Consider the following 68993-nt stretch of genomic DNA (forward strand, 5'->3'; position numbering starts at 1 on the left):
GATGGAAAAATATTAGTCCATTGTTATTCTATTCAGTACTCCTTTTAATGCAAGACTTTTCTCTCCAGTGCCCCCTCTACATGTTACAAGTATCACATAATTAACTGGTTAATTGTGCAACTACCTTGAGACCAGCTACATATGCAAAGTAGCTATCATGCCATTAAAGGTGTGTTCCATGCCCTTTACCACAGTTCTCTGACACGTTTAATAGTAAAGTAGTCTCAGCATTACTTCCCTCTGAATGCCTGACTTTCATAAATAGACATTACTATTACCTGCTATAAAGTTAAACCTCAAAAATGTGTACTAACTTTATAGCTGGTAACTATATGTAAGCTTTAATTTGCATGTGTAGCAAGGTCTCCCCTGTGCCTGGGAGCTCCATCAGCTGATGAGGCTCTTAGCCACACAGGTGCACCATGCTGGGACCCAACTGGGCCAGCAGCCACAGGGTTGCACCTGCTGTGAAGCCACAGCCCTGGGGGTTTCATGCAACTCTGAGGCTGAGGGTGCATGGAGCACCCCCACAGCTGAGAGACCCTCAACTGAGGGGGCTCCCAGTCGCAGCAACTTGCTTCTTGCCAGTGAAGGGACAGCCCGGTCAATATAGTGCCAACAGTATGGTATGATGGGATCTAATGTGTGATCCCACAATCACACCTCCTGCCATGCACGTGTGGCATTACAAGAGCTGCAATTGTATAGATTGTGCGTTAGATACTATCACACCTTTACTTGCATGTGCAGAGGGGTCCCTAGTGTCCAGCTCTGCCTATTTTAAAATGATTTAAGCAATAGATCTTATAGCATTTCTTTTAGGATAATATTCTACTTTCTAAAAGGTTTGCCTATCAAAAAAAAAGTTCTAAAACTCAGCCTAAATCATCCTTTGACCATCTTCTTGGTAAGAGGTCTGGGAAACATGTTTTATGAAGAGAGACTAAGGGAACTGAGCTTACTTGGTCCAGAGAAGAGAAGACTGAGGGGGAATTTAATAGCATCCGTCAACTCCCTGAAAAGTGGTGTAGCAGGGGGCAAGGCTTGGGCCCTGCTGTGCTCACTCCTCTGATCAAGCCTGAGCTGAGAGCTTGGCTGAGGGGAATACCAGGCTCACAGGCAAATGAGTTAAATCCTGTCCGCTGTGGACCAGCGCAGCTGGGGCCTGCTCCCACGAGGCCAAGGGAGTTCCAGCCCTCTCTAAAAGGAAAGCAGCCTGGAGCACTGGGCAGCTCATCTCCCCGGGAAAGGGGGAAGGGAAGGGGAAGTACCTTAGGTCTGTGCGGAGGCTTGAACAAATCACCAAGGAGGACAGTGAAGGACTCCAGCCACCAAAGAAGCAGGGAAGCGTATCCTGGGATCGCAGTTATGCCAAACTGCCCAGACTGGTATGGAATCATCTCTGCAATTAAGGAGCGAGAGGAGATCCCAACACTTCTTCACCAGCGAGCACATGCTGTACCTAGAGAGGAGGAAGGGGAGAAGCAGAGTGTGTGACTCCTTTAAAGGCTGATGCCCACTATGAGTTATAACAGGCCAGCTGTTGAAACCGATTGAGAACTGGCTAAAGAGGTGGTTGGCTTGGCCATAGCATGGACTGTGCTCTGGGCTTGATCGAGAGCTGAGCAAGGGAGAAAATTGGGTGATAAGGACATGGACCATGTAACCTGAATCCCTGTAATTAATGAAGAGCTGGATTAGGAGGAAAACTGATTGATCAGAACACAGATTGTATTAAATGAGTCTCTGACATTAATTACATTTCTAATTTAGTCTAATTAAGGAACGACAATTGAATGATCATGGCACAAACTGTGTTACATAAGGACCTGAAATAAAGTGAAGACTGCCAAATGGGAAGGTTGATTGAGCCAGGAGTGGTCCACATTAAATGAGGACCTGCACTCAATAGAAAGCAAGTTGGGAAGGAATATCTGTCAATTTGGGTTTGGAATGCCTTAGTTGTGATTTAAATTGATGAAAACCAATTTATGGGAAGAAGTAGGGTAATCTGAGTAGGGACTGCATTAGTAGTGATACTAGGCATGAACTGACCAAGAGGAAATTGTCTGATGAGGAAGCCCTATTTGAGATGATAAGTACCAGCTCAATCCCGAAGATAGAAGTCTGAGCTATAGCCCAAGAGTGAATTGGGCTTGGTGATGAGGCCAGGAAATGATTAATTTAATCTAAATTGAAGGTGGGACCTGTTCCGAACCATGTCAGATTGGGGTCAGATCCTGGAAGGTCTAGGAGAGTAAACTAAGAAGGCAGAGTTATGAGTAATGTTTTGGAATTGCTCCATAGCCATAAGACCAACAATTGGATGAGTAATGGACCAGGGTGTAGAGGAGGAGGAGCCCTGAGAGCCCTACTTTGAGAACCTACACCATTCTGATCCACTAACTGGGCATCTGCTCTCCCTGTTCGTATCAGTATCATCTCAGCATGGCAGGTAATAAAACAACAAGCAGTAGAGGGGAGAGAGCCAAGAAGAACCAGTAAGTAGCTGGCAAGTGACCACTGCTAGCAGTGGTTACAAAAAGGATGGAGCTAGACTGTTCTCAGTGGTGGCAGATAACAAAACAAGGAACAATGGTCTCAAGTGGCAGCAAGGGAAGTTTAGGTTTGATATAAGGAAAAGATTTCTCACTAGGTGGGTAATAAAGCACTGAAACAGGCTGCCCAAAGAGGTTGTGGAATCTCCATCCTTAGAAGATTTTAAGACCTACATAAACAAAGCCTTGACTGGGATGATCTAGTTGGGGATGGCCCTGCTTTGAGCAGGGGGTTGACTAGATGACCTCCTGAGGTCCCTTCCAACCCTAATTTTCTACAGTCCTATGATTCTGTTTCTTGTTGTTAGTTGCAATCATAAGCCCTTTACTACAAACAATTTTTCTTCCTCCTTACTTTACATGTCATTATACCTTGAAGAAAAGTTCTGTACAACCGCAAATTTTAGTTACATTTCAAAAGCATATACTGGTATATTCAAATAGCATTTTCAGTGCTTGATTTCAGCCGTAAAACTTTTTAAGTTTATCACAGTTCAAAGTGGTGAAATTTAAGTAGCTGGTCTATAAAGTCCCAAACTGTCTAATACCAGATTTCTTATGACTTCATGTATTCCCTTGCTATCTATGATCAGCTAAATTGAGCTATGAGATATTAATGAAATTCTACAAGCGGCAGAATATATTAATTCAAAATCCCCTGTCTACTCAGTGTCTGCGGAGCTAATTTTATAACAGTCTATATCAGGGGTGTCAAAAATACACCCCATGGGCCAGATCAAATCTGTGGAGTGCTGCCTGTGGGTCTCAAACCAGCTCTGCATGCTATAGGCAGCATAAACTAGGCCCAGTCCCACACACTGCACTCAGAGCATGGAGTCAGTATGGCACACACTGCACAGGGCTGGACCTGGTGCATGCACTGCACACAATGCACAGGGCCAGTACGGAATGTGCAGCATGAGGGTCTGGAGCCAACATGTGTTGTTGCATGCAGCACGTAAGGTTGGTTCTAGGCACATACTGGCTCTGATGCTCAGGGCCAGTCTTCTTACTTAATCCAACTGGCGGACCAGCCCCATACCCCTGATCTGGCCCACGGGACGGGATGAATTTGATACCCCTGCTGTAAAGCCAAACTTTGATGGGGTTTAAGGTGCATTTGTTCCAGCTGAGTTTTAATTAACCTTTTAGATGTCATTGAATAGTTTCCATAAAAAGCTACATTGCAACCAACCAACAGCATAACTAGGATTTGACATCACAGTGGATAATTTAGTTGAAGCTATTATCAGAAGAAGAATCACTTCAATGAGGCAGCTGCTAGAATTTGGCAACACTCTGCAAATGATATTCTCCTCCTTACCCCCTCTGATCCTGCTGGCTCTGCAATGCATGCTGCACATTCACAAAGATCGTTCTTTGACACGAGTGTGTAATACTGTACTTGCTACCATGTGATACTTCCAATACTTCCTATCCAAAATTTTATCTGCAACTTACACAAAAGACACTGGAGGGCACTCTAGCATTGCAAAAGTAAAATATGTTTCATCTATACATTTCATACTAATTTAAAAGCATAATTTATTGAATATTTAGTTGCTGTAACTAACTTTCATGATTTTATTGCAAGTCTTGCAATATGTGTGTCTTAGTCACAGTTACTGGCTTCTTGTGAATACATGGTACTCTCAGCTTTAATTTTGAAAAAGAAAATTATTAGTCCCAATGCTTGTGCAGAAAATCTTGAAAACTAGATTAAGTATATCCTAAAGCAGTGGTTCTCAACCTTTTTTAGACTTGAAGATGTGCCTTGTTTCCTAAACACTGCTGCTATTTTTTATTTTGAGGGTTGTTTCAGATTTTTGTGGGGATTTTCTTGTTTGGTTGGGTTTTTTGAGGGGAGGGTTTTTTTGTTCCCCTTTTGATATCTGTTTTGTGTATGTGCATGTTTGTACAATGTTCCTTTGTATTCCAGGTTTGCTGAGTCAAAGTAGGTTTGGCACTACTTTTAATTTTTTTTTTTAAGACGGGGGTGGTGGGGGAAAGGGACAATAGTCCTGAAAATATCTATTGCATAGGAGGAAAAAAAGTAGCTAAAAATCCCTAAGGTTCAACATGATGGATATGTATATTTTTCTGATTAAGTTATGGACTCTGTATTCCCATTCTGTCAAATTTATGCATCCTGGGGCTTTCCCCTCCTTCTCAAATGTTTAAGTTCTACCTGTACTAGTCTTATTATTTCTGTTCTATATAGTAGATGGCTGAAGATGCTATGAAGAAGCTTACTCCATAAAAAGTGTGGCAACAAATATTTAAAAAACAAAATTAAAGAATATGTTATGCTGTTGCCAAAAAGCCAATGAATAATAATTTAATAAGAGAATTAGGGCAAAAGAAAATCAAGTATATGGCACAATCATTTTTCAATAAAAATATTTCTGGTGAATCAATGAATATTGGATGGTGTGTAACAAATTTTAGTGCGTGCATCTAAAATGTTTTTTTAATCAAGTAATTTTTTTTTTCTTTTATCTAAGTGTGATTGAAAGGACACGTCAGCATGTAAAAGCTATTTGCTTCACTAAAAAACAAGCATAAGTATTTTTATGCCACATGTTTACCATACTACAACTGTCTAACACAAAAGGACTACAGGCAGTCCTCGACTTACAGTGTTTCAAGTTACAATGTTTCTCACTTGCAGTGTTTATAAACTGACACCCTGTTTCAACTTTATGATGTCAGTTTCGACTTTACAACGCTTGATCCGATGCGACACCACACCAGCAAACAAGTTCACTGCATCGCTCATTTCCCTGGAGAACATCTGTCCAAACTTCCTTGGACACTTACTTTAAGAAAGCAGACAAGACTCCAGAAAACCTGCAGCCAACACTCCTGAAAAGACACCAGCCAAGAGCCCTTCAAAACATCCAACAAAGTCACCTCAAAGAAGTCCTTCCAAATCAATATGATTGCTATTTACAAAATAAATACATTAATGTAGCTATATTACTCATGTATAATTGACCGAGTACAAAATTCTGGGGTATTTTTGGTGAAAATAGGGTATCAGGCCTTGGTTCAGGAACCAATCCCGCATTTATAACATTGTTTCTTATGAGAAAATTGGTTCTGAGTTACAATGTTTCGACTTAAGATGAGGTTTACAGGAACCAATTGTGTCGAGGACTGCCTGTATAGAAGAAACTGCAGCTTGAAAATAGAAATCTATTGAAAAAATAAAAAGGCAGTATGGGACGTAGTTCTTTCTTCCGACTGAGCAAGACCTAATATCCAAAGACTTTGAGAAAATTCACTGAAACATTACATAGATGATCACAGCTTATACTCCAAATTGTATTGTTATATATGTATTTTTTTATTAACACAAAAAATATAATTAAAAATTGTTATGAAAAACCAGAATATAAATATAAAAAGACCCAATATTGGAGGGAAAGAGGGAAGACATTCTAATCTCATGTTTTTTAATGAAAGACTCAAGATCTTAGGAAGCCTCTTTAATGACTTCTGAAGCTTACTGTATCCTTTACATCAGACCTGTCCAACTTCTAAGTAGCTGGGGGCCACACCCCCCCATAAGGTCTGGAATAGCCCCCAAAGTCTGGAATAGCCTGCCACCGGAGGTGGTTCAAGCACCTACATGGAACGCCTTCAAGAGAAATTTGGATGCTTATCTTGCTGGGATCCTATGACCCCAGCTGACTTCCTGCCCCTCAGGCAGGGGGCTGGACTCGACAATCTTCCCAGGTCCCTTCCAGCCCTAATGTGTATGAAATCTATTAAATAAGCCTAGAGCAAGCCAGGAAGCAGCAGCCAGAGGAGGAAGGGGGCACCTACAGCAGTAGCCAGAGCAATGGCGGGGGAGCAGCAGCTGGATGAGAGGCTGGGGGAAAGAGGGGTCACAATTTATTCCCTTGCAGGTTTCATGTAGCCCACACACCACCAGTTGCACAACCCTGCTTTATATGATACTTGTCTCAGGGGTTTGCTTCATTTTTGTTAGTTTAATCAGTTGATCTACCTGGAAATATCCTGCCATAATACAGAGTATAATTCATACACCTGTACCCAAAGGCTTACAGTAATTATGTATGTGCGCTGCTCTGACTGCAAACAAAATATTTTTGTTGAGCAAAGGCAAGAGTGGTGAACTGTAGTCAGTCATGGCAGACAGTTCCCAGAGCATAAGAAAAGCCAGAAGGGATACAAGAAGCAAGTAACTCCCATTTTTCATTTTTTTTCTTTCAAATATATATCTATATATATAGATATATTTGGGGGGGCGGTTCAATCTTAGCTGGTGGGGAAAGCAGTAGGAGGGAAAGTGGTAGGGAAGGTAGTGGAAGCAGGTTAAGCAGCCTGACCATTGTCATTTTCTCCCCCACACATCTTGCCCCCTGATGCCTGTCTCTCCCATGCCTGCTTCCCCCACCACCTGCTTCTCTGCCACTTGCTCCCTACCATTCCTGCACCCCTGGCACCTGCCTTCCCCACAATGCCTGCCCCACCCCCCACCCCCACCACCACCACCACATCTGCACAGGCTCCATGCCCCATGCTGGAGCAAGGATAGAATCATGCTGGAGCCATAGGGCGAGCAGTGAGGAGGAGGGAGGTCAGGTGGGGGGCAGAGGCAGTGGAGGTTGCTGGCAGGAGGAGATGGTGAGGTTGACAGGAGGAGGGGGGCAGGTGTGGCAGGCCAGCAGGGGGTGCTCCTGCGTTGAGCCACCCGCCTCACTGTGCCCGACCACCTTACAGGCTCCAAGTGCCTCACGTCTGGCTGACCCCCTTCCTGGAGCGCACCTGCTAGCCTGGGGGTAGAACTGCCACCACCCAGGGATTGGCTTGATTCTGGCTATGCGCCCCCTGGGAAACACAGGCGTAGTAGCCCTCGAGGGTACTTGACTCACTTCAAGAACTTGGGGTGCTTCCCTCAGTTGGAAGTACAAGTAGTGATCTCCCTTAGTCAGCCAAACCAAGGGGACCCCAAGGCATAATCTAGACCCACGCCCAGTAAGTCTCCCTCGCTAGGTACAAAGGAGAACTTTATTGGTTAAAAGGGGTAGGGTTGGAATAGGGTACAGAGTTGAGCAGTATCAGAGAAATCCCATATAGCAAACAGGGTGTCTGGGGTAGCCTTTGATCATGCATCTGAGTTACTGCAAGCTCTATATCTAGTTAGATCTCAGGTAGCTTACAAGTATCATCCAGAGGCAGGTGGAGATTCCCTCTGGAGGCAGGCAGTTCCTTGATCATGAGTTTTGAGAGAGAGACCAAGTCTCAGATGGTCCAGCTCTTCTCTCTCTCTCTGAGTCTTCCTCATAGCTGCTGCCCCTTCCTCCTGGGCAGCCCTTAACTTATATAGCCCTTATGACCTCACTTACCTGGTCCAATGGAGGCCAGCACCTGTTGGCTGTCAGCCAACCAATTTGAAATGCATCACTAGTTGCTGGGCAGACTGACAGACTCTAGCTCCCCAGGGAGCCCAAGCCCCTCACCCAGACAGATGATGGCAGTCACTTAGGCAGAGGGAGCAGGTTTCCCCCCTCCCTCAGGAACGTATCCAGCTCAGGTTACCTAAAAAGATAGGGTAAGGTGTGTATCCTCTGCTGGGCCCATCCTAACCGAATTGTCACAGAGCAGAGTTCTTGGGGAGAAACAGACATGGCCTTCTGCCACAGCAGGTAGCAACTGAAGTTCCAACCTGAACCCTGGGGTTGGGACTGGAGCCAGAGCCACAGCAGCTGTCTGCCCTCACCCACCACAGCCAAATCAAGATGGGGGGCTTTTCCCCACCAAGTTAAGTAGGGAAGAGCCTCATCTTGGATTTGAGTAAATACCATGTTCTTTTTGTTGTTTTGGGCTTGCTTTATTTCCTGTGTAGTCTAAGCATAACATTTTTTTAACATTTTCATATTCAGTATATATGAAACACATGGCTTGGCATAGAGATCAAGTACAAGAACCAAAACACAGTTTTGTAACTTATTTGATTCAAATGAGCCTCACTCTTGAGGTGCCATAACCAAGCTAATCTAGTATGAAGCCCAACCAGAACAGAGACCAAATATCATGCATTGCTTTGGTGATCTGGTCCTTTGTATATTAGAGTCTAGAATATACCAAAATTCTTTTCACTTGGAATCAAAGCCAGGTAAAAATAGTAATAGCAGGGGTTGGCAATGTTTTTGGACAGAGTGCTAAATAGTATGCAAGAGTCAACAAGTGGACATAAACTGTGATACACAAATCTCCTGGTTATGAGGTACTCTCAAGTGTCAAGAGGCTTTATGTACAAACAAAACCCTGGGAAATTAATAAAACAACTCTCCTCTGGTTTAAGGGCATTACACAGGCCAGCTTCCTCTGGTTTTTAACTTTAAAAAGTCTTTTGTTTCAAGGAATCAAACTGAAATAGTCCCTTTGAAATGTGAATGTTTAATAATCTCTCTTCAGGGAAAATGAAGCAAATCAGTTTCTTCAGGAACTAAATATTTTAACCCTTGTCTTCACAGACGTAAAATAAAGTTGGGGCCTTAATTCAAAACTTAAATGGTACTTTCTTGTTTCTTTGTTATTGAAACCAAGTTCTTTTTCTGCTTATAATTGAGAAATATTGTAGTTCCCCATTAGCAACATGATTGTTTATGTCTGTCTCATTTTCTGTCCCTATTCTTTAACAAGCTTAATGCATTGCCTGGATAGGCCAGGGTGTTTGTTTGTAATTGCACCAGTTCTCTTCTCTATTCCCCATGTAGACTGAACTATTTGCCCACCTTTAAAAGAATGTGTGGGCCTAGCCCACCAAATCACTCATTGGTCTCCCTTAGGCAAGAAGCCACAGGAAAAGGGGGACAACAAAGTTTGTGGGACAAAAAATGAAAAAACAGGGATGGGAGTGCAGGTCAGAGGTTCAAAACAAACATGCCAAGTGGGGACACCAAGCAGAGCACACCGGACAGCATCCACTGGCCCTCAAACGAGCCCAAGGAGCCAGTGGACACTGCCCACTGATACTTTGCTCAGAGATGGGAGCGAATCAAGGAGAGGAAAGTGGCCCCACAGTTCCCCGGGACCCTCCCAGCCACAGCCTCCTTCCTGGTCAAGTACATGGCCAGCCTGGCCAGGGACAGGAGGATGTTGACCCGGAACTTGGTGGGGCCACGGATGGGGAGTGAATAAAGAAAAAGGAGTTGGGAATAGTGCAGCCAGAACCTCAGAAGAGGAGGTGCAGGGGCTGCAGCCTGGTGCATTCCAGGTAGGCATTTGCCAGCGTCTCCTTCTACCCACAAAAAGGAGCAGGTGTTGGGGGCATCTGTGAAGTGCACCAAACCCCATGCAGGCTGAGTAGATTTTTCCAAACTCAGCATGTAGTACTTGCATATCCTCATTAAAACTTTGAGATATATATATTTTTTTCTTTGTCTAATACACCACTATATTAAACTACGAAGAGTGGGCAGCATAGGTTTATAAAGAATATATCATACCAGATAAAATACATAAAATACATTATTGCTACTAAGTTGGGGTAAGACACCTAGAACAGCACTGTAGAAGACCTTTGTTGCATCCATATTTATTAAATATCTATAGCAGGCCATAAACAGCACAGTAATTAATTCTGCTAGTAATACTAAATTAGAAGGAGTAGTGAACAACTAATAAGACAGCAAAATAAAAACAGACATAGAAAGAAAAATGAGAATAGACATAGCGAAGTCAGAGTAGATTTGCACTTTATAGCCTAACTAATTAAGGCTGCATACACATGCATTCAAATAATCTGCGAGAAATCTCCCAGGTTTGTTCTCTTGGTAATAAAACTTACCCTGAGACGCCTGCAGACATTCAAATGCTGAAGCCCTGAAAAGCAGAGAGCTTCCAGGGATGATGCTGTCCAGCTAGGGGAGCCCTGTGTACACATCTCAGCATGCTCTGCAAACTACCTCAGTCTGCCTAGAGATAGATACCAGCAGTTCCAGGGCAGCACTGATTGTCTGACTCAGACTGCCTATATCTCCCTGCAGCACAACATGGAGATTGCGAAAGAGGCATGTTCTGTTCCCTGCTAAGCTACAGCAGCAGAGTCCAGTAAGCAACAGTCTCCTGGTGGGGGCAGAAGCAAAGTACTCTGGGATGCTGGAGGACATTGGGCAACTGGTGCCTCCTGAGTTGGGGGGGGGGGGCACTTACCCCCCTAGTTGACAGTCAGCAACTGGGTAGAGGTTCCCCCACAGCCAGTCTCGCAGGCCAGGGATGGTCCCCCCGCAGCCAACCCTGCCAACCCACAGCTACCCACAACTGGCAGCAGCACGCCCCTGGCACTTCCTGGTTGGCAGGATTGGCCATGGGGGACCACTTCTCCTAGTACATTCCCCAGCCAGCGCTCTCAGGGGGGCCACCAGCACTCTCGCCTGTCCCCCCTTGCCCAGGAACATTGCTGTCAGAGGGTGCACATGCACCCCCGTACACCCTCTCTGTGTCGCCACTGCTGGAAGACTATGCTGTAGCTTCTCTTTGAAGAGAATGTACACAGATTTTCATTCTTCCAGAAGAAACCCTTCTGGGAATGATTTAACCCTGGCTGTTCCCAAATCATTTTTCTCCTGGAGCTGCCATTTTTGCTCTGATGGAAAAATCCTACACTTGTGGTTTCTCCTGGAAAAGAGCTGACTCTTCCAAGAGAAACTGAATGTGTACACCTGTAAATCAGATGTGTGTGTATATACCATAAGCTTTAATAAAGTGGGGCTCACTTCAGCAGATGCTGTGAAAGGATATGCATGGAGCAGTATACACCTTTCATAGCATCTGATGGAGTGCTAGCTCACAAAAGCTTATGGTATATATAGCTCTAATTTAGTTAGCCTGTAAAGTGAAACTCTACCCTGCCTTCTGCTTGACTTTAGACTAACGCAGCTAACTATGTCTCTCTGCTCAATAAACATGGAAAAAACAACTGTGAGATTCAACCTGGGAAAAGTAACACCAAAAGGCATAGAATCAAATTCTCTGTAGCAGCTCTGTGCTTTAAAAAGATGACTTGAAGTCGTATTCGTCACTGGTGTCCTCAGAGACAATAATCATTTTTTCAGGTAGACATAGGGTCCGATTTTGTTCCCACTGAAATCAACAGCACATTCTGTGTCAACTTGGGCAAGGCCAGACTGGCCCAAAAGTGTTTGGAGAAAGTTCCAAAAATACACCCTGACCTTTTAATTCCCAGTAAGGAGCAAAATCTGTCAGAACAAGGATTCCAAATCCCTCTATACAAGCTGCATCAATTTCAAGATGAAAGCACTGCAAACCAAGCCTTGAAGCATGACACTGAGGCTTAATATGAATAACAAGCATTAAAAATGCTTGTGTTTTGTTAACCCCCGTCATTATTTTCCCTTTCAGTTTAAAGCTACGGGAACCGTCTGAGAGACGGGCGCTGTTGGGTCCTGGAAGTGCTGCGTGACCCCAGGACTGTCCTCGCTGCTGAGGGCCGTGTAAAGGGTGCCTCAAGACAACCGAGCCCGAGCGGAACAGGCCACGGCCCAGCAGCGGCGCCTGAGGCAGGACCGGGGCACAACCAGCCGCGGCGGGGAGGGAGGTGGCTGCAGGGGCGCGGGAACAAGCCGCGCCGTCCGGATACACCGTGACAGCCACGACCCGAGCACCAGTTCTGCTACCCCGCGCTGCGGCTCAGGCTGATGCGAGGCCTGTCACGGGCCCAGAAGAACAGGCCTAACCCGCGCCTCCTTCGGCTGCAGGAAAGCCCAGGCGGAGGAGGTGGCGCCCCGCTCCCTCCCATTGGCCACTGGCCCCGCAGGGGGTGGGCACGGAGGCGGCCGCGGGTGGAGCGAATGTACGTAAAGTTTCCTGCCGGGCCCCATTGCCAGTAGCAGCAGCGATGGCCGAGTGGTTAAGGCGTTGGACTTGAAATCCAATGGGGTCTCCCCGCGCAGGTTCGAACCCTGCTCGCTGCGGCAGCGCAAGGTTGGATTTTTTTTATTCGTGCTAAATGAGCTTGCTTGTTGCTAGGCAAGAGGCTGCAGCCAGCATAAAAACTTTGCCTCGGAAGCTCCCTAAACACTAGCCACTGAAGAGGCTCCGGGTCCTCCCCCTACCCTCAAAAAGAAGGGGCATTGGAAATGTGGAGATGGACAATAAGCGAACTGAAAAGCACAGCCCAAAGCACCAAGGAAACAACACTGCCTTCAACCTGGCTCTCCTCATCACCTTCCTAGCTGCGGCCCAGCCCCATGTGCTCTCTGGCCTCTGCCACCTGCTTGAATTTGGAAAGGGGTTGGATGTCTGTGGCCCAGGCAAGCTAATGTTTTACTTGTTTATAATCCAGGGAAGAAACATTTTAGAGTGGAGTGGGCAAAGGGTGTGAAACATGTGATGTTTGCAGCCTGTTATGCTGAGCCCATCGCATGCCTTTCACTAGAGAAGAAGGCCTAAGTGACGTGCTCTTTCAATGCACCACATCATTTAAAAACCAGCAGCCAGTATTAATGCAGCCATAAGAAATAAATGAACCATTCAAAATTCAGCCACAAATTTCTGCTGTCTATTTTGTCATATGTGGTTAAGAAGCTATTCACTGTTAAGGTGCATACCTAGTATCTCTAGTGGATTATGGAATAGAGAAGATCCCACACAACTTACTGATTCATTTGATGCACTGGCTGGGGAAATTTTTGGCTACTTGCACAATTTCACAATGATTACACTCTTAATTCATACAACACAATTTTATTTTAAAATTTTTTGCTACGCATATAACACTGCTTAGCTTTAAGAAATACCACAAACATTAAGAATACAATAACTATGTATATCAGAAACAATGCTCCAAATGCACTTCCTTCTCAAACAATGTTATCAGAATTAATATTACAAAAACAACTACAATTACAACTAAAAGTTAAATTTGAATCACTACTATTATTTTTATAATATACTTACAATCCTAGAATTCCAAGAAGCCAAACACCTAGATATGCTTTCATTCCTCAGTAGTACAATTTAATGGGTTGGCCTCAGTAGTATGGTTCAATGGGTTGGCCTCAATACTGATAGGACTAAGTCCCCTTCCTTCAGTCCCTTTCAGGCGCTCCGCAGCTTCAGCGTGAACTATGAGATTCGTGTTCACAGAGAGGATGGTTCAGGTGATCAGTCTGATCCGGCCTACACTTGCGATTCTTCCTTCGTTGTTCTGCAAGTGAGCTTACCTCCAAATTGGGACAGTAGGTTACAGTTTTTATTGAGCGAGTTGCCATCTTGGGCCCCTCCTACCCAAACCTGTCACTACTCCCAAATTTGGGCTCGGATCTTACTCAACAGATTCTTTTGCTTGGTAATCAGTTTATTTTCTTGACCATTTTAATTACTTTGGGGGACTTCCATACTACTGCAAGTGACCTTTTCTTTCCAATTTTTGCAAAGGGCCTAGGGTTTGATCTCTCGGAATGTGGGATGTTTGCTTAAGGGTCATTTTTAGGTTAACTTTGTTAAAAGCCTCTAAAGATAAAATTCAAGAGTTAAAACTTTGAGCAAAGCAGGACCTTCTGCACGTAGACCAAAACAATGGCCTAGATAAGAAGATGAATCTTGTCTTTTTCCTAAACTGGCTAATGGGCAACTATTATAAGCATTCAAATATTACATTCAATATGACACCTAGGCGGAAAAGTGGAAATAAAAAGGAAATGCAAAAAAAAAGTTTGGTTCAAATGTAGGGGTGTGGCAGGTGTGCCACACCTAAATCTGAGACCTGTTTTCATGCTGCCAAATCACTTGGTTTTACCAGAGTTGCCCGGAATTCTTAAATGGTCTTAATGTAAGAAATAAGGTGTTCTTCACTTAGGAGCTCTTCCCTGATGCCTTCTAAAATCTGCAGGCATTAGCTGAGGTCAACTTCATTCAGAAGTCCTCAATGCAAGCCTTCTTTCAACTCAGGCATCAGTTAAGAGGATTTCGTTTAATTATCTTTTATTGCAGTGTTCTTAGTTGTGCAATTTTCATCCCAACATTTTAAAGCCCACGCACAAAAACACATGCATGATACTTTTATGTGCAGGGCTGAAATAATTTTATTTGGGCTGCTGCAAGAAAACAAGTGAAAAATATTCCAGTAATTATGTCGTCTTCACATCTGCATTCATTTTGCTTCTTCAGTCAGAAGTGTAAGTTAGCCAAGTTCTTAACGTCAGCCACATTTGACTTATGTACCCACAAAATTTCATCTGGAATGTACTGGGTAGCTACAGTTTGTATAATACTATACTCATACAAAATTAATAAATGCAATGATCATGTGTTGAATTTTATTTACTGTAGCAAACTTTTGCTAGAAATACACATGTTGCTCTGTGTTATTTTGCTAGTTATTTCCTACTGAATATTTGCACTCCGTTTCATAACTTTAAGAAACCTAACAAAGCACCAACCTAATACCAACTTTAAAATAAATACAATCTCTGATATGTCATTTCCATTGACAGAGCTTATTTAGGCTTATTTAGGATATGCTAAGAAAAAAATTAATTGATCTCTTGCATAGAAGAGGAAATGGAAAGTCAGAGCATATCAGGAATACAGCTGAAACTTTGATTAGCTTCCCAGTTTATTCGATCAGATATTTGCATTTAATGCAGATTTTCTCCTTACAAATGATTATTTTTCAAGTTTTCAATTCATGAGTAAAAAGGAAGTAGGACAAAGGAATATCCAGGTAATTTTGCAACAGTATTTATTGAAATGCTGCACACTAGAGGTCTGCAGAAAAAAATTTCAACTCAAATTGTGCCTGGACCTTCCTAATTTTCTCCCTGCAGGCCTATGCAATACTCTTATGATCTTCCCTAATACTATGACCAAATTTCTGCTTTTTATAGGATTCCTTTTTTCAGTTTCAACTCACTGAAGAGATTGCTGTCTAGCCAGGCTGGCCTGCTGTTACACTTCCTATTCAGATAACAGGGGTTAAGTATGCACTGAGTACGCTTCTCCGATAGGTGTTCCCCTAATGTGTTTAAAAAGCTTATTTGAGGTTTTGTCTTGAGCTAAGGATCCAAGCAGCCTGTTAATTGTAGGACACCATTGGAGCTTAATGGCTTTGCAAATGTTAGTCAGAAAGTTAAGGTTCTGCGAGACTTAAGCACCTATGGGCACATGCAGCAAGGGCGCATCTATAGGGGTGTGTGTTTCCTGTGGGACAAATAGCAGTGGCACATATTTGTGCCACTGCTATTTTTCCAGGGGCACAGCCCTGAACACGTATTCTGGCACATGGCAAAGTGACCTGCGTGGGGTAGGGGAGACTGGGACCAGGTCCTATGCTGGTCCCAACCACCTTACCTGGAGTCCTGGGTGCCTCCCGGTGTGGTAAAAATATAGCATAATCTATATTTCCTGCTTTTATAATTGCTTTTGCATATTATCACAATTGCTTTTGCTAAGGCATGTAGGCTAATGATTGATTTACGAGTAGAACTACACTTCTACAGACAGAGCCAGGAACAGATGCAATAAATAACTCCTTACAAGAGAGAAGAGAAGAGGGGCAAGAAAAGATGCTGATGTGGAGAGACCAGACCCTGACTGAAGGATGACCGCGAGGGGCTTAAGAACTGCCCCTGGGAGGGGATTTAAGATGTAAATGAGACATGTAAATTAACCGTCATAGAACATGTAACTGCTAAACATACGATGCAAGACGTAATGCTAAGTCTGCCAATAATTGCACAATACGTTGAAATCTATTGTTTACCTTGGCTATAAAAAAAAGTTTCAAACCCAGTTTGTCATTGGCCCTGATTTGAGCGGCTCAGCTCCTGGGTCGAACTGTTTGCAAACAATAAATCTAAAATTGAACCTAGCCTGTGTGTGTAACTCTCTCCTGGGGTGGATTGGACAAGCCTCCAGGGGCACGAAACTAGCCGTTTGTGCAACAATTTGGCGAGCCAGCCAGGAGTTGCCCTCGGACCACCCTGGGGTCAGCGACGGAAGCGGTAAAGGTGTCCGTGAAGTGCGCACCAGACTGATTTTGGAGTCTGTCACGGTCACTGGGAACGCGAGTCGGGACACCCGGAAGGTTAAAGGCTCTCCACTGAATGAGTCACCCAGGCTGAGCAGGGTCCGAAGAGACGGCGCCAGGGTGTTGGCAGGAGTGAGTATTTGCTTTCCTTGTGTCATTTGAATAGTCTTTCGGGGAATTTGGAATTTTGGAACGTTCAGTATATAAGTCTGAACATTAGCCCCGGGGACTTTGTTCATTTAAAAACATGAGCCGCTGACCAGGTCTGGGACTAAAAGCTGAGTCTAGCCGCCCCAATTCTGCCTGACAAGGTAGTGTCGAATGCAAGGGGGCTCAGCTAGAACCTCGTGACCCAGTGGACAGGGATCTGAGTGATTTTGTATATTGGTTGACACAATGGGTTCGGGTAGCTCCCGGGAAGAAAGCTCTGCAACCCCATTAGGATGCATGCTAAGGAACTTCAGTAAGTTCAAAGAAAATTACGGACTAGAAATGTCAAAGGACAGATTGATTACTTTCTGTCAATTGGAATAGCCGTCGTTTGAAGTGGGGTGGCCGGATGTCGGTTCTTTTGATGTGAAGTTGGCTAATGCAGTGTTAGGTATGATAACAAGGGACGGTCATTGGGATCAGTATCCGTATATAGATTGCTGGGTAAGTGCTGTGATAAATCCCATTCCCCCATGAATTCAGAAGTATAAAAAAAAAAATGTGTAAGATGTTATTGGCAAAAAACGCTGGGAGAAAGCCCCGAGTCCTCTCTGATTCTGACAGTGAGGAAAATCTGGCTCAAGAACTAAGACACAGAAACGAAGCCCGGTCACCGGCCAGTACAAGCACCGGAGATCAGAAACCATCACCATCACAAGAATCTGGCCCTAGTGCTCCAAAAAAAGGAGACTCAAAGAGCACCCCAGAATCGACACCCCCATATAAACATAAAAAAAAATGTGACTCACCCCTGCAAGGGCCCGACCTGGCTCAGCCCTGGCTACCAGGCCACTGGTCCCCAGCATGGTGTTCGCCCCTCTTGAATGGATGGGCACCAGATAGACCCCCTCGTTCATCCCATAACCCGGCCCCCAACTATCAGTGTCACATGAGAAAGGTATTGATAGGGAAAAGGGACACCTCCTTTGTTTATGTGCCTTTCAATACGTCAGATTTGTTCAATTAAAAAAATCAGAATCCCTCTTTCAGAGAGGATCCCGAGAAAATGCAAAACTTGTTTCGGTCAGTAGGGCAGACTCACCGCCCCACCTGGGCTGATGTTCAGATGATGTTGCATACCCTTCTGACCTCAGAGAAAAGGCGCTTAGTGCTGGGAACGGCAGATCGAATAGCCAAAAAGTGCCTAGAAGGAGTGGGAGAAAATATACGGAACATATGCCCCATTGAAAGCCCTGATTGAAATAACAGTTCAGCGGACGGGAGACAGCGTAATCATAATTATTTAGGAATTATAGTGAAAGCTCTGGGCAAGGCAGTGCCACGGATAACTAATCTCTCTAAATTGTATAAAGTCCGCCAGGGGAAGGATAAATCTCCCTCGGTTTTCCTGGAACGTTTGTTCGATGCCTTTAAGAAATTTAGTAACTTAAACCCTGAGGCCCAAGAAAATCAGCGCATGGTGAACCTGATGTTTATTGGGCAGGCAGCCCCAGATATAAAAAAGAAGTTGCAAAAGACTGAGGGGGCAGCGGGTAAACCGCTTTCAGAACTTGTAGAGATTGCATATAAAGTTTATAGAAATCGTGATCAGGTGGCAGAGAGGAGAGAGAAAAAGCGTGGACAAAAACAGATGGCAATGCTAACAGCTGCTTTGGGCAAAAGCACAAACATTGGCGGGCGATGGAAGAAAAAACCTGAGGGGGGGCAAAAAAAAGGAAAAGGCCAACCTAAGCCTGACAAATGTGCATATTGCCGAGAGAAAGGTCACTGGAAGAGGGATTGCCCTAAGCTGAAAGACAAACAGAGGAAAACTCAGCAGGGGGGCCGCCAGATGCGAGCAGAATCCTCAGGGGAAGATAGTAGCTAAAGGAGACCAAGGTCCAAGACCACCACCCTACGGGCGAGCGCTCGAAAGGATCCCATGGTGAAAATAAGGGTAGGTGACAGAGACTATGAGGCTCTAGTAGATACTGGAGCTACCTTTTCTATGCTTCCAGTAAAACCTCTTCTAGCTAAAAAAATGTGGAAAGCATGTAACTGTAGAAGGTATAGAAGGAAGACAAACTAGATTGCCTGTATGCAAGCCCCTCCTCACAAAAATTGGGAATAATATGTTAGAGCATGCTTTTATAGTTTCACCCGCCTGTCCCATAGCTCTCTTGGGGCGAGATCTACTAACAAAACTCCAAGCTGAAATCTTCTTCCATGAGGATCAAATTGTGATGCAGCTACCCGTGAAGCAGGGTTCAAATTACCAAATGGCCCTCAGGGCAGCTGAGATTGTGTCAAAAGCCAAAGGAATTGAGATTTTAGAGAATGTTGATTCATGTGTGTGGGCAGATGGAACTCCTGCCTGGGCAAAATACATAAATCCAGTCAAGATTCCTCTAAAGGAGAGAGAGGGTCCTGTGTGTGTGAAACAGTATTCTCTAAAGAAATCCACCCGTGCAGGTTTAAAGCCGCTGATTAAAAAATTCAAGCAGTATGGGTGGTTAATAGATGGATCATCCCCCTTTAATACCCCGATCCTGGGTGTGCCCAAAGCAGATGGTGCCTCCTTCAGATTAGTGCAAAACTTGAGAGCTGTAAACAAAAAGGTTTTAGTGAATTATCCTATGGTCCCAAATCTACACACAATTCTGACCCAAGTTCCAGCAGATGCCAAGGTGTTTTCTGTGTTAGATTTAAAAGATGCTTTCTTCTCTATCCCGCTACATAAAGATAGTCAGAAATTGTTTGCCTTTGAATGGGAAGACCCGGACACGTATCATAAAACTCAATTGTTATGGACAGTGTTGCCCCAGGGATTTGTCTCATCTCCCCATATCTTTGAAACAGCATTGCAAAAAGACTTGGAGCACTGGAAAGAGAGACACCCTGAGGTAGCGCTGCTGCAGTATGTTGATGATTTATTGATAGCAAGCCCTGATGTGCAGACGGAAAAAAGAACAACAGAATCCTTGCTGAATACCCTGGGAAAGAAAGGGTATAAAGTGTCACGGAAAAAGGCTCAAATTTGTCAGCCAAAAGTCACCTTTTTGGGTTATGAGATTGAGGAGGGGGCTCGGACTTTGAGTAGGGATCGAATTCAAGCAATACAGGATATGCGTGCCCCCAAAAATCCCAAAGAGCTGCGAGCTTTCCTGGGCCTAACCGGGTTTTGTAGACTGTGGATTCCTGATTATAAAAAAAAAGCCAAACCCCTATATGAGTCCCTCACAAAAGAGGGTCTCACAAATTAAAAATGGACTAAGAAAAACCAACATGCATTTGAGTTATTAAAAGCTGCCCTTTTGCAACCCCCAGCGCTGATGATTCCAAATGGGCGCAAGCCCTATAGACTGTATGTGCATGAAAATAAAGGGGTGGCCTCAGGGGTCTTAACTCAACCAGTAGGTCCAACTTGGAAGCCCGTGGGCTACTACTCCAAGGTCCTAGACCCGGTAGCGAAGGGATGGCCTGCATGTTTAAGGGCTGTCGCTGCCACAGCTATTCTTGTGGAGGAGGCCCAGAAGATTGTTATGGGAGCGGATATAAAAATACATACACCACATGGGGTTCCCCAGATCCTCGGAGGAGAGGGAGGGAAATTTTTAAACCCCTCCAGACAATCCAGATATAAAATCTTTCTCCTATCTAATCCAGGCCTCACCTTCAAGCACACCACCGCTTTAAACCCAGCCACCCTGATGCCAGAACCGGGACCTCCGTGCCATGATTGCTTAGAGATATTAACTCAGACAATACTAATTCATCCTGACTTGACAAACAACCCACTCGAGGACCCAGAGGAGGAGTTCTTCGTAGATGGTTCAAGTAGTGTAATACATGGCGTGTGGCATACAGGGTGTGCTGTGATAACCTTAACTGAAACTGTATGAAAAAAAAAACTCCTTGCAAACTGGTCAGCACAGGCAGTGGAGCTCACTGCCCTGACACGTGTATTGGTATTAGGAAAAGACAAAAGAGTGAACATTTTTACAGATTCGCGCTATGCCTTTGCCACTGTACATGCCCATGGGTTGTTGTGGAAAAAACGTGGGTTCATCATGGCCTCCGGACAAAAGATTACAAATGGGCCACAGATTGTAATGCTATTGGAAGCCCTTCAGCTACCGAAAGAGGTGGCCGTGGTGCATGTTAAAGCCCATGGCAAGGCTGCAGATGAGCGCCAGAGAAGGGGAAATGCGAAGGCTGACGTAGCAGCCAAAGAGACAGCGCAGATGGGAGGAGAGGCAGTGTTTCAGGGCTCGGCCCATGAGGTGCCCTTTTACTTAAAAGATTATAAAGCAAAGTATGGCCCAGGATCAGATAAGCTAGCCGCAGAGCTCAAGGCTATTAAAAACCCTCAGGGATGGTGGATTGTACCGGGAGGAAAAGTATTAATACCTCGATGCTTATTGGGAGAGATACTCTACCGGTTACATTATACCACTCACATGGGAGGCAATGCGATGGGAGACTTGTTAACTCGTCAAATGGTGGCTCCAGGACTTTATTTAGAAGCCCAGAGAGTGGTCTCTCAGTGCCCAACCTGTCAAAATATAAACCCAAAATCTACAAGACCACCAGCCCCTACGGGAGAAAGACCGTGGGCCCATTATCCCGAACAAGCTTAGCAGATTAACTTCGCTGAACTTCCAAAGTCTGGTCGTTACCGTTATCTGCTAGTATTGGTTGATCAACTAACTGGATGGATAAAAGCATACCCCACAAGAATGGCTACCGCATCCACAGTGACACGAGTACTACTCCACGAGATAATACCCCGATTTCTGTTGCCTAAATCCATTGAGTCAGATCAAACAAGTCATTTTGTAAAAAAAATAGTACAGGAAGTGTCCAAAGCTTTAGATATCACATGGAAACTCCATGCTCCATGGAAACCCCAGAGTTCAGGTCAGGTGGAGCGCATAAATAGAACACTGAAGGCTATGCTAACGAAAATCTGTATCAAAACTCATTTAAAATGGCCGCAGACACTCCCACTGGCTTTAACTCGTATTCATAGCACACCACGTAGAGGGATTAAATTGTCACCATTTGAATTAATGTTTGGTATGCCTCCCAGAGTCTTGCCAGCGGGGTGGAGGGAACAGGTTACTGTGGATTTGAAAAAATCCGAAATTTGAAAACATGTTATCGCCTTGCAGTCTGTTTTGTCTTCCCTACACAGGTTTGCTGCACCCTTCCAGAGCCTCCTGCTTAATACACCGATCCACAACTTTAAACCAGGTGACCAGGTCCTGGTACAGAAGTGGAAAAAAAATCCCCTCGCGGAAAGGTGGGAGGAACCCTACCAGGTGCTGCTAACTACACACACAGCTGTTCGCTTATCAAACAGCGTTAAGTGGACCCATTGCTCGAGAGTGAAGCCTTTTCATCAGGAAAACACCAACTCCCAGGGTGTGGTCACTCCGGAAGCTGATAACACCCGGAAATAAAAAGCCAACAAATAAAAAAGTGAACCTGCTGGAGATTTAAAGTTACGCTTGCAAAGATGTGGGCCCTAGTCTATTTGTTAAAGCTCTTGTCCCTTTTAGGTGTATCAAACCCAGCTGTTATGCCCACCTGTTATAAGTGTCCCCAAAACGGGGGTGGAACCCTCACTAAGGCTAACTACAAACTTTCAAAGTCTACAATACTTAGTGCCCTCCTGCACCCCATTTCCCGGTGCTGCCCGCATCGAGAAATTATAATTCAATCCGGCGATACAACACCTCTGTGTATAAAGCCAGACCCAGAAATCTGGTCTGCAATTCTCAAAGATTGGCCTTCAAGCCTTCAACCTGTCAATAATATATGGGAACCTAAAGGCACACCTACGAAGACATGGGTGGAAAATTCATGGGTGGCCCTTCTTAAAGACTCAGCTCGGGCTCTAACTAACCAAAGTTGTCTTTTGTGTGCGCTTACTCCTGTTTCTAGTGATGAGGGAGTCCCTTTCTTGCCTATCCCCCTCAATAGGACTGGTATAGTCTCAGATTGGGGTTTTAACCGGAATTTCTCTTTGCGATATAATGGTTCTGGGAGAATTATGGTGGCAAAAGTTACTGGATCTATTTGCATTTCCCAACACGGAAGTGGATTTAAAGTGGGACAGTCAAGGTGCAAGGAAACATGGATTTCTAAGGAAATCGCCCCCTGGGAGGGTGCATGGACATGCGCAAATGTCTCACATAACAATTTTGACAATTGTAGCTGCCTATTGAATAAGGAGTGGATTTCAGTTTGGGGCATTAATTATACCCACTATCGAAATGGTACCAAGGTGAATGGGAGTTCAACAAAAAGAAGCTCACTAACTCTAACTTTAATGAGCTCTCGTTCCACCATCACAAATGAAGCCTGTGGGCTATGGTGGATTTGTGGGCGATGGGCATATAGGCAGCTTCCCGCCAATTGGGCTGGGACTTGTTATTTGGGGGCTTTAATTCCGGGTGTTTGGATAACACAACCCAAAATTCATCGAGCCAAACGCAATACTGATGTTTCTTTTGAGGGCATTGTAGCAGGGGGAGGCCAAAAATAAAAAAATGATGAGTGGCCAGCAAAAAAAATCATTCAGTACTATGGTCCAGCAACTTGGGAGCCAAACGTGTTTGGGAGAGAGCCCACATATTTGACAAATCGAATTATTAAACTCCAGGCCGTAGTAGAAATTGTTACCAATAAAACTGCCGCAGCCCTGCGTCTGATTGATAACCAGCTCACTCAACTACATACTACGGTACTGCAAAACCACTTAGCTCTTGACTACTTACTTGCAAGTGAGGGAGGGGTGTGCAGGAAGTTAAATTTATCAAATTGTTGTGTTGAAATTGATGATAATGGTGAATTGATAAAGGCCTTAGCGGATAAAATGGAGGAGATAACACGTGTCCCAGTCCAAACATAGAACGGGTGGAATTTTGATTGGTTTACATCCTGGCTCCCTAATTTTAGATGGTTAAGGGGAGCGTTCTTAATCTTTTGTCTGCTAATGTTGATACTTTGTTTGATTCCCTGTATTATACCCTGCATCATGGCTCTCGTGAGATGAACAGTACAGTCGGTCGTCAACTGAGAGATGTTTGTGCATTATCAGAAGTTAGCCATAGCTGAAAATTATTAAAATTAGAGTTAGAGAGCATCTTGAGGGGGAATAATTGTGGTAAAAATATAGCATAATCTATATTTCCTGCTTTTATAATTGCTTTTGCATATTATCACAATTGCTTTTGCTAAGGCATGTAGGCTAATGATAGATTTACGAGTAGAACTACACTTCTACAGACAGAGCCAGGAACAGATGCAATAAATAACTCCTTACGAGAGAGAAGAGAAGAGGGGCAAGAAAAGATGCTGATGTGGAGAGACCAGACCCTGACTGAAGGATGACCGCGAGGGGCTTAAGAACTGCCCCTGGGAGGGGATTTAAGATGTAAATGAGACATGTATATAAACCGTCATAGAACATGTAACTGCTAAACATACGATGCAAGACGTAATGCTAAGTCTGCCAATAATTGCACAATACGTTGAAATCTATTGTTTACCTTGGCTATAAAAAAAAGTTTCAAACCCAGTTTGTCGTCGGCCCTGATTTGAGCGGCTCAGCTCCTGGGTCGATCTGTTTGCAAACAATAAATCTAAAATTAGACCTAGCCTGTGTGTGTAACTCTCTCCTGGGGTGGATTGGACAAGCCTCCAGGGGCACGAAACTAGCCGTTTGTGCAACACCGGGGCAGGCTCAGAGCTTGGCTAGCAGCCAGAGCAAGCTGCCACATACCACACTGCTGCTGCGTGCACTACGCTGCTTTTTTCAGTGGTGAGTTTTTTTGACACCAGAAGATCCAAGTGTCAAAAAAACCCACCATGCCACAAATTACCAGCACAGTGAATGGGTGCACGTGTACAGCATGAGGTTTGTAACTCCTCAAACTGTTTTAAGGCTCCACAAACCATACATGCACACTTGCTGGGATGCATTCTGCGGGTTTAGGTGGAAGAAAGCAACAGATGTGAAAAAGTCAGCAGTGTCTAAATCAGGGATGGCCAATTTGCAGTGTGTGTGCCACAAGTGGTACAACTAGACTCTGTGTGTGACACACAGCAGACCAGGATAGGGAGAGGCAGCACAATAATGGATAGGGCAGGCAAGAGAAAGAAGAGCAGCAGATGAGGCAGGGAGCAAGAGGCAGAGTAGCAGATTGGGAAGGGAGCACAAGGCAGGAAGCAGAAAGAACAACAGATTGGGCAGGGGAGGGTAATTGGAATGCTACTTGGGAGGCTGCAAGGCTAATTTGTAATGTGCTTGCCAAGAAGGTTGGCCCCCATTGGTCTAAGAATTAATTTAAGTACCCAAGTATCTTTAAGGAGCTGAGCCAGGGAGCCCAAGCTTCCTCAATACACCCATTTCTCTCTCTACTGTTTCTTTAGCTGGCTCCATCTTTAAAAGTGTCCTAGAAAAACTGCCTCTAGGACTAAGTAATTTACAGTAACTCTTTGATTAAACACTTTTGACACATAAGCAAGCAAGCCATTCTTTCTAGAGCACTAATGATTGTATTATAGATCAAGCAGGCCTGGAGGCCTGGAAAACACTGGCAGCAAACTGCCTTTCTTTTAATAGTGCTGTCCAAAAAAAAATGCTATAGAGAGATAATGACAACATCCAAGCAGGTAATCGAGCCTCCAGCTTCTTTCACTTGTAACAGGTTATCATAGATCTGTTTGTATGGCAACTGAAAGGAATGCGCCTTGTGAAACTCCTATTATCTAATTAGATGCTGCCAATGGGGAATTTTACTTTTTGATTACAATAATCAAAAATATATTAACTTCTGTTGACACTGCTCCACAATTTGTACTCAGACTCTTATTTCTGATCACTATAAATCTGCCATGTAGACTGCTAGTTAGTAGGGGGCAGGTTATTATGGGTAAAAATCAGCATAACTCCATTCATTTCAATGGAAATATGTCAAATTATACCAGCTGAAGCTCTGGCCTAAGCAGTCCTGAAGGACCTGCTACTTCATAACCTGTGTAGTCCAACACCTGTGAAAAATATATGTAAAATGTTCCCATGACAATGTGGTAGCAATTTATCACTGCTTTGCATAGGTTTAAATTACTACACAGAGTACAAAATAGCGGAGAATTAGGCCCATAGCATGGAAGGACACAAATGGGAAAACCAGAGCAGCCAGTCACTCAAGCAATAGTTCTGAAACAGGTGTCCAGGAGCCAGGAGGAGGAAAAGCACAATTGCTAGTCTGGTCCATGTCAGCATGGAATGAGGAACAAACAAGCAAGACAAGAAAGTGAGCTAAATTTATGCAACTCCTGCTTCAGGCAGGAGTCTTAGCAGCTCTGATAATGGTGAGATGATGAGAAACAATAAGAATGCGCAACACAGACTAACTGATGCATATCGCAGCATCTGAAACTGAATGAGAGTACAGCCTTTTATTGAGTTGCTTTATCATTTGCCAGGTAATTACATCCGCTTTATAACATCTTCACTCCCTGGTTCCCCAACAGTCTCAGCTTCTCCTCATTTATGGATATGAAAGTGGAAGGTAACAGTGTTCACTGTCAGGAAATGAAAGTCCTCGATAACAGTATTAGTCATCAGTGGCATTTGCTACTATAACTGATCATGTAACTATCACATTTGGGAAACAAACGAGTAAACAGGAAACAATTCTGCTCAGAATTTAGCATTGCTCCAATGGGGATTTTGAATGACATACTGTTGTATTCATCATTAATCAGCTCATCGGATGCCATTTTCACTACGAGCTTGCCATTTACATCTGAAAAGTGTTGGGATTATTTGTATATTCCTATTCCTATGTATGGTTTCCATTGATGCCAAAATCTTAGAACTAAAACTGTGAATAACATCATTGGTATAATTTTAGTTCATATGATTGGTCAAATAATTATCTGCTAAAACAGTCATAATTAGGGACTTACCAAATTCACAATTTTCACAGAAACTGTGAATTTGGTAGGTCTCCCATGAAAAAGCCTGGTCCATATGAAAAAGTGGGGAAACAGTCAGCAAGCGAAGGGGGAGGGGGGGGAGCAGAGGCAGGGGGAAGGGAACTGCAAATAGAGGTGGGAAGCCCTGACATCCTGAAGCACTGGGAGGAGGGAGAGGGGAGGAGGGTGGGGGAAGACTTTCACGGTGGAGTGCAACAGGCCCCCCAGCACCTATGATCAGCTAAGCAGTCCCAGAAGCCCTGTCCTGCTCCAGAGATTGCAATATCCAGGAAGGGACAAGAAGGACCCCCATCCCACACCTCTGATTGGCTGAGGGCCCCTGGAAGTCCTGCCCCTGCCCAGAGATTGACAGATGGCCATTTATCAATCTCTGGGGAGGGGAGGGACTTCTGGGGGCCCTTGGCCAATCAAAGGCATGAGGAAGGGGGGCCTGCTGTGCTCCACCACAAAAATGGTACCTGATGCCTGGCTGGGACTATGAAATCCAGAGGCATAATATAAAGCTTCATTCTCTGGATTCAGTTTTTGAGATGCATACCACTGTAGTTATGCATGCAGTATCATTATTGTATTTTAGCTTGTGTGCCATTTCATCATTGTATTCCAAACTCTTATATATTGTCTTGCAAGGTACAGCTGGAATCTTATTAACCTCAAAAAGCAAAAGAAGGATCAGGTTTGCTCACTAGTTTTGAACTTAATGCTGTAGCCAGTTAAATATACATGACAGAGTTCTTTCTGCTTTGGATGAGAGTATCTTTGACCTGAGTCAAACAATCTCACCGTACCTGAGAACACCATCCAGCATCAATGCTGCAAATGGAGGGGACATAGATCTGGATGGAAAATCCTCACTCCTCCCTAAGCTAGCAGGTGTGGGACTAATGCCAGCATCATAGGATCTCTAACAAACAGGAACAGTTATCAGGAACTGTTATCAAAACTGAATCGGCTACACAAAGTCTATTAGTACCACAAGGGCCCAGTCTTGTCTAATTCTGTGAAGGACTCACATAATTAGAGATGTGGGAGCAAATATATAAAGGAGACTTCTTGACTACTTTTTCACAGATATGGCTAAGAAGGAACCTGGGCTGAGCTCTCTCCGGGGAGAAAGAAGGACATTTTCACATCATGTTGTAGTTGCAAGTAGATTTATAGCCAAATGATTCCATTTCACAACTATACCTGAGTACCAAATCCTTGATTTCCTACTCATAATGTAGGGAGATAAGTCTACTTAGATGATCTTTGGTATTTTGATTACTGGGCAGATGCACTACAGACAAGTGAATTTGATGGGTTATATGCAAATTACATAATGCAACTGCTTCTCTGCATAGACAAAATAGCTCACGCCATCTTGTCATGTGCTTGAGAGCAAGTTCTTACCTTTGTAACTGGATGCTTCTTTGCTGACAGGATAAGTTCTAGATAGACCTAAAAGTGGTCCTTCAGAAGAGAGACTTCTGCTGACACTGAATCAAGGTAAGCACCAATTAACAGTCTGGGCAGGAAGGATCCAGTTTCATCTTTTGCTAGTTGATAAGAATCCTCAGAGACTGGAAGAGGCTCACTAGTCTCTGGAGGTTTTCTGACTTCTGAATGGCTGAAAAGCCTTTCAGTAATCAGTCATCAAGACAGGTAAACTGTGATCCTCCTGGCTCTGTAACAGTACTACTACTACCCAGAGCACTTTGGTGGAAATGCTCAGGTCTGCGGGTAAGCCAAAGACTGTACTCTGTACTGGTAGTAGTCCTGGCCCATGATGAATCAGAGATATTTCCTGTATGAGTATCATCTGACAATGTGGAAGTTAGCAACTTGTAAGTTAAGAAATGTAAACCAGCCTTTTAGATCCAAGATTGTGTAGCAGAAAGCCACCTTCATACATTTCCCTTCTGAACACTGATATAACAGAAGCCCCTTCTTGCCTGTACCATCCCCCCCATTTTGTGCTTTTCTTTTTCCTTCTGGGTATTGGCAGAGACCTAGGACACTCATTGCATGGGTGTGGCTAGGTTCAGAGCAAGCCAAAAAGCTGAAGTGGCTTTCTGCAGAAGAAACTTACAAACTACATCTACATATCAATTGAGCTAAGTGTCACTAAAGAAAACAAAAGAACTAAAATATCCACTTCAGAGACTGTAAATATACCCTAATGCTAACCTAACTCACTTACTGTCCCCAGTAGCCTTTGATCCTCCCTACTTCACATTGCATTTTTATATTTCATCTGTCTCATCTTTACCAAGTCATTTTATATTTTGTACTTTTAAACCCTTAAGGAATGTACTCCCCGTAGAATGAAATTACACCCTGGACCACTGTTAAAAACTGCACTGAAATTGTAACTGTAAAGTGATAAAGTCTGCTATATTGGGCTGGTCCCCCTTGAGCAAATGTGAGTATGTATGGTGATCAGTAGGTAACTAAATGACAATAGCCTAGCCAAAGGAACTTACCGTTACAAAACTCTACAAGCCATTTTAGGCTAATCAAGCCAAGGAACTGACTTACCTACCCTATTGACTATTCTTGTAACCCATGACAATACAACCATTAAGTCAATAAGTCAAGGGTGGAATCCCAAAACTACACCATTGGGTGGAACCCCCAGTGACTGTGACTGACAGCTGTCATGCACTACTCAAAACTGACATGGGACATCCGGATTGGGCAGCTAAGATGATGCTGGGGGATCACACAAGTCTGTCAGAAAGGGATAAAAGGCAGTGAAGTGTGACCCTCAGTGGTGCCCTCTCATCCAGAACCTGATCTGCTGAGACAGAAAGACAAGCAGGCAACCCCCTTCTGGAGAAGACATCATCTTGAAGGAAGCTGACTATTGACAGCAGACTCCAGGGCCTCAGATTGGTAGAAATACTGACACCAGTGTTCTCACAATCACTACAGCAGGTACTGTACACTTTACTACGTAAGTTTGAATGACATGGGTTTGAATGAGTGAGTGTATGTGTGTGTGTGTGTGTGTGTGTGTGTGTGTGTGTGTGTGTGTGTGTGTTAAGGCAGCCAGTACCCCTCATAAAATCATAAATGCAAACTTTGAGTTATTAGTAACTTCACATCCCGTATGATAAATTAGAATTCATTATGATCCTGTAAGTTGGTCCTTTGTAGCCAACAATTGTTATCCAGCCTCTTTCCTCTTTTGAACTAGGAAACATCTACTTTCAAACTGCTTTTCCCTTCTTTTTTGACTGCCCCTCTTGCCACCAGGAAGGAGACCGCTTCCCTCCACACACTCCCATGAGAAGGCTCCCTAGAAAGAGATGGGGAAGGGAGGTTGTGAGAAGGCAATTCAAACTGGATGAAATATCCATTCATTACCACACTCAGGACCAAGGGGCCCATAGATATGAACCTATGTTGGGCAAAAATAGACCCAGTGGTTTCAGAAGAGCAGGCTGGAAGTACAAGAGTTTTGTCTCCCAAGCACACCTTTGGACTCTGTTTAGGAGTCCATTTGTTGAGGAATGAAGTACATCTGAATTTGAAAAAAAGGAGTAGCTTTTCTTTTCCCCCAAAATCAAAATTAATGAATCAGTAAATTTCTGAAGTAATACAGGAAGCACGAAAGATGTTTTCACATGAGGCTTGAAACATACATGAGAGATTGTTGTGCTCTTGGAGATAGCATATATGCTAATTTGCAAGGAGAATCTCCAATCAGCTGCTTAAGCCATCATACTGTCTGTTGTGCTGCCAGAGCAGATAGAGTGGAGGAGTTCAAAGTACTGCATTTACTTGAATATAGCAAGGGTTTTTTTTCCCCAAACAGCATGAACAGAAAAGTCCTTCATCTTACATTTGTATACAAGGAAATCTCATTAAATACATTGTCTATCATTAAACTGCTGCCAAAAGCAGCATATACTTCATCATAGAAACCAACTATGAAGTTGATATAAATGTAGCCAACACTAAGCATAACTATAAAACACATGGTCTATATGGGCAAATGTGCTGATGGGAATCTTTTTTTGTGTGTGTGACCCTTAAAAAAAAGGCAGTTGCTCCCCTAGAAGAGAACTGGTACCCAGTACTACAATACTAGGCTAGCACCAGGAAGGCCAAAGCCGGGCCTGAGACCCTTTCCTTGGTGCCAAAAGTGCTTGATCTTAGCCAAAAGGCTGAAAAGGTGATGGTAATTTACCACAAAAATAAGCTAGCACAGACCACCTGAATAAGATGCATGGTGTTGCCCACGATGCACAGTCCTCCTTTTCCAAGTCATAGTGAGCCAGTACAGTCCATACATTTCAACTTCCTCTTCATTCCCACAGCTGAGTTTTGCCTTTTTTTCCCATTTCTAATGATTTCTGTTTCTTCACCAGCCTTAAATGTCTGGCAAAAATCACCAAATGAGGTCCCAAACAGTTCACCCAGAATCCCTCTGTTGCTCCGTCTCTCAGCCTATTGCACATATGATTAGGGTGTCCCACCCTTCATGAAGTGAAACCAGGCCAGGTTGCCCTATGCATGATCTGCATATAATTTTTTGGAGGATCCCAAGATTCATGACAAGAACACCTGGTTCCAGTCATTAGTGGGGGGCTAATTAGCATATGGATCCTTTGTGAGGGGTATCTGGAATACACACACATACTGAGCAGTGCTGAGCTATGTGGTCACCATGGCTTGAAACACTGTTGACTCTGCTGGAGTCCATATGATAATCATAAGCCTTTAGGGCTTTGGACTAATAGATGAACTAGCTCTGGCAGGTCAGGGGTGGGACCCCTGAAGAGAGCAATGGCAGTGGCAGAGATGACAGAGAGAAAAAAGTAATGATGACAGTTACGACTGAAAGAACTGGGGGTAGAGGAGGGAGAAGCTGGAAGGGACGACAGGGTGAGTTTAGGGAGTAAGGAAGGGTTGCGTATCTTTGTGACGGGCATGGGTGTTGGTGATGGTCACATGAGTGTGCAAACACGCGGGAGCGCAGTGCAGATATTGTGGTGGAAATGTGTATGATGTAATGGCAAGAATGTGTTTTGGACCATTAAGTGAGCCATAGTGACCACAGGACAGTTTTGGTAGAAGTAATGTGATTTTTTTTTTTTTTTGGCAAATTAAAAAAAAGCATGGAGGCAGTCCAGTGTGATTGTAATGGGTAAAGAGATGCAGATGGGCACATGGGTGCAAGTATTGTAACAGGAACTTGACATACAGCACAGACCAGAAATTTAACAGACGTATATACAAGGTGTATGTATGCCAGGGCCTGTCAGGTGAACTGTATCAGTCACATGACAGGACTGTGAAAGTACAGGTTAAGTACAAAAGTGCTTCTTAAAAGTGTGTTTCTGGAGTACATGTGCTAAAACTTGCAGCAGTTTTAAAAATATAATATGCATCAAACTGGATGAACTAAGTCTATGGGTACTATATGTAGGAGGATAGTCCCTATGAAGAGAGACTCCAGGAACTGGGTGCACAAAGTGACTTGATAGCCTCCTACAAGTAAGTCAAGGGTAAACACTAAGATCTAGGGGAACAACTCTTCAGAAAGGCACCTCCAGGGAAGATGAGGACCGATGGGCCCAAGCTAATTGAGGAAAGATTTAGGTTGGACATTAGGAAAAACTTATTTTCCATAGGGGTATTTAGAACACAATCCCAGCAGGGGTGGTGCAATCACCATCGTTGGAGGTGTTCAAGAGGAGGCTGGACAAGCAGCACACTGAGCTCATTTGAGCCCAATAACTTCCTGCCCATAGCAAGGGACCGGACTTGATCTTACAGGTCTCTTCCAGTCTTTAGATTCTATGGGCATGTGTAGATGAAACGAGGGCCCTAAATTGAAGTGGTGGGTTTTTAAAAACACCGCTTCAATTTAGGGTGAAGTAGGCTCCCATGTTGTGTACACACGTGTCTTACCTGCTTCTCCAGCGGTGGGGAGGGGAGGGCGAGCTGCCAGCAGGTGGAGTGGTCTCTGGGCTGCAGGGGGGTGGGGGCTGGTGCTTCCCTCCACAGCAGCGGTAGCCCCCCGCCCCAGGTGGCACCCACCTGGTTCGGGCGGTCCCAAGGGGCACCGCAGCCACAGAGGGAAGGACCAGGTCCCCATGCAGCTCAGGCAGGCAGATAGGTTCCAGGGAGGGAGAAAAAAAAAAGGATCAGACTCGCCGCTTTTTTTTTTTTTTTTTTTTTCCCAGTGGAGGTTGCCTTCCCGGGCTGCCTGCAGAGCCCCTGAGCCGCACGGAGCCTGGTGCTTCGCTCCACAGCTGTAGGACAGCGAATTTAAACTCCTCAGAGGTGTTTTAGTTTGCTGCACCCCAAAATCATTCAAGGCGCATTATGCCACCAGATGTGCTACAGTGGCTGTAATTAACGCACAATATACCACGACATGTGCAAACACCAACACCACTAAGCGGTGCAAAAGCATTTAACCCACTTTAACGTGTCATGCACACACACCCCAATATTCTATATACAAATTACTACAGGCATGTTTATTTCAACTCAGTATTTTTGAATTTGCCCATGTATTCAAGGAGAGCAGGATCTGACAATAAGGATGGGGAATGAACTGTAGGGGGAAAATTTGGTGGGGGCAGGGGGCAAGGGAGCTACCTGACCCCTCAGGTTTATTTTCTCTTCTGTAGCAGTGGGAGGGGAGAAAATTCAAGGACAATTTCCAATAATTAGATCCTATACCTGGAAAATTACACCAAATTTATAAATTTCCTTATACAGAATCTAATTATTGGGGGGGTCAACTTACATTTGCATAAATATGGTATCTCTGTGTATTGTAAGTATAGCGTTTTAATATAAAAAAAGTAGGATGACAGTGGTAAAATGCTAATTGCTGGCAATCCTGCCATTGCTAGCCTTACTAGATTCATAGCAGTGTTACAGCAAACACGTTGAGATTTTCAGAAACTGGAACAGAAACCCAGATTTAACATTAATATCATTCCTTGCACTGAAATCCCAGTGAATAGTGCAATAAAATTTCATTTTGCTTGAAGTGGTAATGGTAATGGTTTATTTACAGCTTTCACTAAAACAATACAATAAAATGAACAATAAAAATTGTATGTGCTCTAATAGCAACATTTATATAATTTATACTTTTGCTAAATGCATGCAATAAGATTATCCATTTTACCAGCTTACACAAAATTAAGACAGAACATAGCATATGATGATACAAAAAAGAGATGAAAATGAAGCCATAAAATAAGACAGGGGAATTCTATTTACTTTTGGTGCTCATTTTTTATGCAAATAATGCAAATATAATTAATAAGCATAGGACAGGCTCCAAATTACTAAAGAGAAGCCAAGTTGTTTTTTCTTCATTAGTTCAGAATTTTAAATTTTTCATTACTGGAAAGATCCATTTTCCTCTTATTTCTTCAAACAACAAATCACTGTTTTTGGTCGTATAGAAGTCATCTATGCTATTTTTCCCATAAGAACATATTTTGTCTGAATATGGGGTCCAACCCCACCTTCCCTGACAACTGCAGATCTCAGAGTGAATTGCAGTCTAGTAATAGCCTCTCATTGTTTGTAGTTTTGTACCACAGATAGGTAGGTTTATAGGCTAAAAAGCAGGATAAGTTCTGTTTAGGTTTGCTTAACCAGTAGCCGTGTGTGTTCCATGCTGGCTGGAGATTGCTGCCTCTGCAGTTCTGGGGTTAGTTTTCTATAAAGATTTTAGATTCACAGGTGCATGGGTCAAGCTCACCTTTGCATGTTCTCCTCAAATTTGTCCCCTTTGAGGGGATACTAGACAGGAAACTTGAGAGATCTCTCCCCAAAATATGAGAATAGTAGTAATCAATGTTTATATCCTCATTATCATTATAAATAAATACAAAATGTGCCAGAAAATGGAGTATTAGGCCAAAAATGTCTACTTTAGAAATATACATAGTTGTATTTAATATTTTGGGAGATCATTACTAAGTCCCACAAAATCTAAAAGTAGACTACATTAAGTGTTCATTCTTCCATAGCTACATTTTAATGAGTGCATTTAATACGAATAGAAATGCTTCACTCATTGGCTGTGTCTACATGAGATGCCGACTATGCACTTGTTACTATGCAGTCATTTAGTACTTGCGTAGCCAAGTACTAAATGACTGCGCAATAGTTGGTGTTACTACGCAGTAGCGTCTCCGCATGGCTTCCAGGTGACACTGACTGTGCAGTAGCTCGTTACTACTGTGCAGTAGCATCATATCATGGTTCATGCAGACACAGCCGTTATGTACTGCAAGAACACAGGGAAGAGACTATAACAGTAGACCAGTTTCAGCACAAACATTACTAATGCTAATACTAGAAAGGGCAGCACATGCCTATTTGAAAAAGGTGATTCCATCAAAAGGCTTTTACAAAGTGTGACAAGAGATCAGTATCATAAATCTAACAGAGTAACATTCAGATAACAGTGAAAGGACACAAGACACCAACAACCATTTGGACAAAATGGTACTGAACTGTCAAATAGATGATTCCATGTTCTTCCATATCTTTGACACATTTCATATTTCATAGTTTCTGAACTTCCTCAGAAGGTCTGAAGGGGCATCACCGGACCAGCGGAAACGTAAGTGCCAGTAATTTGCCTCTGAAAATCCTATGGGAAAATAAAAGGGAAAGAGCAATAGAGTTTTCAGAAAAAAAGTTCCAACTTGGCTAAGGTAGGATTTGATTGCCATAACTAAAATACAACTCAAAAGTAATTAAATTTTAGTCTTTTGTCTAGTTCAAAAGCTAACAAATTAAAAAATATATTAAATGAATACTAAAGTAGATCTCCTTATATCAAAAAGCTAAAGCTTATTGTTAGATTTATTTTAAGACCTGCCATTAAGACTGAAATAATGATGTGTAGCTTTTCCATCTGTCAGAAGATAGGAACCCCAAAAATATCTTATCCTAGAAATGGGACCCAATACACTTAAACCCATGGTAGAACAAGGGCCAAAATATAAAACACTAACAGCCCACAAATGCAGTATAAAACACCAAATATCAGCATGAAGCCAGGAGAGTAAATGCACTAGTATTCCTATTTCCTTAAAGTAAATTTAATAACTGATAGCCTTTATTCTGCTTCTGTTCATATCTATGGAAAATTTTCCATTGACTTGAATGGTGCAAAAGTCCTGCATCTGTTCTTCCCTTGCAATAATGATCCAAAAAACTGAAACCTAGAACACTTGATAACAGAATAGATAGAGATAGCAACAAAAGTAACGTAAGTTTAATTTGTGTTGGTATTTGTATAGATTTGGAAACCATATTTATATCACATTGAAATTGATCTGAAAAGTACTGGGATTATTTGTATATGTTCATCCTGAATATAGATTTTACAAACTGGTGTTTGACTATTCCTTGTCTTATATTAGTATGATTGTACTTACCAGTTTATTTGTCTTTCTTAAAAAAAATCTTTACCCACCTGAGAATATTACTTTCTCTCGAACAAAACTGATTATATATTTTGTTTACTTTCTAAATCTTTCACAGTCAAGTTATGAAAGACAAATAAGGAGGTCTACTAATCTCTGCAAAAGCAGGAAAAGTGAGAGAGGCCCTTGCACAACGCTCCACAGAAAAACAGCAATCCTTACTTTTTCATCAATATCTTTTAATGGAAAGTTCCTTTCTTAACATCAGATTTGGTAAAGATAAACATAATGACAAAAAGGGAAAAAACCATGATAGGTAGATAATTTCCTTAGTTCTATGAGCAAGTTTATCTATGTGAAAATAACTTTTTATAGCAGTATGAATGGAAAAGAAAAATACAAGTTCTTGTATACTGCAAGCATGTTACACAGGAAGTCTTTCAGACTTAATCTACGGAATGTCCAAAACACAATTATTTGGTTAACCACTTAGTAGCCTATTGTAAAAATATTCCTGGATGAAAGAATGCCAAGCAATGCTAACAGCCTTTATGAAAGCTAATCTCCATTAGAAACAACAAAAACCCTATTATTTTTGTATATTAAAGACCATTTCAGTTTTGACTGAAAACTAGACTATGGTTTAGTGCAGGGCTGGGCAAAACATGGCCTGTTGCCAGATCCAGCCTACCAAGGGATTTTATCTGGCCTGTGGCGGGTCCCTCAGCTCCACCCAGCCCAGGAGCAGTGGGCAGCCCAGGCCATGGCACATGCGACCAGTCCCGCTACCCTCAGGTACGCAGGTCTGGGGCAGCATGGCGACCAAATTCAGCTTCCCAGCAGCTGTGGCTCCTTCCAACTGCTGCTGCCAGTGTCACCACCATTGCTAGACCCAGCCCTGCTGCCCAGGGATCCTGGCCCATCCACCTTGCACCCACAGCCAGGGGCACTGGACAAAGAAGGTGGGCAGACAGGGTCTCCAAGGAGACCGGGCCAAGACCCCCACGGGCAGGGCGTGCTTGGCTGAGTGGATGGGAAGGGGCTACAGGCAGGTGGGAGCAGGGAGTGGGACCCCTGATTTAGTAAATTTATCTAACATGGTTTTACAGTTAAGTATAGCAAAATTAAAAAAAAACACACACAATAACCAATATCAAATGAGTCATGAAAACAGATTAAGTAGTGCAATGAAGAACAACACAAGAAAAATATCAAAGCTTAAAACAAACATCTAAAAAAGTTTAAGATAATGATACTTGCAAAGAGAAATACAGATCACGGGGAATGAGATTACATTTTATGCTTTGTATTCTTTGCAAACAGCCAAATGGCAATGCTGATTCAATATGGCTTATAATACTTGCTGAACTGTTAAATACCATCATCTTTTAAATGTTAAACCTCCAGTTACACTTCACATAAATGTTTGTATAATTTCTTATCTAATTTCAACATTCCACATGAGTCTGTGTTTAAACAATGCTTGACTCCCTCACACCGCAAGTCAAGAAGTTAAAAATGGTATTTGGATATAGAACAGTTCTGAGAGGGCAATAGAGGATTATGAAATTATTGTAGGATCAAGTAGAAAAGAAAAGGTCAATTGTAATGGAAGAAAGCTTTGATTCCAACATATAATACCACCAATAAAAAGGAAATACTGGCAATGTCCAAGTGCATCCTTTATATATAAATATGTACTTTAGTATAAACTTAATTTTTAAAAATTCTTGATTAAGTATGAAAGAGTCATTCACATCTTTGTTCAGTTGTACCTCAGGTAACTTGCATGTATTGACAGTTTGACATTTCAAATTTATTTTTGAAAAAGTCAGTATGTTATCTTTCAATGGTTTTAAAATGTGTTTTCATGTTTCCTTTCATAACATTATATTTCATAATGTACACAAAATGAAAAAGACCAAATGGAATTTTTCAACTTTTGATTTTGGCAGAAAAGCTAAAAAAAATTGTCATTTCAGAGCTTTACCCAACATTTATTTTCTTTGTGGCCTGTTAACCAAAAAATCAATTATTCACATGGCTTTAAAGAAAAAAATTGCAAAAGTAATGGAATCAATTTCAGGTAGTAAGTCTGGATACTAAAATCTGTCATATCACCATTTCCACTTACTTGGAGAGTCTGGATTCTTTGGTGATTGTGGATTCATGTCAGAAGTCTCAGAATCTTCTTGCTCCCTTCTATCACCTGAAAATCCCTCCTTACTGTTTTCTGGCTGTTGGGCCCAAATCTCATTAGTTATGCTGTTGCTTTTAGCCAGATTTGGTGCTTCCAGCATTTGATCTTTCTTATTTGTAACAGCCCAGTGCATAGACTGAATAAATGAAAAAACAAATAAAAGTAAAACATTGTTCTACCAATTTTCCATGTCAGAGAATTTGCTTACTCCCCACTATTAGGATTTGGTCCTGCATGATCCTGTGCATCTTTGACTACCATTCACTTTAACGGGACAGCAGACACTCAGGGCCATGTAGGATTAGGTCCTACGAGGTAAACCCAAACCTTTTCCATGGCAGCAAATTAGTGAAAACAATTTTTGAGAATATGCATCTGCAGAGCACCACATACCAAATACCTTTCTACATATACCTAATGAAATATAACAACAACATCCACAGGTCTCTCTCAATTTGAGAGACAGCATGAAAGAAATTATTTCATGGAAAAAATTATATCCACGAGGAAGAGCAGAGAACAAGCCCTGTGAAGGACCTTTATGAAAAATGGGGCTAGCTTTCTATTCTATTTGATTAAAAAATGGGGGGAGAAGGGAAGAGTTAAAAAGCAGCAACACAGGTAGAATCCTGACTCAGACAACTCAATTGTAATACTCATTTTGACTTCAAGAAAAGCAGGATTTTACCTATCATGTGACAGTTCTTATGACAAGCTGGAAGAACAGTTCTTATGGAAGCTGGAAGAACCTTTTCCATTTCCTCCCCAGTGGCTCTACTCTCCTTGTTTCTTCCACCTCTTTCATGCATTCCCCAAATCTCTAGCTATTAGAATAACTTTTTGTTTTCTCAATCAACTACTCTCCCTTGATTAGAACCAAGAACTTGCTTGATAGCATAGATCTTGAGGAACTCAAAAAGCCACCATGACTGTAATACAGCTTCATTCCAGGAAGGCAAATAATCAAAATGATGCCATAAACTATGCAGAAGCTGTGCAGGGCTGGTAATAATGCTCCGTGCAAGACATGAGGTCCATGAGGAGGCTTTTCAGATTATAACTAGATCTGTGTTTAATGGTTGGTACCTTACAAACAAACATCAGTAACAAGCTAATGAGTGGTAGAAATATATAATATAATATATATAATATATATATATAATGAGTGGTAGAATATATAATTTCTAACACCTCAGCACATCTGGCTGGGGAAGCAGGGAAATCTTCCATCCTATGTGCTGAAGTAATCAGTAAAACAGCCATAAATTTATTAAAGCTATATCTAATACACACAGATAAATTCACTCTACCCACATTGCATTTGGACCAAAGCTCCCCCAGATGAGTGATTTTCTTTAGCTTTCTCCTTATACTGGAATTTGTTTATAACAATTCTTCAGAAGTATTTCTACCCCAAAAAAGCACGGCTGTACTATTCTTTAGAGATTTAAAAGTAAAGGATCTGCCAAGGTTCATTCTTAGGGACAATAAATATCTCCCACTAGTATTTTTACTATTTGGCAATCAGGTTGGTACCAAGAGATCTGCAAAATTCAATCTCATCTCAGCATCCTGGCTCATTTGCTGAGTCTGTTTTACATCTATCAAAGAGCAGATTAACTTTAGTTGCTTGTGATGGGGGAGAGGGCAGCTATCAGACATTTTCCTCAATTTTTAATTCTTTGTATTTGATGATTAATTCATTTTCTGATATTCAGAGGCTTGTATATTATTCTGGAAAGGTCTCTTCCAGTGTAGATCTCCATGTTATTTGAGGTTACATACTCATGATAGCAAACAAAGATAGGTATTAAAAAGCTCCATTCATTTTGTAAAAATAATTTCTGGTGTGTGTGTTTGTGTATGTATGCATACATATGTGCACACACATAGGCATATGTGCGTGTGTTAAAAAACTGACTTCTATGGCTATCCAAAACCAATATGCTTCCATTTGTCTTTCCACCTCATATTCCAGGAAGCCAGGAAAAAAATCAGTTTGTCAGGAAAAAAATCAACAGGCTGTATATAATTAGCCTTTTACAGATTCTGAAATAAGATTTTTGAAAAATGCTTGTACCCACCAGATTGATAACTTGTCTATGATCTCACTACAAAATTGCTGGATAAAATGAATGGCTTGCTCTGACACTATTTGAATTTTCTAGATTATTTTTCTTCATACAGTAGATCTCAAATATATTGTTATATCCATTGTTCAGGGCAAAGGTGACTGCAACAGAATTAACTTCCCCAGGCATAACATTCATTTGTACAAGCACCAGTAAAAACAAAGCAATAGCAAGTGGTATAAACTAGAAAAAAAATCTATTCTAGAAAAAAACAACAAAGAAAGGATAATATGTATACATGAGCTAGAAAAAAATATTAGATTTAGCATTACCATTCACTTCTTTAGTTTGGAATATATCATTTTTAGGTAAATCAGCTAGTTCCACTGGAGACAGAAAAGTAATGCCATTTCTCTCTCACTTCCTCACAGGAAAAAAACAAGTTTCAGATTATTACAAATGATCTTAGTCTACAAGAGGCCAAGAAGATGTTAGTGTTCATAAAACAATATCAAGTACTCTGTCGCAGAGCACTTAGGTGCCCTGCTCCTTTAAAGAGCTGAAACTGCTAGGGAGAGAGCCCTAACAGTGAGTGGGGAGCCCCAGCTGCTGCTTACCAGGGCAGCCAGAAGGAGTTAGCGGCCCACACCTGCCAGCAGTCAGCAGACTGGAAGGGGCAGGGCCTGGCTCACATATAAACCTCAGGGCTGAGGCCAGGAGGGCAGTTCCCTGCCAACAGCCAAGGCAGAAGGAGCTCTCCCAGAGCAAGCAAAGGGGAGAGGCCTGACTGCAAGTGTAACTGTTGAGGTACTGTTGAGGGACAGAGCATGCCCTCTGTGGCTCGAATTATGTTATAGCTGGGCGGCTTGAGTTATGTTATAGCTTTGATGATGATTTCTGTTTATAAGGCCGGTGGCTTGGGTGAGGCTATTTGGGGAAGGAGGAGGCCTCCTTGGGGGCCTACTGCAGCGTGGGGACCCTGGCACCAAAGAGGGCACAGACCCCAGCGCCAGAGAGGGCACAGCATTTGGGGTATACCGACCCCAGCGCCAGTGAGGGCATGACACTAGGAGCTGCAGAGAGCCCAGGCACCAGTGAGGCGCAGAGACAGGGCTGCGGAGAGCCCATAGAGGACAAGGGAGCCAATTAATAACAAGGCCCAGACCAAACAACATCAATGCCATCTGTGAGGCTTAGGGCATGGTAAAGGGACGGTTGGAGCCACGCATATAGCCCATAAGGCTGGGGTGTCCTGTAACATCTATTTTGAAGCAGAACCACAAGGGGTCCGGGAACCCACAGGGTTCAGAGAGTCCATTAAACCATCTCCAAGAGGACTTAAAGGCAGCTTCCCTATACTATAAATCCATCAAGACATGGTGGGCGAGAAAAGAGGGTGCCCAGCAGGCCAAATTGGCACGGTTGAGGGGCCTTAGGGGTAACGTGGCCATCCTTAGGGACCCCATCCCATGACAAAATTGGTGCATTGGCCGAGAAGTAAGGCCATGCACGGGGAGGAACCCTGTGTCCCTAATTAGGGAAACGAACCTTTGGGCCAATATAGCAATACAGTGAAGCAAAGTGAAAGGCAGTGGGACCAGAGCTCAGAAAGACAAGCCAAGGTTGGAGAATAGACTGCTGTTAAGAGACTGTAGAGGGAAAGACGTTAGGCCTGGGCTAGGAAAAGAGTAGGGCCAGGCAGAATCATGACCAAGGTAGGGGCTCTGGAGGGTATGCGGCAAGAAGCCTTGACCTGGCAGTTGCAAGTGGACGAGGTGGAGGAAAGGGACACCCATCTAGAGCATGAATTGGAGATGGTGAAATCCCAAAAGGAGTGAGCCGAGGCGAAGGTGGCCGCTTTAGAGCTGCAAGCACAACCCAGGAAGAAAGAAGGCAGGTCAAAGGAAATCAAGCACCTGCTTACAGCAGAGGCAAAAAAGACTCAAGCACTGGAACAGCTCATGGTGAAGGAGGCTGAGAAGAGCAAACAACGAGAGCAAAAATTGCAAGAGATGCAGAAGTAGATGGCCAAATGGAGTATCAAGTCTTCTGAACCCAGTATAGACCAAGCAGGGGAACAAAAGGATGTTCTGCAGAAGCTGGAGATATCAAAGAGCCTTATAGGAGTCCTCCAGAAAGAAGTCCACAACCAGGTGGATCAGATAGAAGAGTTGCAGGAGGAGTTAGAGGGTTGGTAACTGAGATGCAGGCAAGCCGAACACCATGTGGAAGAGCTGCGAGGCAAGCTGGTTAAAAGCCATGTCCAGACAGAGGGAACAGGGAAGGTGATATCGAAAGAGATGGAGAAAGTCAAAGTTTATATGGTGAATTATGAAACATTGCAGAACCAGAAACAGTCCCTTGAAAAGGAGGTAGAGGCCAAGAATAAGGAGTGTGACAAGTTACGGACCCAGTTGCAGGGAGTGGAGGCAGGCAAAGACCAACCTGGGGAAGAGATACAGTGCCTGAAGACCCTGTTGGAGGAGGGCGCAACCAGGGAGATGGCATTGCAGGCAGAGGTAGACCAATGAGCAGTTCGGACCCCTCAACCACGAGAAGACAGGCTGGTTGCTATAGGCAGACAGTTGGGAGAACACACATCCAGAGCTAATGCAGAATGCCAGGAGTATTTATAGGAGATTGAAGGCTTGAAAGAGTTCTTAATAGAGACCCCGGTGCCAGAGAGGGCACAGCATTTGGGGCACACAGACCCCGGCGCCAGAGAGGGCACGGCATTTGGGGTGTACTGACCCCGGCTCCAGTGAGGGCGCGACACTAGGGGCTGCGGACAGCCCAGGCACCAGTGCAGAGACAGGGCAGAGGAGAGCCCAGGCACCAGTGAGGCACAGAGACAGGGCTGCAGAGAGCCCAAGGGACGGCTGGAGCCACGCATATAGCCCATAAGGCTGGGGTGTCCTGTGACATCTATTTTGAAGCAGGACCTACAAGGGGTCTGGGAACCCATGGGGTTCAGAGAGTCCATTAAACCGTGTCCAAGAGGACTTAAAGGCAGCCTCCCTATACTATAAATCCATCAAGATGTGGTGGGCGAGAACCGAGGGTACCCAGCAGGCCAAATTGGTATGGTTGAGGGGCCTTAGGGGTAATGCGGCCATCATTAAGGACCCCATCCCGTGACATACTCTCACTAAAGAAATGACTGATAACTTATTTCTACGGTGAAATCCTGGCCCCAGTGAAGTCAATAGGGACAGCAATTATTCTGTAAATTCACTTAAAATATAACATTTTCATCTTATGTGCCAATGTTTAACCAACTTATATAGCTATATAAATTAAAATAAATTAAAAGAGCTACCAACATATTTCAAAATGTGCTTGCAAATGGAGCCATTGAGATGAGACTGGACAAAAATAAGATAAAACCTATGCTCTCATTGAAGATAGACATGCCTATTACAGATTCATCACTTAAGGATTAGCAAATATATGGCCACATCCACACGAGATGCTGACTGCACAGTAGCATTGTGTGGCAACAACCATGCTACTGCTCAGTAACACCACGAAAAAAGCATTCATCTATGCTACTGCACAGTAACTCGGGTTACTGCATTAACTTGCAGTAATGACTACGCAGTCAGCATTTCATGTAGATGTGACCTGCATCTTATCCAATTTGTCCCAATTGCTGGAGTTTTTTAATGGAATCAGGAGTGGTTTTCTGCCTTGTGACCAAAAATAATCTCCAACATAGTAGCATTATTTCTAAAGAGTATCCTTTATTCCATCAGATCAAAACTAAGAAACTCACAAAAAAAAATAAAGGGCTGAAATAATGCACATTTCCTAATCATAGACCCATCTTATCTCCCTCTTGAGCTGAATTCCCCTAAATCTACTGACTATGCAAACATAAACAATGCCAACCGTTTTTATGGAGTCACTCAGAGCTTCCCACTGCTGGAATGGAATGGCAATTTTGCTTTGTCGCCAGTAATCATAACGAGCTCGACTCTCTTCATTAGTCAGAATCTCCTTTGCCTGCTGCAACTTCTGAAAATTCTCCACTAGAAACAAACCAAGATGATGAACTCAGCTTTTAAAGAAATTAATTTCCTTGTGGAACAACAACTGCCATCAATTATTAAATTTCATGCTGGGGTTGGAAAAAAGAACAAATGATGAAAGTATGTGTTAGCTCTTCCCACAGCTCTGATAAAGTCTAACTGACTTCGGGAGCTAACATCTCCAGGAGACAACTGATATCTCCTCTTCCAAGTGAATGTTTCCTAGCAAATCAAATGTCAAATTGTTCTGACTCCTGGTCTACGAGAGCTGCAAAGGGCGTACTGTATTCAAGGCAAAATGTACAAATTTCTTCCCCACAGATAGATCATTTTAAAAACTGACATCCCAGTGGAATAGCAGCCCTTCACAACACAAGAAGGGACAGTAAAAAGGAAGTATAAATGACAGCATCTAAGCAGCAAGTAGAAGAATCTTAATATGGTACCTGCTAGCTAACTTGACTGGTTAACTGTACCTTTTTCTATATATAATATTATATTAATTCAAATACCAGCTTATATGAATAAGATCTTTTTTCCTGTAGGAGCAAAACTTCTTCATGAGATGGTTACTAAGGATGCAGCTGCATGTTGCTGTTTGTGTAAAGGTTATGACAATTTACATTTTATCTATGAGTCACTCTTGTTATAATGATTCATAATTATTATCATACATTTATTCCAGTTTACAAATATAGAGACTTCTTTTGAAACATGATGAGCCCAAACACTAATCAACATTGAAAAGCAGAAATCAACCAACAATGAACAGAATTTTTTTCCTAGTATGTTTCCTTTTTCCAGTGCAATTATTTTGTAGCAATAAAAAGCAGCTTTGTTTGACAGTTATTCTTGAATAAGGTGGTAATTAAATGAATCACACAAAGTAAACTTCCACCACTACTGTCAAAATGTAAGGCGTTTAATTGAAAGTTCAGTTAAATGAAGCATAAACATTTGCTCTTAATAGTCAAGCCGTCTCCAATTATTTGGCTCTTGGGTTCCTTTTTTAAATCAATTTATGTATATTTAAAACTACAAATTCCAAACAACAGGCCAGATTCTGGTGTCATGTGAGATTTCAGCTCCCCGCTGAAGTCCATGTGATAGCTGACTTCTGCTGATGTCAGAATTTAGTCTATTGTTATTATTGGATTATATTATGTCAGTTAGTAAAAGATGGACTCTTCCCAACAAAAACTTTGTGGAAGGACCTCAGTCAGGTTGTCTTAGAGTGAAGAATCTCAACTACTTAATTTCTTTCTTCTCTTTGACAGTCTGCTGGATCTGGACTGACATTTCGCAAAGACCAAGAAAGCCAAGTGCAACTCAGTTCCACACTTGTGCTATTTGAAGGGAAGGGCAATACTCTCTTTCATTCACTCTTTTGGAGTCTTGTGCAGCTCCCACCTCTGCTAACCCAGGAGAGGAGAGGAGATGAGAACTCAGACTTAAGTCTCTTAGCTAGTTACTGCCACTGTGGTCATGTACAGGCATTGTTTCTACCAGTACAGTCACCACTGTCCTGGTAGAAACTATAAACATACAAGTGTTCATTCAGTTTCTCCTAGGGGGAAAACATCCCCTCCCCACTCCAAGAGAAAGATCTTCCAAGTGTCAACCTGAAAGATCTCCCTTGTGAAAGAAAATGGCTCACAAGAAAGAACAGTTATGTGCTCCCCCCCCAGTCTGTTCCAGGAGCGAAGGGAAGCTATGGGGCAAAACCCCCTGTCCCCATTCCCTAAACCAGGGATTCACAGTCCAAGCAGTGGGCAAGAAACTTCAGTGGCTGCTCCAGTCCCCTCCCAGACCAGTCTGGAAAGGGAATGGAGCAATTACTCTTTGTCCCACCCACTCCACAGACCAGGGATCCCCGGTCTGGAGAACAGGAAAGGAACTTTTTCTTGCTGCTTTATTCCCCTCCCAGACAGGTCTGGGAAAGGACTGGAGCTGCTGCTACTCCCCATACCTACCCCAGACTGGGATCACCCCAGTCTGGGGAAGATGCAGAGACCAGGAGAGAAGGGGCAAGTTCAGACTGAATGTTTATACTGCTCCCTCCTCTGGAAAAATTTCTTAGGGTAGACATTTCTGAGAAATTTCCACCACTAGAAATGAATGTCTGTTCAAAGCCAAAGTTGTCAGACTGTCTCTAGAAACTGACAAAAAAGAATAAGCAGTTGCTTGTACCAGCTGAAATGAAACCGTGTATTAGTGACTCTGGAATATTTTTTAATGGTTTTAAAAATTCAGCCCTCTTGAGTTGACCACACCTTAAATTGGGAAAAACCAGATCTTGCTTTCACTCTCCTTTCTCCATAGGCTGTGATTTTCAGAAGGGATACAAGGGAACTGAAATTTCAAATGAAATTTGACTACCTAATTCCCTTAGATTTAAAAAATCCCAGTTATAAACTATCACGTAACTCTAGGAGGTGTCCTATTGACTTCAGTATGAAGAGTATGGTACTGAATCGAGCTCAGAGTTTCTGGGTGGATTATCAGAAATGTGCATCAGAGAGCCTGCCTGCCTTCCTGCCTTCCAACATGTATCCAATAGTAAGTGTTAAGATCTGTCACCAAATTAACCTTTGTTTGCATTTACTTTTCATGTAAACATGCTATAATTTCCATGATATGGTCCTACCAGATTTGGCTACATAGATGCACTAGTCCAAGGACACATAATTTGAAAAAACAAGGACTTTTAGCCAAGTGGGAGAACAAAGTAGTTTTTAATACACCATTTATTTGATCATGTCTGTATATTTCCCATGGTTTTAAAGGCCAGAGGAGATGTAGCTTAACAAATAATATAAGGCAGCACTAAACACCTGACAGCCTGAAAGCCACATGTGGCCTGCAAGGGGTTAAGTTGTCATTCCCCCACCTCCCCTCCCCACAAGGCTCTCACCCAACTCCCCTTCATTGCTCTGGCTACAACAGCAGTGGAAGTCTCTGAGTTCCCACTCCTCCAGCTGCCACTTCCTGCCCCATCACCTTGGGTAAGGGCAGTGTGGCAGTGCAGGGAGCTAAGGGTGAGTCCAGGCCATGTGCAGGAAGCAAACAACGAGGACAGGAATTGGTCCATGCAGGGTAGTAGTGGCAGGGGGGAAACTGGTAGAGCAGTAGTGGGGTGCCACTACCAATGTGGGCATGCACTGCAGCAGGGTAGCAGAACTGCACCTGTGTGGTACAGCAGCAGTGGAGGTGGGGGAGTGGGGGGCAGTGCAATACTAAGCTGAAGTGCCTGTGCTAAGCAGCATGGCAGAGTGTCTGTAGCACACAGCCTAGTTGCCCGTGGGCTCACCTGGTACAGCCTGAGCAGTTCTCACCGGTGTGAGCCCTGGGCCTTAGAAGTTGGACAGGCCTAAGATAAAGTATATAAAGTATTCACATGCTTTGGATCACTGATAATAGTGTGTATAGATGGCAAGTTTGTATCAGAGTATCTCAAATCACCGCCACTGCGGTTAGAGAGAAAGCTTTTTAGGTGTCAGGTTTTTTAGCTGTACATTTCCATAATTTAAAATATTTCCTGTTGGGTTTCAGAGAGCTGGCTGCTCACATGATGCTGGCTCTGCTTGATTTTCAGATGTTAAGTTACATGAAAAGGAGCTGAAGTATATTAAACATTTTCATAGTGTATTTTTCTATGTAAGCAATTTCTGTAGCTGACACAATTACATCAGTTGATTGCCACTGGGAGTGCAGCTAGTCCAATCAAACATGCACGGGAGGAGATGTGGTCTACAAGACAATTTGGGGATGAAAATGTGCTCCATCCCATAAAAGTTTGAGAACCCCTGAAATAAATAATCAAATGTCCAGCTCTAGCATTTATTCTTAAGTTTTACAACTTAATAATGAGACTATTTTAAAAAAATGTATGAAAATCATAGAATATTAAAATGAGAAACAAGGATGTTCGCTTATGTTTTTAGGCTGCATTCAATAACCTAATCATAAATTTGGAAAAAAAAAGTTTTATTTTAAACAGTAAAAAATACATACCAGCTTTAGAGTTTCCAGGATGTTTGTCAGGGTGACATTCCAGGGCTTTAGTCTTAAACTCAGCCTGAATTTGTTCAACCTAAATAGAATGTAAAGATTACAAATAAATACAATGCACACGCATATGGAGGGTTTTTAGAGTTTTGCCTTTAGGGGATGAAAGTCAGTGAGAAGACAATCCACAATGGAGGGTTTGTCATTTTACTCCTTCAGTTCATAAGATGCTATATACAGGCAGTTCTCTGACTTATGACACAATTGGTTCCTGAAAACCACATCTTAAGTCGAAACGTCGTAACTTGGAACCAATTTTCTCATAAGAAACAATGTTATAAATGAGAGATTGGTTCCTGAACCAAGGCCCAACACCCTATTTTCACTAAAAATACCCCAGAATTTTGTACTCGATCAATTATAGATGAATAATATAGCTACATTAATGTATTTATATTGTAAATAGCAATCATATTGATTTGGAAGAACTTCTTTGAGGTGACTTTGCTGGACTTTTTGAAAAGCTCTTGGGTGGATGTTTTGAAGGGTTCTTGGCTAGAGTCTTCTCAGGAGTCTTGGCTGCAGGTTTTTCTGGAGTCTTATCTGCTTTTTTAAAGAAAGTGTCCAAGGAAGTTTGGAGAGATGTTCTCCAGGGAGATAAGCGACACAGCGAACTTGTTTGCTGGCGTGGTGTCACATCGGATCAAGCGTTGTAAAGTCAAAACTGATGTCATAAAGTTGAAACAGGGTGTCAATTTATAACTGTTGTAATTGTGAAATGTTGTAAGTCAAAATGTTGTAAGTCGAGGACTGCCTGTATTCAAAATATATAAGAACCATTTGGCATGTATATCACTAGTTTAATTTCATTCTCTGTGCTCCACTCCTTCCCCTATTCCATGGTAGGGTGCTTTGGTTTTAAGAAACCTTCAGGAGTTCACAATTTCAAGAGCCATTTCTATGCTTTTATCTGGATATATACCACATGTGAACTTCAATTTTTCTTCATATTATTTAGATAGATCTAAGTATGAAACTAGCCCCATTGCAGAGGGCACATGCAAGAACTACATCACTGAACCCCTATGTTATGGGAAGGGCTTTCCACAAGTCCCCTGTGTTGGCAGTGGATTTATGATCCAGATACTTTGTTCCAAGTGGACCCAAACCCTCAGACTGCCCACAACCTCTCCATTTGATAATAGGCAAATTTTATTGATACACAATGATAGCACATAAGAATAATGGAAACAATGATTCTATATCTACGAGTCCTAGGGCTGTCACAGAGGAAAGGTACATCTGGCTAGCATGCAAGCTTCACCCTTAGGTTCTTTCTTGAATGTCAAATGTCAGCAGCCTGGAGTGGAAGGGCTGAAGCCTTCCCCGCTCTCCCTCCCCCTCTCCCCTCTATGGGGCAGATGAGACAGGCTGGTAGTGTGCTGTCTATCCATGGTGGCCTTGGGTTCCCCTCTAGGGGATCCTTTGCTGCTTTGAAATCCCTCCTTTTGTATCCTTTTCCTCTGATGACTCTTCATCTCTGGGAACCATTCATTGGTCTTCCTGAAATCATCATACTGTCCAAATTCTGTCCTATTAGCATATTCCTTTGCTCCAACAAACCCATCACATGCACACATCTTAATTTGGCTATTTACCAGGCCTTCTAATTTGGTCTATTTACCAAAACCAGAAATTCCCAAGGTCTCTGCAGTTGGGCACTGTGACCTGGCACCAATGCTGCAGAGTCCCTTATCTCTCTTATGGAACAGTGTGGAACATCTTCAATTTCCCAGACTGTGTCTGCTGGATTCAGACACAGTGAGCCTTGAAGGAAACTTTGTCACAAACAGGCTTTTAGAAATCAATTAACTCTTGTCATTCCCCTGGACCACTGTTCTAATGTATATCTACTTTACTTACAAGCCAATTCCCAAAAGCAAACCTCTAAATAGCATTTTCTAGCCATCACTATGTAATGATGAATTTAACCAAAAGAAGGAAGAGTAGCAAGTGGTAGCTTCCTTTTATTTCATGAATACCACAAAGATAGGAACACCAATGCCACTCTGGATCGATACAACCAGATCGATCATCTTCAGCTCCTGGAGAAACATAACGCAGGCATGGAATTCTGCAATCCACCTACAGTCAATGCTACCATAGAGGACTATTCAGGAACCAAAAGCTCTTTGAGTCAGTCTAATAAAATCATCCTGTATCAAGCTACTTCTTCCTCCCCAAAAAATGTGATTAATGTAAGCTTTCTCCCTGTATTCCTTGGGACACCACCTGTAAAGGGGCCTCTGCTGCATTACTGAGAGAGTGAAGGAGCCCAGGGCCTGCTGGCCATCTCTATCCCCCTGAACAGACTCATAGGGCACGTCTAGACGAACACACCCGTGCCTCTTGCCCTGTCTCAAACCCCTTTGAGGCAGGGCAAAAGGCACGTGTGGGAACAAAAAAATGTTCCCTGTTCCCTGGATATCCAGGGGTCTAAAAAAATCGAAGTTTACAAAAGCAGAGCGGGGCACAGTCCCGGACCGTGCCCTGAGGCAGCTGGAGGCTGGGTCCTCCATGGATACATTCTGGCTGCCAGAGCGTCTCTATGATTGGCCTCTCACCCTGGTGCTGAAACACGTGGCTGGCCAGGCCACATGTTTCAGCACCAGGGCTCCGGTGCTGGTGAGTAAGGGGTCAGGGGGGGCTGGAGGAGGGGGGAGGGGACCATGGGGGGGGACCCCCGCTGGCCCCAACCACTCCCCCAGCACCCCCAACCCCTGCCCTGGCTGGCCCCTCCCTCCACCAGTCCCCCCAAAGCCCCCAACCCCTGCTGCGGCCGGCCCCTCCCCCTGCCAGCCCCCCGAAGCCCCCTCCCCCTGCCAGTCCCTCCCCCACCAGCCCCCCCGATGCCCCCAACCCCTGCTGCAGTGGTCCCCTCCCCCCACCAGCCCCACCGAGGCCCCTGACCTCTGCCACACCTGGCCCCTCCCCCCACCAGCTTGTGGGGAGTGGTAGCCCCTGCAGGGGCCATTTGGCCCCCACTGGGGGGCCAAACGCCTTGTGTGAGGGCGGAACCCCCTGTTGGGGGGCCAAACCATTTGTGTGGGGGCCAAATCCCCTGTTGGGGGGCTGAACCCTTTGAGTGGGGGCCAAATCTCCTATTGGGGGGCTGAACCTCTCTGTTGGGGTGCTGAACCCCTTGTGTGGGGGCCATCGCCCTGTGGGAGGCCAGCAAAATATGTATTAATGAATTCATGAAACATATTTAGAGTTCACTTTATTATTATGATAGGAGACTTGCTTTAACACCGTGAAATAGATCAATAAAACATTGTCCAACTGATTGCTGTCTCACTCTCTCTGTCTTTATAGTGGTCTTTTGTTTTACTTGTGGAGGAACATGTATTTGGGGGTATTTTACAGCGTGATTTTGGGATTTTTTTATCAGGGATTTTTCAGTTTTCCAATAGGGAATGCCAGAATTCCTGCTAGGGAGGCCAGTGGCAGGACCCTGCCTGCTCAGAGCCGGCACCTTGGACCCAGCTGGCTGTGGCTGACCTAGCCAAATGGGGCCAGGAGAACATGCTCTGACAGTTCAAAGCAGGCCACCACACCCGGAACTTCTTCTGGGCAACAGCTGCCCAGATGGCTGGGCAGGGGGCAAATGTGGCAGTAGTGCTGCACAGAGGCCAACTCTGCAGGCACAGCTGGCCCAGAGGGGCAGATGCCTCTACTGGCTATGCAGTCCCCATCCAGGTCTGGCAGGTATGCAGCAGGTCACAGCCAGGCAGCAGCCCCCACTGCCAGACTACTGCAGTGGCTAGAGGGTGCAGGGAACTCTCAGGGCTGCTTCAGCAGTCCAGCTGGCACAAGGGGTAGTGTCCCTAGGTACCAACTGGCCAGGCCCCTGAGAGCTAGTAGCCCTGAGCTACTTGCCAGGGTGGCTTTTTATACTGCTGAGTCCAGAATAGAGCAGCTTTTTATACTTCTGGGGACAGCACAGGTGCTGGCCCCGGGCTCTAGCTCCCCCTAGCTGCAGATCCGGGAGGAGCCAGGCAGGGTTTTTGCCCCAAGCGGCACAATTTGCTCTACACCAAAGTGCATGTCCGAGCACACGTGCTGAAGCAAAAAGCCCCGGCTCAAATTTGCACCACTTCTATTTGAGCTGCTGCAAGCACATGTGCTTGCATGTATGGATGCGCCTATAATGGTAAAGGGGACCTTAAAGAAAAGGGTTGCCTGCTCCCAGTACAGGCAGTGATTGGGATGGAAGTGGAGGGTCAGCTGACCCAAGGAGAGGATCATAACAACAGGGCCTGGCCCAGAAGAGGCAATCTGGCCATAGCATCTGCAGGAGACAGAGCTCCAGGGAAGAAGCCAGTTTGGGCTACCTGCAAAGGGAGGACTCTGTGCCACAGAAGGGTGGAAGAAACCCTGCACTTCAAGCTGCAAGAGATAAGTGCTCTAAGCCTCTGTGTTGGGACTACCACGGGATGAGGTTAACCCTGACCAAAAAATTTTGTGTTTGGGAGCAGAGGCTCATGTTTTGATTTACATTTATACTGGAAGACTGGGTGTGGACTGAGTGTGACTATAAGGGGTAGACTGGAGGCCACAAGAGTGCTATAAGGGTACCCAACACAGACAACTGCCAGGGTCAGGGACACAGTGGGCTGCATGGGACAGAAGCCCACATATTTCAGAAGGATGATTGCTGCGTGCCAGAGGACTGAGTGCCTGGTAGCAAGACTGAGAGGGGCACAGGCCCAGAGCCCATGAGGACACGATGGGAGCTTGGTTCTGAGAGACCAGGGTCCTAGTACAGTGGACCTTGGGCAGAGGAACCCAACTAAATTAAAGTGGGCCAAGGGTAGGTAATGTGTCAGCTCAGATAAGGCCCTACCCCAGAACCCTCATGAAATTGCAACATCAAAGACAGCAGGCAAGATAACAGTGGGGTGGACCATTAGCAGACAGCGGGTGAAGAGTTAAAAGCTAGAGGATAATCAGGCAAGAGACCTCATCACTCCAGGACCAGACTCGTTACACCCCTCCCCAAAACACACACACACACACACACACACACACAGGCCACATGCAAGTATGGCATTAGTGGGAGAATAACTATTCTCCAAGTAGAAACAACAAATGAGCAAGTGTTTACACACTTTCTCCTGAATAAAAAATGGTGGTTCTAGGAGAAAAATAACCCAACTCCAAGCAGGTAGAAAAGGCTCCTGGGAGAAAGAGAGTTTCTCCCAACAGAATGGATGAACACTTCCCCATGGCTTAAGTCCTCCTGGGGACCAAGAGGAGTTGAGCTTTGGGGAATACACCCATGCTTTTCAAAGACCAGGATCACCTCAGTCTGGAGTAGGCTGTTCTTCCCCTCTTGTAGACAGGCAGGGAAGGGAAGGAGCAGCCACCAGTTCCTCATACACTGTAGTCCCCAGTGTGCAGAATGAGCACAGAGATTGTGGTATTGTTTAGTCTACTCTGCATTAGGTACTAGGAGGAAGCAGCACTGCAAGTCCTGTGCCCACTTTCATATCAGAGTCCCAGCTGAGCAGCAGGGATGGGTTTGCAAAGCCAGGGGATCAGAAATAAGACTTTGGGAAGATGTCCACAAGCCTAGTTCCTGGCCAGCAGGGCTTTACATGTGGCCCCTGCTATCCACCTGGGCAGCAAGGGTGGGGATTGCAAACCCCGGGGTGGGGGGAGGCAGGGGCCTGGAATCAAGGCCAAGGAAGCTATCCCCACACTGATTCATGGCCTGCAGGCTTTAAATACCAGGTGTGCCATTCAGCCGGGCAGCCCACACAGCAATTTAAAAGTGAGGAAGCCGGGTGGGGACTTTGATATACCAGATGCCTGAAAAACCCACACAGATAACAATGGTACTTTAAAAAATGTTACATTTTATATTGTTGCCCTCATTTTTTCTTTATATGAATGCACATGTAAAGAAGCCTAAATATATATTTATTACAGACAGATTGCTGGAACTTGGTGCTTGACAAAGATATTTTTGTTACCAAAGAATATCTACAGTCTACTTATATAAAGGGTTTTCAAATTAAGCTATTTACATCAACAGATTGTATTTTAAAAATGCCATTGAATTATTTTTCAACTGTTCATATAACATGCACATGAATACCATGAAAGCCACTAATTAAAAATCATTTAAAAAAATATACCAAATGTTTACCAAGAAAGGAATCCAATAACTATGCAGAAATATCCCCTTTGGTAGAAAGCTATAGATTGGACTATCCCTCCCTTTCTCAAGCCTGCAAATGTATCAGACACCACAGGCTGTGTCAGAAATGGTCTCCTATACCATGCCTGCAATTTTTTTCCATTTCTCTACTTTTTATAGATTCAATCCTACAGGAGGCTAAATACTTTAATCTCAATCCAGTAGAGCATTCACTTCCACTGAAGTCAATGGGACTTCTCATCCCCAAAGTTAATCAAATGCTTAAATGTTTGCTTGATCAGGAACAGAGTAACCACCATCTTGCAGGATCAAGTGTCATACTAGGAGCTGCATGAGTAGGCTTGTTTCTGCATATGTGTAAAAATGGGATCCTGGATATGTATGCTGCTAAAAATATTTAAAGTGTATAAAAGGTGACAATTTTGAAATATGTAAAATATATTAGAAATGTTGAAAAAATCTAATGTGTTTTAAAAATATATGAAATGTGTTTTCCATATGAGAAAGTAATTGCAATACTCAGCAGAGCCATCATCTCACATGTGCAATTCATACTCACAAGGCACAATAATTTAAGAACATCTGTTACTTCTATGCATAATATTTTACAGATTTCTTTTTGGAATCAAACACGCAATTACTACATTTTGTTTTCCACTTCAAAGTAATTTAAAACACAGAGTATAATATGTGCTTAGAATATACATTTCTTGCCAAGATTTTTTAAAAGATTTATTTTGTTTATCCTTTTTGCTTGCTAAAAATGCAAAAATAACAAACTTTAGTACTGCCCCCTTCTGGGATGTTTTATAAGAAATCACAGCAGAAAATATTTAAAATTGCTTTCTATAACAGGTTAAGAATTCTATATTTCTTCTAATAATGTTTTAAATATATTTTGGTGTACATCAAGAATCTCCAATTTTTTTTATTAATAGAGACAAGAGCATGTAATTTCATTTACTAAACAAATAATGTATGCATATTTATCAGATTAATTATAGCAGAAATATTGGAAAGAAAAAAAATGCCTAGCCCCTATCCTTCTTTCACCAGCATAAATGATAATATTTTAACCTGTCACTGAATTTGAATTATTAAGTACTCTAATATAGATACCTTTAGGAAGTAGTGGAACCCTTGTTTTGGAACATATCATTCAACAGCATGTTCAGACACATAGCTGCTACCAAAAAAGTCTTGAAAGCAGATATTTAATATTCACAGTATCATGCTGTAAAAAAAGGGTTTCTCTTTTTTTTTCTCCCAAGCAATGGATATATTTTTCTAAAATGTGATATAAAATTGTCTTAGAAATGGAAGTGCATTGCTACTTATTGATGAAGATAAGAACATTTTCACATTTGTTATGTTAGTTGCATGGTCTATACGTTTTTAAGAATATTATTATACTTGTATAACTTGACAGTTGACAATAACCACTTTACAAGTTTTTAAAAATGTATTTTAACATCACATAATTAACTAACCTAATGAACTAAAACACTATTTTTAACTTTAGAGCATCTTTAATATGAGCTATGTTCCCAGTTCTTAGTATGGTCAAATCAGTTGCTAAGATTAACAGATGAAAAGGTATTAACAGGTAAAATAGCTTGGCAAGAAAGGAGGTACACTTTGCATTCTAAGTATTTGTATCTATCCAGATTAAAATTAATTTCAAAATCTCCCTACACACAAAACCCAAAATTATCATTGACATGGCGAACAGCCAAAAGGACAGTCTTACCGTTGATAGTTCACTACATCCTAGCAAACTGTAATAATCTTCCATGTCCTCTAGTCTGTAGTTCAAAATCGCATCCATTTGGACTAAGCAAGCAGTGTTTTCTTCAACAGCTGAGACTCAACAAGTGTAAAATAGAAACTTTCGCTAGAGATCTCACACACTTGCTTAAAGGTAACACTGGCAAAAGTGTTATTGACAGTCAGGTCTGAGGCTGAGTGCTACGCTTTTTAATACTGTGAAATGTCATATGAGACTCCTGAATTCCCCTGCTTTCATTGGTTCTTTAGATGATGACAGTATGGTTGCACAGGTTGTATAACTGCAGTGCTCCCTGGGATTTGTAGTTGTCAAAGTCACATAAACACATTCAACTGTGAGATCTGCCTGCAGTGCAAAAGCATCCAGGATACCAAATAAAATCTGACTGTCATCATAGATCTAAATTCTGACAGTGTAATATATATGCTAAATTTTAAATACATACTTAGGTGCTTTGCTAGATTAGGGCCTATAACTATCACTGCTTGAATTATAATTTTGTGCCTCAACTTTGAAAGAAAAAAATATGCATTTTGTATTGAAAAAACCAGAGACCACAGGATTGCTAATTTTCAAGAGTGAAATCCCAGCCCCACTGAAGTCCACAGGAGTTTTGCCATCAGCTTGAACAGATCAGTGTAAAATTCTGACCCTTTGCCTCAAGCCACACAAGCTACAAAAATAAATTATTAATTATCACAGAATTTCATAGATTTCATAGACATTAGGGCTGGAAGGGACCTCGGAAGATCATCGAGTCCAGCCCCCCGCCCAAAGGGCAGGACGTCAGCTGGGGTCATAGGATCCCAGCAAGATAAGCATCCAGTTTCATCTTGAAGGTGTTCAATGAAAGTGCTTGAACAACCTCCGGCGGCAGGCTGTTCCAGACCTTGGGGGCTCGGACAGTAAAGAAATTCTTCCTTATGTCCAGCCTGAAACGATCTTGTAGTAGTTTGTGACCATTCGTCCTCGTCATCCCTTGGGGCGCTCTGGTGAACAAACGTTCCCCCAGATACTGGTGATCACCCCTGATAAACTTGTAGGTGGCCATCAGATCACCCCTGAGCCTGCGCTTTTCCAGGCTAAAGAGCCCCAGGGCTCTCAGCCTGTCATCGTAGGGTCTGCTTCCCTGACCCCTGATCATGCGCGTGGCTCTTCTCTGGACTCTCTCAAGCAATTTGTTATAGGGTTTTCTGCATTAGTTTTGTACCCCACAAAATTCAACCTATCAAAACAGGACTGGGGGCCTGGACACTTCTTTTCCTTTTATGTTAAATATCCTCCTATTTTTATAATATCTCTCTAGACCAAGATTTTAATGGAATTAAAAATTGATGCAGGTTGGGGGTGGGGATTGGATACATAATTGCTGTGAATGTGTTACTACATACACTTTGTTTTGGACACAATTACCTCGTAAACTGATAGCACATGCTTCAATAAACATAGAGGTACTTAAATAAATCTGTGGAAGATTTATTTAACTGAGAGCAGTTTAGGGCTACTTCTGACCCCTTAACAATGATTCTTCCGCAATCGCTTTTTGTATTTATAACCATACTAATTTAATTATGACACTATAAATAGTTTTTTCCCATGCTTTTATCTAACTACATGTGATTTTTTGTTTGAAATCTTTCACAATAAAATATCCAGTTGTAGCATAAATTAAGATAGTGAAATATGGTGGAAAAAGAAGAAGAAAAAGAAAGAATGCTGTAAGATAACAAAATGACAATATACAACTCATATCATTATTGAAAAGATTTAAATGTGTTAAAATTACAACTATACATTCTCATAAGAAGTTGAAAAATGTATTTGCTTGTTTAAAAAAAATACTTGGAAAGGCTCAACAGTCAAGGAAAGCCAAGACAAATTGAGGCAATAGATCGAAACTTAAATGAAGCAAATTTAGATTAAGTCTTTTAAAAAAAGCTCTAAGAAAAGTAGGACAATGAAACAAACTGTCTGGAAAAATGTCAACATTTCCTTCACTGGACATTTTCAAGAAGAAGCTGGATATGCACCTATATGGGATTGCTTAGAAATGACAATTCCCGCATATGTGCAAGGGTTGAATTAGCTAACCTTTTAAGTCCCTTCCAAACCTATAATTGATTTTATATTCAATACATTTGAAGAAAGAATAAAACCAAGGAAAGTGTAGAACCTGTACTGAATGGAAAACTAACAAAGGACAATCTAGAGAAGGCTGAAATGTTTAATACCTTCTGTCGCACAGCACTTAGGTGCCCTGCTCCTAAAGAGGGGAAACTGCTAGGAAAAGAGCCCTAGCAGTGAGTAAGGAGCCCAGCTGTTGATCACCAGGGCAACCAGAATAGTTAGTGCCCACACCTGCCGGCGGTCAGCTGATTGAAAGGGGCAGGGCCTGGCTCCCTTATAAATCCTAGGGGCTGAAGCCAGGAACAGTTTCCTACCAGCACCCAGGGGGGAATGAGCTCTTCTGGAGCAAAGCTGAGCAGAGTGACCTGACCGCAGGTACAACCCAAGCCGGCTAAAGGGTGGAGTATCCCTGGGGTGTTTGGAGTAACGTGGTTATAGCTGGGCGGCTTCAGTTTATGTTATAGCCGAGGGGCTTGCATTTTGTTTACTGTTTAAGACTGGTGGTTTGGGTGAGGCTATTAGGGGTTGGAGGAGGCCTCATAGGGAACCCACAGCAGTGTGGGAACCCCAGTGCCAGCAAGGGCACAGCATTCATAGATTCATAGATGTTAGGGTCGGAAGGGACCTCAATAGATCATCGAGTCCGACCCCCTGCACAGGCAGGAAAGAGTGCTGGGTCTAGATGACCCCAGCTAGATGCTCATCTAACCTCCTCTTGAAGAACCCCAGGGTAGGGGAGAGCACCACCTCCCTTGGGAGCCTGTTCCAGACCTTGGCCACTCGAACTGTGAAGAAGTTCTTCCTAATGTCCAGTCTAAATCTGCTCTCTGCTAGCTTGTGGCCATTGTTTCTTGTAACCCCCGGGGGCGCCTTGGTGAATAAAAACTCACCAATTTCCTTCTGTGCCCCCGTGGTGAACTTAAAGGCAGCCACAAGGTCGCCTCTCAACCTTCTCTTGCGGAGGCTGAAAAGGTCCAGTTTCTCTAGTCTCTCCTCGTAGGGCTTGGTCTGCATTCAGGGTGCACTGCCCCAGCCCCAGAGAGGGGGCATTGATGAGAAGCCCCAGTGCAGGTATGGTGAGCCCCAGAGAGAGGACAGCATTGTGAGAAGCCCTGGAGAGGAGGGGGCAACGTTATGGTGAGAAGCCCTGGAGAGGAGGGGGCCACGGAAGGCCTGAGCGCCATAGAGGGTGCAGAGAGAGACCAAACAACGTCAGTTACATCTGCGAGGCTTGGGGCGTGGTAAAGGGGTGGTTGGAGCCATGCATAGTCCATAAGGCTAGGGTGCCCCTGAAGCACCCGTTGCAGAGCGGGACCCACAAGGGGTCCAGGAATCCATGGGGTCCGAGTGTCCAGCAAAACGTGACCAAGAGGGCGTAAAAGGCAGCCTCCCAAATATATATTTTGTCATCAAAGACGTGGCAGGAAAGGATCGAGGGTGCCCAGTGGGCTGACTTGGCATGGTAAGGGGGCCTTGGGGAGATCACGGCCATCCTGTAGAACCCTGCGCCGTGACGCTTTCCTTATTCCAGTCTTCATAAAAAGGTCAACTATCAGGTGACAATCACTATTAGCAGTGAGGACAGGGGGGCAGATACCCTAATGTAGGGTACCCAAATTAGCAGTGGTGGAAACTTTTTTTTTTTTGTTCCCACACATGCCTCTTGCAGCATCTCAAGGGAGTTTGAGACACTGCAAGAAGCACATGCAGGCTCATCTGGACGTGCCCATGGAGATCATAGATAGATATATACAGATCCCACAAGATCAAAAAAGAAAAATTATGACACCGAGAATTATAGACCAATCTATCCCATTTTCATACCTGGAAAGATACTGAAATATTTTCAAACATTTCAAGCAACTAGAGTATAACAAGGTGACAGGCAATAGAGAACATGAATTTATTAAGTCATGCCGAACCAAACTCTGGTATAGGGTCTGAAGTAAGCAGCAATGCATAGGTACAATATCCCTAAGGGCAGCAACATGAAATATATCTCAAGAAGGAAAAATTTTCCTCAGAACTCTACCACTGCAATTGATTTTTTTCCTCTCCTTGCTGCACATCCCTTTAAGTCTTGTAAACATAACGTATGCATGCCTTGTAAACATAGGGTATGGATAGACATTCATTTGAAGTGCTCCAAATCCCAGAACTACAAATTTGACATGCTTCAACACATGCTGGCCTGTAAAGGCTGTGCACTCCAACCCTCTGCCTGCCTCTTCTTTCCCCCAGGCCCCTCTCTGGAGCACTTCAAAATGGCTAAGAAGGCACATAGCAGTGGTACTCTGCAGCCCAGGGGAGACAAGAAGCAGTAGGGATGGGGAACAAAGCACTGTGGGATGCTAGAGGACCACTGGAGGGTACAGACATTTCACGAAGCACTTCAAAATGAAGCACTCCAAAGATTTTTTTTTTTTGAGAGTCATTTTTTTTAAGTGATTGTTCTGCCAGAAATTTTTGCAGCTTCACTGTTTGGAGGATTTCAAAGGCACAAGGAGTGCTTCAAACCATGCAAACAAACAAATCTGTTGGACAGCACAGGGGCAAAGTATTATCACTGCTTGTCTTTATTTACACCTGTACCAAGTTGAAGAGAAGAATCACTTCAGATGTCCAGCTCCTGCTTGTCTGGAGCTGCAAGCCAGGTAGTTCTTAGGTGGACAAGTAAGAGGAGGAGAAAGGAGATGAGAATCCTTACTCTCAGATACTGCCCTGCATTGTCAGATCAAGACTGGGCACAGCTACTCTTTATTTTCCATAATTAATTTAATTCTGACAATCTTACTCATTTATTATTTTAGGGCCAGATTCACAAAGGTACGTGTGAATCTGTTTGAGTTGTGTAATTTAGAAGCATACAAAACCAACACAGGGATGGCAAAATCTCTTATTTATAGTTCTGTACTCACCGAATTACAAATGCAATTTGCATTCATTGCATTCATTCCTAAAATGTTATCTACAATTTTGTATATGTTGTATTAGTTATGAATGAAAAAACGTAGGAGCTTGTTTTTACTCCAGGGCTTCTGCAGTCGACCTAAGCAAGTCCAGATTTTGGCTGTTTTGGAAAACAACTAAATCTACAATAGATAATTTAATATTTGGAAAGTAATACATTGTGGAAATGAACTCTTATTTAATAAGTGATAGGACCAGTGAACTCAGTAAACAGACCCTTAACCTGACTAGCTAATTTTCCTGAAGAACTAAAATCCTTGAATTTTTTTTTTTTTTTTGAAAATATGCACATGGTTAAAGATATGCCTACAAACTCATCAGGAGAGATCAACAGCAAATAGGTAGAGCCCTTTTCTCTACCGCACCACCTGGGGTGACGAGGAACAATGGTAATAAGCTGATGGAGGATAGGTTTAGGTTAGCGATCAGAAGGCAACATTTTACAGTTAGGGTGGCCAAAATCTGGAACCAACTTCCCAGGGAAGTGGTCCTCGCCCCTACCTTGGGCAAATTCAAGAGGAGGTTGGATGATCACCTGTCTGGGGTCTTGTGAACCTAGCATTCATTCCTGCCTGTGGCAGGGGGTCAGGCTAGATGATCTGTTCAGGTCCCTCCTGACCGTAGCTACTATGAAACTATAAGTGTGATAAAGAACGCTCAATGTCATGTTCTGTGCTTCCTGGCTTTATTTCTTCTGCATTGTCATGTCTTAGAGAATTTCACAACAATAAATGTATGAAGTTAAGAACTCCCACCAACTTTAGATCAAAGTATTTTGTTTACAAAAAAATACCCATAATTCAGGACAGGATATATACTTGAGTGAATACAGAAGCACATGTTTAACAGTAGTAGGGCACGTCCACACATGCAAGCACATGCACTTGCAGCAGCTCAAATAGAAGTGGTGCGAATTTGAGCTCGGGCCTTTAGCCTCTGTGCACGTGACTGGACAGGCACTTTGGTGTGGGACAAATTGTGCCACTTGGAGCAAAATAACCCTGCCTGGCTCTTCCTGGATCTGCAGCCAGGGAGAGCTAGAGCCCAGGGCCAGCACCTGGGCTTGTCCCCTGCAATATAAAAAGATGCCCTGTCCTGGCCCCATCAGTACAAAAAGCTGCCCCGGCAAGTAGCTCAGGGCTACTCACTCTCAGGAGCTTCTGGGGCCCAGCCAATTGGTACCTAAGGACACTACCCCTTGTGCCAGCTGGACTGCTGAAGTAGCCCTGAGAGTTCCCTGCACCCTCTAGCCACTGCAGCAGTCTGGCAGCGGGGGCTGCTGCCTGGCTGTGACCTGCTGCATACCTGCCAGACCTAGATGGGGACTGCACAGCCAGTAGAGGCATCTACCCCTCTGGACCAGCTGCCAGTGGACTGTGGCTGCAGACTTGGCCTTCATGCAGCATTACTGCCATATATGCACCCTGCCTGTCCACCAGGAGGTCAGTCACAGCCAGCTGGGTCCAAGGTACCAGCTTTGAGCAGGCAGGGTCCTGCCACTGGCCTCCCTAGCAGGAATTCTGGTGTTCCGTATTTGAAAACTGAAAAATCCCTGATAAAAAAAATCCCAAAATCGCTCTGTAAAATACCCCCAAATCCATGTTCCTCCACACTTAAAACAAAAGACCACTAGACAGAGAGAGAGACAGTGATTAGTTGGGCAATGTTTTATTGCTATATCTAGTGTTAAAGCAATTTAGAAGACTACCAGTGTCTCTATCATAATAATAAAGTGAATTCTAAATACATGTTTCTTGGATACATGAATATATGTTTTGCTGCCCCCCATGTTAGGCCCCAGCTCAAGTCTGGGTTCGTGCCCGGTATGCAAAGGCCAATAAAGATACCAGGGGTGAAAGTATAAAAAAGATTTATTGCTAGCAATAAAAGGTGCAAGCGGAATAATTTCACAAGACAAGCACAGCACATATGCAATACTGAGCCCCTTATATACAAGAGTTTGAATCTTCATAAGCATCCTTGTTTGCTAATTGGTTATAAAGGAGTGACGCAAGGAGTTCTTTACTGAGCATGTCTCTCTCTATACCTGTGTTTTAGCTATGTATCTCATTAACATACATATATGTTTCATTAGCATATATCTTCCCCGCCTAGGGGTGTGATTTTTAGTATTTTAATGAGCTCTTTGTTCCAGTAACTCTGATTCTGTTTTTGTTTTCAAGCTTCCTCTATCTAAGACTGTCTGCTCCTTATCATTGCAGATGGGCATTCGACACATAACATTCACTTTTGCTTAGGCTTTGCATAGTAGTTTCTAGGTCGAACCTTACACCCACAGTGGCCACAGCCCACCCCCCTCAGGTGCCACAGCCAGCCCCAGCCAGCCCCAGCCCCCACTTGTACCCCCAGCCTCTGGCACTTAGAAAAAAAAAGCCTCTGCTCACCACAGGAGTAGGGACTGGGGGGGCTCTGGGGCCTCCTGGCAGAGCCCCCCCAAGCAGCACAGGACAGCAGGAGGCAGCGGGGCCAGGGCTGGGGCTGTTGCCCCACCCCACGCTGTGTGGGGGGCCCCAGTGACCCTGAGGGCAGCTGGAACTGCTGGTGAGTGTTGGGGGGGGTCATTTTTTTTTTTTATTTTTTATTTCCTGGGATGATGGGGGGGGGGGGGGCAAGGATTGGGGAAGCTCAGGGGGGATGGAGCCAGGTGGAGCAGTGATGGGGGGGTTTGGGGGGTAGGCAGGGGGTGGGGCTGGGTGGGACAGGGATAGGGGGGGCTCAGGGGATGGGTGTGGCAGGGATTGGGGAGGCTCCAGGGACTAGGGGGGATGGGGCCAGGCAAGGCCGGCGGGGGGCCCCCCATGAACCCCTCCTTCACCCTACGCACTCCTTACTTACCTGCACTGGATCCTGGGTCCAGCTTCCTGCGGCTAGCACACTGCCTCCCCTGCACAGGCAGGCAGCATGCTTCAGCACCAGGGTGACAGCTAACCATAGAGGCGCTCTGGCAGCCAGAGCATCTCTGTGGAGGACCTAGCCTCCAGTTGCCTCTGTGTCCCCAACTGTTCTCTGCCCCGCTTTTCTTCTCTACAGGGTTTTTTGACCCAGGGATCTAATTTTGCTCCCCACGCTGCAAATTTGCAGTGCAGGGAACATTTTCTCGTTCCTGCATGTGCCTCTTGCAGCGTCTCAAAGGGGTTTGAGACGCTGCAAGAGGCACGTGCGGGCTGGTCTGGACGCGTCTGTAGTGTTCTGAAAGACTTAAGTAACCAACTTGCTGCAGTGGGACTTCAAATAGAAACATTCACACGTGTAAAGTTAAGCATGTCTGCCAGATCTGAACTGGTATTTGGATTTGAAAACCTAACTTCAAACACCCACTCCTTCCCTTCTCCCCCAGTTCTTTTTTAATATATCTTAAAACACACATTTCCACTTAAACAAGATTTTGTCTTCACACAAGTATGCAACAAAATGTCTGTATTTAAATTAATCTATTTTTATATTTCTATACAAGCATTGGGTGTTTACTTTTTTATTTTTTCAATTTAATTGAAATAAAATTCTTAAGCCAAAATAAGAAAGCATCCTGCAGACCTGCACAGTAGGAAAAAAAAAAGAGAAGAAAAAGAAAAACAATCCAATTTAAATCTCATTTAACTCAGATTTAGATATATCAGTATATGTTTCTGAGTAACAAGTTGATACTCCAACCAGGACAAAGTTTTAGGAGTGAGCTGTTTTTCAGTTTTTTTGGAGACCAGAAAAAGAGTAGGAATATATTTTGCAAAGCTAGTTTGCTGTTTAAGACAATTAAAACGACCATCTAGATAATTATATCAATGTTACCTATAGAAAAGACAATTTAAGGCTGAAAACAAGCATGAAAAACTTTAACCTAGAGATCATTTTCTTTAAAAAAAATATCAGTGCCAGGAAATAGTGTCAACCCAGATATTCTGTTAGTAGTTTGTGATAGGTGGCTTGTTAATAGCTAGTCAATATGTATCATTTGCATGTCATTGCTTTAACAGTAACATGTGTCATAGTTTAAAAAAATATTTCCATTTCCATTCATTAAACTTAAGCAGATCATCCCCCTTTCAGATTTATCTGTGTGCACAAAGATAAGGAAATACTAAAACAGAGAGAGTCAGGTAGCTGGGAAAATGCAGTGCTTTTCCTTTAAGAATTGAGAGTTGATTTTTTTCAAAAGCAAATGCCTCTACTTGCTTCATATCCATCTACAGTTCCGTTCAGAAATACACTAAACAAACCAAAAGGTGATGTCAAGCCATTGATTTGGTCATTACTTGTTGATCCCTGTGTTCAGGGGTGTGTCAGAGGCAGAGAGAGGGTGTACGTGTTTGTTTGAAGATCGACCGTTTTAGAAGGAAAAATAACAAATTCAGACTATTTATCTATATAAACATTTTAATTAACAACAAATACAACAGATTCTCTCTCTCCCCCCCCCCCCAGGTACTTTTCAAAATTGTACCTCAATTGTATTCAAGCAATATATAACAATTAAAAAAGGATTTATTTTAATGAGAAAATCCATATTCTATTTAAACAACATATGGTAAACTCTGATTACACAAACCCCAGGTGTGCAAATTTTCGAAGTGTCCCCTAGACTCAACATGCTGGTTTCCAAAATTCTGTTTATCAAAAATTACCCAAGCAATTTGTACAACAGGGCAAAGACATGAACAAAAATAAAATTACATTCATAATGCATTGGCAATTTGTGTTTGCTCACTATAATGCGTTAAAAGCCAAATAATCTACCACCTTTAGAGGTAAGAACACATTCAAGGATAATTTATGCACATAGCAAGTGTACAATGACATGTAGTGAAATGTATGTATTATTTATAATTTATTATTCTTATTGTAGTAATACATTTATGCCTCAATCAGGAATCATCTTTCAATTGTGCACAACCTGCATCTGGATCAAGAATCTTCTTTTCTTAGACACAGAAAGCATGTCTGCATGAGACACTGACTCCAGAGTAGCTGAAAAATACTACGCAGTAGCATGTCACAGCACAGACAGTGCTAATATGCTACGGCATGGTATTATTAGCAGGGATCCTGGTTTTCTTTGTTTAAAAATTGCAACTTCTCTGATTAAAACCCCCCAAAACCATCACACCCTTCCCCCCACCCCTGCTGGTGCCCCTCACTCCCCACCCACCCACCCACCCAGCCCTGCCTGAGAGGGCCCCCGGCTGCTACAGCTACAGGATCACAGGTCCAGGGACATGGGTCTGCAGCCCCCTGCCCCCCATAGCAGCACCTGAGCCCCAGCTACCGCTCATCAGAGGCAGTGGCTGCTGTGGTGGAGCAGAGTATGAAGCCTGGCTTCCCCCGCCACCATAGGCAGCATGGCTGGCTCATGTGGGGGCAGGTGCAGGCTCCCTGCCATGCCCAGGGCCTCCACAGCCCAGCCGGGGGGACCTGGCACAGCAGGGAAGAATGAAGCTGGGTGAAGAAGCTCAGTGACACCACCGCAAGCCCCACGTTGCCACGATGAGACACCCCCTGCCTGCTCAGCAGCAGCAGGGGTGGTGGCGGCACAGAGTTGTGCCTCCCATTGCTGCTGGGCAAGCAGGGGACACCTTGCCATGGGGACTTTTGGCTCACAGCAGCAGCACTGCCTTAGACTGTCAATCTTCCCTGCCCTGCTGCACCAGGTCCCACCTGCTGGGTCATGGAGGTGCCCAGGGGGAGGACAGCAGAGCAGGGAGCCCAAGCGCACAGCAGGCAACCTGCCCCATGCACAAAACTGGGGGCATGTGCTTTCCATGCCTCCCCCTGGGAGTGCGCACAGTGTCGGGGAGCCAGCTTCCCCCACCCCCTGACAAGCTGCCTGCAGCTCCATCCCAACCCCCTGCGGTTCCGCATTCTGGCCCCAGGCATCACCCAGACTGGGCAGCAGCCCCAGCTCTGCCCAACTCCATCCACCTCTCACTATGGGGGCCTCCATCTACCCTCCTGAATTACCTGTGGGAGTTGCTAGCTGGCTGGAACTCTGTCATTTCCTGTGTTTTTCTCCTTAAAAGGAGAAAATCCGGGTTTTACTACTTAAAATGGGAAAATCTGGGTTTTGCCATGTTTTTGCATGGCAAACAGAAAATCCAGCTCCCTGATTATTAGGCTACTGCTCGGTAGCATCACCTAAAAGATGTGCACTGGCACTACTGTGCAGTAACTCCAGTTACTGTGCATTTATTTAGTACTTGATTATACAGGGGAATTAATTAGGGGGTTTCAACTTTTTAGTTGGGGTACCCCCAGTGGCTGGTCAATGAGCCAGGGGTTGCCCGGTGTCTGGTCAACAAGGCAAGGGGGTGCCTCCTTGGCACCACTGCCATGTACACCCTGGGGCCTTCCAAAGTACCCCAGGGGTATGCATACCTCTGGTTGAAAACCCCATTAAAGGTGCAGTAAGGACTGCACAGTAGCATCTTCGTAGACGCATCCCGTGTTCACAATCTAAGGCTGTCGTTTAGACATGCATTTCTATTTTATAAAGACATTTAAAGAAATGCTTAACTTTAGGTATATTTTCAAGTCCCACTTAAAATTAAGTAAACTGCATTTAAATGCCTTCCCAAATCGAAATGGACTTAAGCACAAGCTTCAGTGCTTTTGTGAACTGGTGTCCAATCAATGATCTTACTCTATTTTGAACATTTATTGTACAATGATGGACTAGGACCCAGGACCAGGATGAATCATTCCAAAACTGGTACAACCATCAGCAACTCAAGTGCATCCATCCCATTGTATAAAACATAAAAATAGATTTAATCCTAAAATGCAGAGAAAACCCCTGTTCTTGCAAACATGCTGGAGGCTTTCCACTGTATGGAAAAGATTTAGTTCTTAAGTTTCAGGTTTTGGTTTTTAAGGTCCAACTGGAAAAATATATACAAGTTAAGTGCAGCGACTTCGGTCCATAGATCCTGCTGATACAGGCTGGAGCCACTGCTGCCCAGAGTTAAATTAGAAACTGGAAAAGGAGTATTTCAAATAGACAACTAAGCCATCTTCTGGAACATAAGCTGAGGGGTTCATTAACAATGTGGTAACCTTCCTCCTATTTTCTTTCATCAGTTTCTCCCTCTCTTTTCAAGGCATGGAAGGTATTTTTAAAGGCAGCAGTGCTGACAGGTAAGCTCCCAAGCATCTCGTGGCTTTGCCTCCTCATACCCTCGCAAGAAGTTTGAGGGAGCGGGATGGAAAGCTGCAGCCCAGGGCAGAAAGCGGTGTCAGCTGGCACCCAGCCCAAAGGAGCTGCTTTGCTCAGGGGAACAGGGCTTGTTTCCCAAGCTTTAAGCTTTTCCTCTCGTGAAAGCTCCACGCTGGGGCGTGTCAGACCCGCCACTGAAGGCCCAGGTTAGCGGGGCGGTACAGACACGCAGGGACCGGACCGG

General features: G+C 43.5%; 1 protein-coding gene and 1 non-coding gene across 2 annotated transcripts; one reads left to right on the forward strand and one right to left on the reverse strand.

The window, feature by feature from the left end:
• Positions 1 to 12447: 12447 nt before the first annotated feature.
• TRNAS-UGA (transfer RNA serine (anticodon UGA)) lies at positions 12448 to 12529 on the forward strand. Its single transcript has one exon. It is a non-coding gene; the product is annotated as a tRNA-Ser (tRNA).
• A 21226-nt stretch (positions 12530 to 33755) lies between these two features.
• DNAJC12 (DnaJ heat shock protein family (Hsp40) member C12) lies at positions 33756 to 56684 on the reverse strand. Its single transcript, XM_006260065.4, has 5 exons — positions 56449 to 56684; positions 48479 to 48557; positions 44325 to 44464; positions 38296 to 38497; positions 33756 to 35380 (listed from the first exon to the last, which is right to left on the reverse strand). Exons 1-5 carry the CDS (start codon positions 56524 to 56526, stop codon positions 35286 to 35288), a joined length of 594 nt encoding a protein of 197 aa, XP_006260127.1. The 5' UTR covers positions 56527 to 56684; the 3' UTR covers positions 33756 to 35285.
• Positions 56685 to 68993: the final 12309 nt, after the last annotated feature.

This window comes from Alligator mississippiensis, chromosome 6 (genome assembly GCF_030867095.1).
Source record: "Alligator mississippiensis isolate rAllMis1 chromosome 6, rAllMis1, whole genome shotgun sequence".
NCBI classification, from domain to species: domain Eukaryota; kingdom Metazoa; phylum Chordata; order Crocodylia; family Alligatoridae; genus Alligator; species Alligator mississippiensis.

What these genes read in the sequence shown, in the direction of transcription:
- DNAJC12 (XM_006260065.4), bottom strand. Translation starts at nt 56,526, where the DNA reads ATGGATGCGATTTTGAACTACAGACTAGAGGACATGGAAGATTATTAC. An exon ending in GATGTAGTGAACTATCAACG is followed by an intron (nt 48,558 to 56,448) that starts GTAAGACTGTCC and finishes CATTCTATTTAG; the next exon opens with GTTGAACAAATTCAGGCTGA. An exon ending in AAAGAATCCAGACTCTCCAA is followed by an intron (nt 35,381 to 38,295) that starts GTAAGTGGAAAT and finishes ATTTTCCCATAG; the next exon opens with GATTTTCAGAGGCAAATTAC.